The sequence below is a fragment of the Paralichthys olivaceus genome, chromosome 10 (genome assembly GCF_024713975.1).
Source record: "Paralichthys olivaceus isolate ysfri-2021 chromosome 10, ASM2471397v2, whole genome shotgun sequence".
Taxonomy (NCBI): Eukaryota; Metazoa; Chordata; class Actinopteri; order Pleuronectiformes; family Paralichthyidae; genus Paralichthys; species Paralichthys olivaceus.
The window spans coordinates 1,627,378-1,698,436 of record NC_091102.1 but is presented as its reverse complement, the minus strand read 5'-3'; the positions used below and the strand labels follow the sequence as shown (position 1 = coordinate 1,698,436).

The 71,059-nt window shown below is 43.0% G+C and overlaps 4 protein-coding genes across 8 annotated transcripts in view; all 4 read left to right on the top strand.

Annotated features, from left to right (window-relative positions):
• Positions 1-15,917: 15,917 nt before the first annotated feature.
• parp4 (poly (ADP-ribose) polymerase family, member 4) lies at positions 15,918-35,138 on the top strand. Of its 5 annotated transcripts, none has more exons than XM_069532610.1 (36): positions 15,918-16,083; positions 16,907-17,034; positions 17,145-17,346; positions 18,414-18,525; positions 19,020-19,098; positions 19,207-19,302; positions 19,798-19,941; positions 20,542-20,679; positions 20,800-20,967; positions 21,527-21,678; positions 22,015-22,146; positions 22,408-22,506; positions 22,648-22,831; positions 23,019-23,160; positions 23,666-23,808; positions 23,922-24,053; positions 24,243-24,329; positions 24,673-24,837; positions 25,139-25,185; positions 25,325-25,406; positions 25,748-25,885; positions 25,994-26,183; positions 26,338-26,408; positions 26,720-26,907; positions 27,022-27,121; positions 27,400-27,570; positions 27,695-27,775; positions 28,053-28,133; positions 28,236-28,331; positions 28,745-28,906; positions 30,486-30,566; positions 31,258-32,321; positions 33,188-33,254; positions 33,364-33,466; positions 33,588-33,720; positions 33,860-35,138. In XM_069532610.1, exons 2-36 carry the CDS (start codon positions 16,909-16,911, stop codon positions 34,065-34,067), a joined length of 5,364 nt encoding a protein of 1,787 aa, XP_069388711.1. In that variant the 5' UTR covers positions 15,918-16,083; positions 16,907-16,908; the 3' UTR covers positions 34,068-35,138. The 5 variants fall into 5 exon arrangements, with proteins under 5 accessions (XP_069388711.1, XP_069388714.1, XP_069388713.1 ...); XM_069532612.1 differs by having other exon boundaries at positions 15,920-16,083; positions 18,420-18,525; XM_069532611.1 differs by having other exon boundaries at positions 15,920-16,083; positions 19,801-19,941.
• Positions 35,139-41,802: 6,664 nt separating this feature from the next.
• Positions 41,803-46,059, top strand: vtcn1 (V-set domain containing T cell activation inhibitor 1). Its single transcript, XM_020105338.2, has 5 exons — positions 41,803-41,977; positions 42,389-42,453; positions 43,528-43,875; positions 44,164-44,412; positions 44,596-46,059. Exons 1-5 carry the CDS (start codon positions 41,946-41,948, stop codon positions 44,709-44,711), a joined length of 810 nt encoding a protein of 269 aa, XP_019960897.2. The 5' UTR covers positions 41,803-41,945; the 3' UTR covers positions 44,712-46,059.
• A 194-nt stretch (positions 46,060-46,253) lies between these two features.
• trim45 (tripartite motif containing 45) lies at positions 46,254-52,835 on the top strand. The gene is made up of 8 exons (XM_020105337.2): positions 46,254-46,987; positions 47,741-48,029; positions 48,111-48,256; positions 48,602-48,918; positions 50,849-50,978; positions 51,086-51,200; positions 51,634-51,760; positions 51,968-52,835. Exons 1-8 carry the CDS (start codon positions 46,554-46,556, stop codon positions 52,120-52,122), a joined length of 1,713 nt encoding a protein of 570 aa, XP_019960896.2. The 5' UTR covers positions 46,254-46,553; the 3' UTR covers positions 52,123-52,835.
• Positions 52,836-59,814: 6,979 nt separating this feature from the next.
• Positions 59,815-71,059, top strand: part of man1a2 (mannosidase, alpha, class 1A, member 2) — an 84,746-nt gene continuing 73,501 nt past the window's right edge. The window contains exons 1-2 of the mRNA XM_069533325.1: positions 59,815-60,152; positions 61,963-62,485. Coding sequence (XP_069389426.1) covers positions 62,172-62,485 — 314 coding nt within the window. The 5' untranslated portion in view covers positions 59,815-60,152; positions 61,963-62,171. The remainder of the gene's footprint in view (positions 60,153-61,962; positions 62,486-71,059) is intronic.

The following is a 71,059-nucleotide window of genomic DNA, read 5'->3' as shown; positions in this document are numbered from 1 at the left end:
ATGTTTACCTCTTAGTTTAGCTACTTTAGTTATAATAACGGCTCTAATCTGTCGTCTTATTTTAAAATATCGAGAAATATCTGATGCTTTAACAATATATAACAATCTTCATGTAGCAACAGCTTGTCCCATGTCCTCTCTGTGGCCATCTAGTGGTTGGATTCACCAGCGTATTGATGCTGACGATGTTTGGGTCTTTTGTTGTTTTGATTTTGTTTTATTTTTTGAAACGAGACGAATCCATCTGAGCGGGTTTATCCTGAGGAACAAACTCGCAGCTATCTAGGTCACCAACGGTGGGAAGTGAGCAAAGAACAAAAACAAAAGTTAAAGATTTAAAATGGTTTGATGTGAAAAATAAAATGCAGGGATCAGGCAGGAGGTTAACAAAGAGTAACGAGAATGACCTGAACTGCACACGTCAGACTCTGATTAAGCTTTTTACGTTGACTGTTTTTAAAGGAGCATCTGACTCAGAGTTCAAGCAGCTTGAAATGTTTTACAGTCTATCTTTCATTAGCCCAGAAGAACACTATCAAAGTCTCCTTCTCCGTCTTTGCTCTACCTTGCATTGCTGCTGCTGAAAAGAGGCTTTGGAGGTGAAATTCCCACCGGAAACCGCAGAGTTTAGTCATACTTTGTTCAATTTGCCTGAAACCTTTGTAAAAGAATTAAAAGGAATCAACTGGAGGAATTCCTCTGTAGAGAGATTTGTAGGTAATATTTTCCGGAAAGGCAGATCAAAGTTATAGGCATAATAGCGTCTGCACGCTGTGGGGATCCACTACTCCCAAATCAGTTTGTAACACTTTGATAACACTGGAAGAAGACACTGATTGTTTTTAGTCAGGGAACATAGCCTCGTGTATTTCACTTTGAAGAGACGGGAAACACAGAATTTGGCTTTTTAAATGTATCCTGCAGTTTGAAAATGGAAATATTAAATGTGCACGTCCGCTGACACATGAGATATTAGCAAGAAAATAAACACTGAGAGAATCAGAAGTATAATTCCTGATTATACAGATTATTAAACCGGCATGAACCAATGCATCTGTGTTATTAGTGCTAATTAGCAGATGTTAGAAATCAGGCATTAAACCATAGACTGTGGTTAAAGATGGACGACATGACGGCTCGATCCCAAAAAGTGAAGCCAATGCATTTAGATTACAAACACTGCCTCCTCCATGTTAGTAGATGGAACACAGAGCAACCCAAGTACTAATTACCAGAATCTGGCCTGAAGCCGTCAGGCTGCAATAAGCAGTTTCATATAGAAGCAGGAGTTTTATGTCTCTTGTGTTTGGATGTTGGAATCAGGTACAGGCTCCGTCAGTGACTCTTAACGAGGGAACTGAATTTCTACTTTTGGCTTCTTTACTTTCAAAACATTTGAAGATCGACACGGCTCTCCAGCATCTCTGCATCTCATCCTCCTGCGGAACATAACTCACAGTGGACTATTTCTAATTTGGATTTGTTAGATTCCCATTAGCCGGCCACATTGCTCACTAACATATAAACTGTTTTTCTTTTCACCTCAGCTGTCGTTGCTGTTTCCAAACAGTGGGTTTTAAATCGGTCAGGGATTTCTGGGCGGTTGGTCCAGTCTTGACCTTGGTTCTCTGATATTAACACCACATCAGCGCTGTCCATAAGGGCCTAATAGGACCCGAGTCTGATGATGAATAGCACCGAGTGTTCACCGGAATAACCTATATGAGCTGGGACACACTGGAGAGTCCAGGAAAGAGGAGGCTGACCTTTCATTTACTGTAGCTTTAGGGTGCTTTCACACTCAACCTAAATCCATCTGCTGATCGTCTCATCTCAAACAGGGATTTTTCAGAAAGTGAAAGGAAGTTAAAACAAAGGTTCACGTCCTTCTCTACGTCCTCATGTCTATATTTAGTCTCCTTCTCTTACCTGCTCCTTGTTACTCAGGCTGCAATCCTGATGATACGTTATTTCTTAATGAGTTTAACAAGGGAAGGAAGAATATTCTTAAAAAAACGTTCACAGTTTTCAAAATTGTCCATTTATCTTTCTGTCGGTCGATAAGACGTCAGGTTTTATTTCTATTTATCTCCGACTAGAATCGCACTGTGCAAACCTGAGCCGAGGTTCATCCGCTCATGAAACCAGATTTAAATTCACTAGATCTGGATTTTTATTAGGATCAGCACCAGATTACACTCATGGATACCAGTTCCAGAAACACGTCAGATTTTTATAAATCTAGAGTCATGCTCGTAGATCCCTGTCTCACAATGTAAGTGGAAGTAAAATAATATCCCTGGATCCAGCCCTTTATCTGGATCTGCACAAACATTGTATGGGTTCTTTCCTGACTCGTATCCTTTCACCTGGTGGTAAACCGTCATGTAGTTTTGCGTAATCCTGCACATACTTCCCCAGCAGGGGACTTTTATTATTCTCTAAGAAATGGACAAAATGTTGAAAAATCTCCAAAGAACAATCCTGGATCCATCCCTCGATCTCGATCCTGAAGTTTTGCCCTAATCTTGCAAACTATTAAACAAACACAAAAGAAAACATGGCCTCCTTCGGGAACGTAATAAATCTGAATAAAAACAAAACTGACTCAAACGAGAAGAAAAACCCAACAGTGTTATTCCCATGATTTAAGTAGTAATTTATTGTATTAGAGTTTTAGGATTGAAGTTTTTTGGCAGAGCTCCGCTGCAGAGAAACTCATATTCAGTTGGTATTATCCACTCGTCCGACTGCACTTTAAATTCATGATATCTGCAGGAGCCGTGCGGCTGAACTCAACCTGTCTGCTGAATTTTCTCTCAGTCAGAAAACATCTGATGAAAAAGGAAGGACGAAGCTGCGAGTGTCTGCAGACGCTCCGGTTTGAGAGAAAAAAAAAGAAATCAAAGGGCTCTAATGTGTTTTATGGAGAAATCCGGACTGAATCGATTGAGCTGAGCTTGAAACACTGGGTGGCTTTCACCAAACCACTGGGTTATTCTATAGGGTCTGTTTATGCAGCCCGATCTGAGAAACACAAAAACAACTTGGTGCAGAGAGCTGCTTTTATTTCAACCTGAGTTAAAAGGACAGATTCACAAAATATCTTGTAGCAATCAATGAGTATCGAGCAGTTCCCTGAAATGGAGGAAAAACAGGATACTGAGCCGAACGCAGCTGCTCTTCCTCCTGACGTCGCTGAATTCTCCGTGTTGTGTTAGTTATGAAGAACTGCGGTCGTGGATCGATGGCATTTTTAAACCCTTGGATTCGCATATCAAACACAATATCCTGCTGCAGGCTGCAGTTGAAGATCGGCTGCGACCGCCCCGTCCCAAATTCATCCTTTTCGATGCATCCCATGATTCACTGCGCTTCTGTGACAAACAGAGGAATTGGCAGCAGCAAGGGATGTGAAAATATTTGATTTTAACTGTGAGTATTCAACATTTAAAGGTCCAGTGTGTGAGATTTAGGTGAAAGGGATCTATTGGTGATGATCTCACTAGTGTGTTTCATCCAAATTGTACGAACTGTTGACTCCTTTGTGTTTAAATACTTTATATTTAAATACTTTATATTTACATCAGGAGCTGGTCCTCTCTACGGAGGCCGCCATGTTTTTTACAGTGGCCCAAACCGGACAAACTAAACATCTTTTGAGTTTTTGTGACGACTGAAGCTGCCACAGGTTCTCGTCATGTTTAAAAATGGAGGGTGAGGTGAGGCTGCGACATGCAACGTCACCACTAGATGTCGCCACATTCTACACACTGAACCTTTAACGGTACACATGTTAAAAAGCTTTTCACAGGGCAAACACAAGCTGCTTTCAGGCTTGCACTGAACTCTGGGTAATCTCCTGAAATTATTAGTCAGGGTTTAAAGGTGAGAACGTAAATGTCTGAAAAACTCACGCAGACACGGGGAGAACACGCAAACTCCAAACATGCTGACCACTGCACAAAGTTGTACTTTTACATTAAATGCAGGCCGGATCTAAACTGGACGTCACAGCCCCGTCTCCTGAAAGTGAAGTTTATATTCCACTAATTAGTTTTTGCAGGGAAACGTAATTGGTGCCATTCTTTTGTGACCCTGGCCGAGGTCAGAGAAAGACTGAGGCTCCTGTTGAATGTTAATTAAGTGAACACGTCTCACATCACCATGAATCTGTCTCAGTGTTTAACCAAAACCAGGATCTTTACCTCAAACTGGTGCCATCGAATATTATACTACAACAGGAATCAGTAATAACGCTCCAGGTCAGTCTAATGAATGTGTACTCTAATGAATGTGTACTCTAATGAATGGTGTGTACTCTAATGAATGTGTACTCTAATGAATGGTGTACTCTAATGGTGTGTACTCTAATGAATGGTGTACTCTAATGAATGGTGTACTCTAATGGTGTGTACTCTAATGAATGGTTTACTCTAATGAATGGTGTACTCTAACGAATAGTGTGTACTCTAATGAATAGTGTGTACTCTAATGAATGGTGTACTCTAATGAATAGTGTACTCTAATGAATGTGTACTCTAATGAATAGTGTGTACTCTAATGAATGTGTACTCTAATGAATAGTGTACTCTAATGAATGTGTACTCTAATGAATAGTGTGTACTCTAATGAATGTGTACTCTAATGAATAGTGTGTACTCTAATGAATGTGTACTCTAATGAATGGTGTACTCTAATGAATAGTGTGTACTCTAATGAATGGTGTACTCTAATGAATGGAGTACTCCAATGAATGTGTACTCTAATGAATAGTGTACTCTAATGAATGGTGTACTCTAATGAATAGTGTGTACTCTAATGAATAGTGTGCACTCTAATGAATGGTGTGTACTCTAATGAATACTGTACTCTAATGAATAGTGTGTACTCTAATGAATGGTGTGTACTCTAATGAATAGTGTACTCTAATGAATGGTGTACTCTAATGAATAGTGTGTACTCTAATGAATGGTGTGTACTCTAATGAATGGATCAATAGTGTGTACTCTAATGAATGGTGTGTACTCTAATGAATACTGTACTCTAATGAATAGTGTGTACTCTAATGAATGGTGTAATCAAGTTTTGATGCTATACTGTCACACAGGCTGAAAAATATTATATGTTAATGTTGATATTGTTATAAAAACATTATCAAGTGGTTGGTTTTCTTAAAAATTATCCAGTATTTGACATTTGACCCCAACAAGTTTTGTCCTTTGTAGCTAAAAACATTGCGTCTGAATTAAGCAGGAAGTCTCTATTCTTTCTTTTATTTCCCTCAAGCTTCTCTCCTTCCACTCACCTCCAGAGTGAATTCACACTAATCTCTCCATTCTCCTCACTCCGCATGCAGTCCGGCCGCCTCACACTCTGAGCGCTGGGTGAAGATGGCACGGGGAAGGTGTATCTTAGCACTGGTTCCTCCTCTGGACGTCAGGAGACGCGCATGAGGTCTGAGCCCGTCAGGTCCGAGCTCGTATGAGCTTCATGTAAAAAGCATGGGAGTTATCACATTAAAGCAGTGTTACATTAACACAAAGGCGTTTCAAATAGAGGCGGCAGCAATGTAAATCAATCTAACAGCTGAGATATTAGATCTGTAGCGTGACCAGAGGACGGTGCACAGTGAGCGCAGCATGAAATTAGATTTCAGGGAGGCAGCACCAGTGAAAGTGACTGGCTTCAGTCAGAGGATCTGCTGAGAAAAATGCAGGGACGACGTCTTTCTGACGCTTTTGCTTCACGGGCTGTTAGTCGTGAAAAGAGACCGAAATCCACAAAAGTGCCAAAGTCTAAAAGTCTTGCATTTAAAATTTAACTGCAGAGGGAGAGAGCATTTCCCCCAGTATACTTTACAAGTAAAAATACTCACAGTACTTCAGCTGACTGATGTTAGTATGTCCTCATTTTCAGATTCCAATGCAATATTCACACATTTTATGAGATGAACTAATATTTAATGTACAAAGTATAAAATGTAAAACTGTGATGACCATAAAAATATGAAATATCTGAAATGAAATTGTTAAATATCAAACAAAATGAAATATCTGAAATGTATAACTACGATATAAGACAAAAATAATAAATCTTGATGATACGCTTCAAAAAATATTATCAGTGTCCTGATAAAATATCTGATTTCTAATTTCCAAAAATCCCTTTGACATGATTTTAATATTTACATATGTTAAATATCAAAACATATAAATTAAATATCTCCTAAAAACGGACTCTGCCTCTACTTCCTGCTGCAGCCTCCTGGTGTCAGCTCCGCGAACACAACCCAAGATCGATGCAGCGGATTTAAACACGACATATTATCACATCGCTCAGAACTGAACATGAAGTCAAATCCCTGAAGTTTTTGTTCATTGGTTTTAATTTAACTTCAGAAATGTGTGAATACTGACTGTGACACTTGATGTAATCTCCGCCCTGTTAATCGATGGAGCCACAGATATTGACAGTCCGTGAACTAATAGGACGCCTCTTGCCAACAGTTATGAAGTGAATTGCTTTCACACCGACGGACTAAGCAAACAGTATCGAGTTTGTTTATTATATCAGGAGCCATTAATTTTCTGCCAGCTTTATATTGAATATGTTATCAGAGAGCTGGCAAGCGACTGCGAGCAAAGACAAAATAAGCCAATTTAATAGTGTTTGGCAGGACGAGTCAGATTTCACTCCTGTCTGCTCGCTGACTCTTTTTTGTCTGACTGTGAATCTCAAAAATAAATTGGTTCAACCTCATTCTCCGGAAGGTGTTTGCACGTGTACTCAAATTTTATCTCCCGTGCCTCCATTAGTGCTTCCTGGTGCAGAACTGCACCTTTGCGTCAGATAATTTTCTATTTTCTGACAAGGAAGCTCATGTTCTGGTAACATGTTCTGTTTCTGCTCGGTTTTAAACAACAGTCACGTGCACGCTCCTGGAGTTAAATGCCAACATTTCAAGAAATAGGTTAAGTGATGTGTAACATGCAGATTTCTGTGTTTTGTTTTGACTGCAGAGATTAGTCGTCACTTTAAGAGTCACAACATTTGCTTTGACATTCTTCTCTTGGATGAATGCTAACGACTCAGTTTCACCGTGGTATTTATTCCAGCCTCCTGCACATGTGAATGAGTTCTTAACAATTTGTTCAATTAGAAACACAGAGAGGCTGAATGGGGCTTAAATATAAATATGTCTTGAATTGTTAATCACATGCAAACCTGGAGACTGAATCAATTTAGAACCTCTTATAAATAAACGATGTATATTATATATAATCAGGTCAAGATCAGAAGACAACAAATCTTAATTGTTGCTGTAACATCAAGGTTTGTATTCTCTTTGCCTTTCTGTGCTTTTAAAAGAATAAATGATTGAAAACTTGGAAACTTGTGTAAAAAAAAAAAACATCAAATAAAGTGAAAAAACTGGTGCAGGAATGTTAATGGCTATTTATGCTCAAATGGCTAAAAGTTCAATTCAAGCAGAACAGGTGCAGCGTTAGTGTCCAGACCATCTCCAGAAAGCAGAGAAAAAGAGGAAATTAGTGTATTCATTGGAGCCAGAGCAGATAAACCCAGCGTCGACTGCAGAGTCATTTAACCTGCGAGTGAACGATGAGTGTGTCCAATTGTAGGTTTCTACCAGTGGAAAAGTGGTTTTATTGATTCATTACATTTCACCAACAGACTGTTCTCTGCCTTTGCAGGAGTGTATTTAGCTTTTTATTCAAATATATTACTGTTTGCATCAAAATGTAAATGTTTCAACATTTTCTCCATTGACTCTCTGTAAGAAGGTCACTGGTTCAATCCCTGGCCTCTTGAATCTCCGTTAAGCGTCCTTGGACTTATTGAAAATGCCGCATTTAGTAGTAATGTTTGAATGTGTGGTTGATAAGAAAAGTCAATATAAATACTTTCTATTTACCGCATGGGTTCGGTTTTTGTGCCGTGACCCTTTGAACCGTTTCCATTACATCGTCCTATTCTGAGACGTTGAGGTGCGAGAGATTCCTCCGGTGCAGAGGGTAAGACGGTCAGGCAGCGTATGGCGGCAGCGTGTGCGACTCAGAAGATCAGCACGGATCGTGAATTATGAGATGGAAAGTTACGTAGCTCTACTGTCAGTGAGGCTGTTTTCTTTAATAATTCCCAGTGATCAGCATGAAAGTTCTCTGAATGAGGTCGCGAGCTTCTGCAAAGTTCGGACTCTCGAAACATCCCATTAACAAACATGTGATGCAGTTTGCAGACGCGGCTTTGATGAATAAAGATCTGATCTAACACAAAATCCCTCACATACAAAGTTTGGCCCCTCTTTTCCCAGATTTTTTTTTTTTGCTGACACGCTTCAACCAAAGTTGAATGTGTGAGAATTACCGAGGATCGTTTTATCATCTATCATGACTGGAAACTGTCTGGTCCCCCCCACTCAGCTCTTGTGTTGGAAAATGGAAAATGGATGTCAGCATATCACTTGTTTCCAGCTGCCACGGCGACCCCTCACTTCAAAACATAAAAGGTTTCCCTTTTAGTTGAGCTGCCTCTTCTGTCGCTTTCGCTTTGGGAACAGAGCGGGCGCCAAAATATTAATACTGACTGTGAAGATCGTTGTAGTGTGCAAAGCAATCTTCTGCTGCAGAAATAAATAATAAACAGAGGCCGGGGATTCTGTCCGTCTACGTGTCTGCATGTGTGTACAGTGTAATAAATCTGTGAGGGGAAGAAAAATCCAACATGTATGTTTCGAGCACGGTAGCTAAAGGCTGAGCTGAAGAACTGAAACTTTAATCCTAATGACTTAAACAGAAACTTACCTGTTGCATCAGTCGTCCAGTAATCACAATAATCAAAACTCATTGTACTTTTGTTTTCTTACTCCAGCATTCTCCAGAGTCACCAGCAGGTGGCGGGGTTCACGGTGCGGCGCGCGGCAGGCGTACAAACACCGTGAGAGGCCGAGGTTCGATCCCTGAGGATGTTGTGCGGAAAGATTTAATATATTTTGTGAATTCTCAAATGCACAAAATGACGACATTCCCTTAAAAACAAAATCCAGTTGCAATTATTCTGAGCTGATCATAAGATTTTACCTTATTCCTGCAGAACAATGATATCCTGTGTGATATAGAGCTTGCTTTGTCAAATTAGCTTCGTATAAATGTGATTTCCTGCAGACAGAGTTGTAACAGGCTTATATGAGCCCTCGGTTTCAGTGGTTTCAGAAAGAATAGCTGGCTGTACAGGAAATAAAACGATTTTTAATCTGACTATGATTCTGACCAAAGTCAAATAAAGGATGATCTGACAAAGAATTTGCCGACGACTGTTGAGCAACGGAATTTGCTCTAAAAGCAAAGACATAACCCAGCTGTAAAGTGCCCCCCCACCCATCTCCACCCCCATTAAAGAGGTGTAAAGCTCCAACGAAATGGGCAGTTATCCAGATGCACACACACTCTTGTTGCTGCGTGTGTGTGTGTGTGTGTGTGTGTGTGAGGACTATTTTAAGCATAGATCTTACGGAATGAGGTCATTTTAAGGAAAAATACATTTGGGTTTAAGGGTTAAGACCTGGCTTCAGTTAGTCTGAGGTTTAGGTCAGAGTTAGGATACGGTTAGATGATTCTTTTTAAAACCAGATCTGGTTCGTTCAGAGGTGAAAATTTGACGGCGTGTTTCTTTTTCTTCGTTGCAGTTCTTATTATCGCTCTTCAACATCTATCAACTCCAACGTGATCTGCTGAGTAACACTCGCCTGAAGTCAACGGAGACGCCAGAGAATTTGTAGATAAGTTGACCACAAACCCGGAAGACACACAGCACCATCGTAGAAACTCGACCACCAGCGACTCACTAATACACAGCTACGCACAACTACGAATACTCGACCCCTACTCTCAACGCACAAGCACGAATGAGCCTTTGGTGAAGACAGTGAACGAGATTCTCATTAAAACCATTTTCCATTGGTTAAGATACCCCCCCCCCCGGTGGCTGTCATTTCTTGGATTATAGAGTTTGCATGGGAATTGAATTGTGATGGTCAAGGTTAGAGTGAGGGGGCTGGGTAATGCAAGACATAAATACAAGTGTGTGTGTGAGTGTGTGTCACATTAGAGCGTCTGCTCACCTGTCAGCCTCCCACATGTGTTTCCTCTAATCTGGATGTGGCTGTGGATTAATTGGGTTTGATTGACAGCACTATTCTCCTGTTAATCCGAATCACAACCGTATGGGCGGGATGACTTGTTGACCCCGTAGAGTTTTGTGACATCATATATTCCCACCGCAGTTCCGCCCATTTTCAACCTGACCACGTCTCAGCCAGAGCAATTAGAAAACACCGGCGTGGGCGTGCGGAGGCTTTAAGATTTGTGCAGCCACGCCGTCATCGAGCCCCCTGCAGGCCTCACCTCGACCTCGACCTCAGACGGCTGCTACAGTATCTCCGCTCTTCCCCCTCTGTTCTCTAACTCGAGCTAAACTGAGCCACGAGAGGAGCCGAGATAAGAGAAACGAGGGCGAGGAGGAGAAGCTGAGAGAGAGAGAGAGATAGGGAGAGAGGGAGGTGAGGGATGGAGGGAATCCGTGTCTGGCTGATGTGACATACTTTACAGTAATCAGAGTTAGAGGAGTAAATAACAACAGAGGAGAGAGAGAGAGTGAGAGAGCAGCCAAGTGGCAGCGAGCAGAGGATGGATATACAGATGAGGCAGAGGCGGGGGGGAGGGAGAAAGGACGGATGAGGGAGGAGGAGCTCTGGTGCGCCTTACTTTTTTTGCATGAGTGGTTTCAATCGGGGGGACAAATGCGTGATGCATGAGGTGATGACGAGTATTCAGGAAAATTATGACCGTGTGCTGCTCCCAAAAGAAGGAATGTGAGCTGGATGAAAACGCTCACCACCGCCTCGGCTGCGTCCGACCAGAGGAGCCAGAGCTCCTCCCGATGGCAGCCTCCGGCCCTGCAGCGCCCAGTGACGTGCAGGAACCAGTGTGTCACTTACAGTAATGTGAAATTCAGGCCAGCAGCAGCAGCAGATTGACGGGAAAACGTGTGTCACTGTGGGCCGGGTGCTCCTCGTACCAGTGAGAAGATAGAATCTTATCAGACACAGACGCTGCATCGCTGTGTTCTCCTGAAGTTACAGAACCGCTAATGAGGGAAACTCAGTCAATCAGGCAAATGATGAAACTGTGATAATAAGACATTTAACAAACTGTAAAAGAGTTTTGCACATATTCAAACATGCTATATTTATACCATAAACAGGACGGTGCAAGGTTGTTAATAAAGATGGACGACATTGACAGCTTCCTAACGCATCTCTATCACCACCTGGTGGCTGGCTGCAGTATAGGTCATAAACCCTGTGGGGGTTATCAGGTTGATTTAAACTGAGCGTAGGTGTGAAAATCAGCTGGGATACTTCTCTGTACGTCGGCTCTGAGATGAGATGGAGGCCTGACCTGGCTGCACCCCGCCTCAGCTCTATCTGCCCCCATGACCCTCACAAGATAAGGGGTACAGATAACGAAGGGATGGATGGACACATGAACGTCTTTGAGATGGGACAGTCGAGAAACGCAGCCTCCAACGGATGCGACCCAGCAAAGATTCAACAATTACATTCTGTCCATTACACTTCCCGACAACGATCTTTGATGCTGATGAAGCGCCTGATGCCGTTTACTTCAGAGCACCAATCAGGCTTCATTTGAATTTCCGTGAGAATCTCTGTGTGAAGCTGACTCACTCTCTCAGAAAGGCTACTCAGGGAAATAATGAATACTGGTTAGAGTATCAGGGCCGACCTGCAATCAGCCTTCACTGAAATACCACTCCAATTAAACAGTGTGACGGCGCTCTGCGCCTCAGATAAGGTGCCGTCTGCTGCTGCTGGAACCAGAAAAAAGCAGAGATGCCAGGAGAGATGTGAGACCTCTCTTAGGGGGCGCTGAGGCGTGATTGGATCTGTGGAGAAAAATACCCACACGTTGGAAAGAGGAAGATATGAATATGAAAATGTGTTTTCTTTTGGTTCGCTGACGAAACGGTGCAATAACGGCGAGAACACAATACAGTTAATTCCACAGCCGCTCTCTCTATCCTTCACTCTTTGTCTCGGGTTTTGCGGGTGACTCAGAATATTCTCGGTTGGATCGTTGATACTTTCATCTCCCTGCAGCTTTCCAGAAGCTTCGGAGGATTGTGGTACCTGATGATGCAAGCCCTGGCAGGCAGGAATGGAGGCTGTGAGAATCCCCACTGGAATGTGAGAGTGTGAGTGCGGCGTTCAGTGTTGACTTAATTCTGGTGTCGGGTTTCTTAGCAGTCGCAGGGAGACAGGACGGTCTTATTGTGATGAACTGGCCGCCTGCTCTTTTCTGTGTCCGTCGCTGTTTCCTCTCCAGCGTGATGAATGCCGTCCAATTCGTCATCCAGAAATGTTCTTGGACGCAGCTACTCCCACATCTCCAGCTCACACCATCAATGTTGACCAAGCTGGCGTCGTTACATTTCCCTGCCAAAGCATTTCCTGTGGCCCCACTGTGTTGGGATGTTGCATATCGGCACGCGCACAGAACGTCCACGCTGTTTATACTTTCTGCTTTCGCCGCTGCCATGTGCTTCACAGCTCAGAAACACAGATAAGATCAAGAGCTGGCAAACAACTGAGGGACACATTTTTTGGGGGTTTTGGATTTTTATCAGACTTGTTGAGTTCTCAAGTCTTTAACTGACTTCAGAGTAAATCTTGAATCTTGAGATGAAATCCAAATCAAGTGTCGACGAGATAATGAGGAGCTTCTTCAACTGTCCAGCTGCCTGTCTCTAGATTCAGAGACATATTCATATTTATAGTTTTAATTGGAGTTATTTCTTATTTATGTTTATATGCTCTAATGTTCAGATTATATACACGAAGACGTATGATGAGCACAGGAAATCCCTGCACTGCTTACTTCTTCACTATTCTCATGTTGCATTGATGTTGTATTTATTAGTGTTCGTGTCTCTTCATCAGATTTTAATATTAAATATTTACTTAAAATATTCATATTATTTATGACGCATTGTAAGGTGTACTTAGGTTTTTAAATGAGCTAATAATAATAATAATAATAATAATAATAATGATGATGAAAACACTGTCCTCAGACTGTCCGCCGCTGCAGCTCCTCTTTTCAGCCTCTGTCTGAAACACTTGGTTTTAGCTCTTGTTTCTTTAAGACAGAGGAAGTAAACTTTAAAAACATCAGGTGTCCTTCATCGTTCAATAAACTGCTTTAAACGAGGAGCACATTTAATAAGGGAACGACAGACCGCAAGAACCTGGAACAAGACTGTGCATCGAAGCTCTACAGACGCCACAGTCTGCGAGCGTGTTTGCTGCTGAAGGTTGTTTCTCGCCTGGTGGTGGAGGTGGTGGTCGCTTGCCAAGAACTTCAGCCATTGTTGCGTTTATTTGAAAAGAGGTTATAATCAATACGCCCTCTGAACAGAGCTGAGTCTTCGGGGCAGACTGCAGCTACACTGACTCATGCAGGAGAAGCACAGAATATAAAATGATAGAAATAGAAGCAAAACAAGAGTTGACAGCTCTCGACAAGTGAAAGGATGAAGTCTGGTGCTGAACTCGCATTGTTTCTGCCAGACTGGTGAGTAAACCGATGTTTACGCTGTGCAGAAAAACCAAAACCTCACACTTAGCTCCTCTGAGGTGCAGCCTGATGGAAAAGTTGTGCAGAAGTTCGACTAAATCTTAATTATTCAAGCAGATTCAGACACGCCACGTTGAGTTACTTTGAAAAAAATGCACCCGCAGAGAACAGCCCAAAACCAAATGTGTAATCCTTCCAGCACTTGGTTTGTTTCTCTGTCTCAAGCTCTGTGAGCACTGAAGAGTTTTTTAGGAGCCTTAAGATTATGGACTCATGCGTCACAAAGCTTTAACAACTGGCAAAGCCTGTGTGTTAAAAAGAAATTTTAAAAAAAACTAAAAAAATGTGTATTGTTTGTGAAAGAGCCACACAAACTGAAGAGGCCACTTCAGTGAAGAGTCGGAGCGACGATGACAAAGTGAAGCGTTTCCTCTGAGGACTCCTGCAGTGACGTCATCTCAGTGACTGTGATTAAGTAGTAGAGGACGTTTGAACTCCATAAATAAACTCTGTGGGACAGTTTGACTCAGTTTGTGTCACAGTAAAGTGACATTTTCATCGATTTCCATCGCAGATCTCGGTCTTGTGTTTTTTATGGTTGTTAATATCAGAGATAACGAAGCAGACAAACGGAACATTTCAACATTTTAGGAAGATATTTCTGTTGGAATGTGATGAAATTAAGTCTTATTTGTTCATTTCATTAGTTTCCATGAGTGTGATTCATGAACTGTCTCAGTGTCTTGTCTTCGTCAGAGGAGATTTTGCTGCGATATAAAAAGATTAAGATGTAGGTTTATATTTGAATTGAATGTTTCAGCTATAAACATGTTTACATTATATTATTTTTCCTCTGCGGGACAGATCTTCAAGGTCAAAGGCAAAGTTTGCTTAACTGTCGATTCTGCATCGTACAGGACATTCGAGACTCTCAAACCCGTGGTGTTAAAGTGAACATTGAATAATCAGTGATAATAAAACAGTAAACAGGAAATTGTGGAATCAGAATGTAGTGTAGTGTCAAACTGTAAACAGTTCATAGAAGTGTAGAACACCGTGAACTGAAACTATGGAAAGTGCATAGAAGTGAAATATGTACCAACGTTGTAACACACACACACACACACACACACACACACACACACACACAGGATTTACTGCAGCTGCTGGGCTGTGTCGTCACCACTAATTACCCTCAGTGTTTGATGGAGGCTGCACCCCCACTTCACTTTGGGTTTGTTTTGCAGTACAACAGTTCATCCAGAGGGGGGCAGCAGAGGAATGAGGCAGGACATTTGAACCAGGAAGACAACGCCCCCCCCCCCCCCCCCCCCACTGTCTCTGTCAAGCTACTGTCACTGACAGGAAGACAACAGGAAGCTTTTCAAGTACTTTCAATGTAAAAGCTTGGCAAGAAGGGTTCTCAGTGGGAACAAAATAAAAGGTTATTGAGCATAAGAACAATAATATTATATACTATTACTATTATACATATACTAGTAATAATGCAATCATGAATAATGAAATAAATAATAATAATAATAATAATAAAGCAATAATGTTATAATATAATCATTATAATCACAATGAAGACAAATAAAGATATATAAACTATCAGGATACTTCAAGTCAAATGCTTCATTTATAATAATGATAGTGATCATGATGATTATTATTATTTGTATTATCATTATTTATTAGAATTATCATCATAATCTTTACTTGTGCGTCACTCCACAGCAAATTATACAATAAAACTTTAATGAGTTAAATAAATAATAGAAATGTTGTATAAATATGAGCTATTGCACATTGCTCATAAATTATTATCTTTATAACATATACAGGTTAATCATTTCAAATTTACATATATATATATATTATATGGTTATGTTCATATCACATTATGTACTACACATGTGTATATACTTATATCAGTCTGTATATTTATATATGTGTATATGAATATGTCTCATATCTCTGTGTCGAACATATTCTGTATTTTATGTTTTCTACATATCTTATATATATATATATATATATATATATATATATATATATTTAAATATATATTCTATTATAATCTTGCTAATGAAGTGGTTCGACTTTATGTTGGAGAATTTATATTATTAGTATATATTCCATACTATATTCTAAAATCATCAAACAGGGAATTGAAGGAGTATTTTGAAATCAAGTTTTAGAGTGAGAAGCTTTTATTTTGAAATGAGACTGGAACTTACATTGTATGAACACACACACACTGACACACACACACACACACACACACACACTGACACACACACACACACACACACTGACAGATCTTTATTTTCTGTGTCATCTCGTCATCTGACAACAGCCTGAGGAGAATCGCAGGAGTCTGAGGAGCAGCTGCTCGTTCACAGTGAGAATCAACTTTTATTCAAACATGACGTGAGATGACGCCGCGTCACTTTCTCATGTTTCAGAGATTCTGACGCTTCTGTCTTTATTTAACGTCATCGTTGACGTCATCGCCTCAAAAAACACAACTAACTGTCGTTTAAAATGTTTTTGTGATATGACGTCACTGCTGTGGAAGGTTTTTGTGCAGTTGTACTTCCGCATCCCTTAGTGTGTGTGTGTGTGTGGGTGTGTCAGTGATTAATTGCAATATATAAATAATATATGCCTGGAACAACAGCTGATTCATGATCACTAGCTGAGGTTAGGTTCATGTTAAACTTATCTTGAGTTTAAGTTAAGGGTGGGGGTTGTTTTTAAGGAAGTAGTTTTTATGGTTACAGTAAATCTCCAGGAAATGAATGTTTATCTCAGTCCCGAGATAAAATGGATGTGAACCTGAAGTGTCCGACTTGTAAAAAAAGCAAATTAAATATCCCAGAACAAATGTGGGCGTCTGGGAAAGATTCAATCTGAACGTGAACCTCAAGTAAAATCTGCTGTTTTCACCAAGGTCCATGAATTATCCTCTGAGAAATCAAAGAAAATACAAAAACAAATTGCAACGTTGAAGAAGAGGAAAGAACCTGGATCCACGTCCTGATCCAGAAGAAATGACACGTACCAAGTTTCGTGAGAATCCGTCCGACTAACAGACAAACAATCCAGAAGAAAACATATCCTCCTTTAAAAAAAACCACCCAGCTCTCCTCACACAGAGCCGGTTGCAGGGAACAGATGCTGCTTCGCTGTACGTTTCTAATTTCATATGTTCCGTCCTCTAGACATGGCTGTGTTCGAGAACACGTCTGTGCTGTTGGACCTGAAGAATTTGTCCTACAAAGAGAAGAAGAAGCTGAAGTCGGCAGTGACGGAGAACGGAGGCAGCATTTCCTTTGTGGTCAATAAAAAGGTCGGTGGATGAGATCATATTATTGTTTTTCCAGTCGTAGATCCAGTTTATATCCACCTCCCTCTGGAAGCAAAGCATACTCACACAACGTCCTCCGTTTTTTCCCACAGTGCACTCTGATAGTGACCAGTGACGTGTCCAACCTGAGCTCCAACAGGCTGCGGAGCATCCACAAGCACCAGACGCCCGTGGTGGGGGTGGATTACATTTACACATGTCTGCACAGAGGAGGTCTTCTGCCTGTGGATGAATTCAAACTGGACACCTCACCTCCTCTTCCTCTCTCCTCACTGGGGCCCGCTCCACATCACGGTATAGTTTCTCTTTAGAAATGTCGGTTTATAAACCACAAACACAATATATACACTCGAAGCCATCGACTAACGATGGACGACAGGACAGCCTCACGAACACGAAGCCAAAAAACATCACGCACCGCCTGAATAAAGCCGTCCTCCTCCGTGTTAGCAGATAGGACATGGGCCAAACTTTAAAAAACACATTTATTAAAGATGGTTTCTGACATTTTTGGTCATTTTTTTATCAAACTGATGGGATTTATGAACTGTGTGAGGCGCTCTTGCGGACTTTTGTCCAGTCTGCATTTCTGCAGCCTTTACATAGGGGATTACCCATAATTCACTGTGTTGTGATGTGGGGAAACAAACCAAAAGACAACAACAATAAATATACAAGCACAAAAAGAACCAATCCCAATATTCACATTACAAGAAAATAGTAGCTCACGTGCTGAAATTGCAGGATGAAGTACTCTAAGCCCAATCAGTGGTGGAGGGAGTACTCCAACACTTTACTGAAGTAAAAGTACAAACAGATAGACAGAAATGTACTCAAGTAGAAGTAAAAATACCACATCAACTTTTCTACTTGAGCAAAAGTAAGTAGTTGCTTTTTAAGACACTGTGTGTGGCGTATTCCCTCCGCCGTGTCTGTTTATACAATCCTACGTAGAGGTGTGTGAAATCCTTCACTGTGTACATGCAGTACTGTAGTACTGTCTCAACCAGTTACACAAACCTGATTCCAGCACAGTGACTCATGAGCACGAGCACAGACGATGCCTTTGTTTGCACGTTGGACAGAAACAGGTCGTGAGTGTCTTTACTTATTAAATCTGGCTCAATACTTCCTGCTTGTGTTTCCTCACTGGTGCAGTGTAAACACTCAATCAGCAGGTTTCACGTCACGTCGGACAAAGGTTGTGTTTGCTTATCAGGTGTGTGCAGCGTTGTTGAGTGCTAATTCAAACCTGTTGTGTGAGGAGCCTGTCGTGTGTTCGCAGGTTTATGTGCAGCTCCCTGAGGTTGAACGAGCAATAACTGTGTTGTGTTTCATTCTGAACATCTTGTTGTCCAAAGTACCAGTGATCACAGCGGCTGTCGAGCGCCCCAGAGGTAAATCCAAGCCTTTCAGTCTGACTCCGAGCGCAGAGTCTCCAGAGAGGAGCGCAAACGTCCTGGACAAGTTCAGGTGTGAGAAACGATCACTAAAAACACTGTCACACAATAATTCATTTTACAGACTCCTGTTTTAGCTGTTTGATGTTTTTAAGTTTCCCTCCAGTGTTGATGTGCTGTGATGTTTATATTCATGTTATCTTATTATTTGATTCCTCTGATTTAAAGAGACACTGCACACTGAACATTTTTGAGAAGCCATTACTGTGTTTCAACACATTTCTTCCTACATTTATATTAATTTGGGTGGAATAACGCCACCTAGTGTTTCAAACCCATACCTGGACATTGCTGATACAGAATCAATCGTCTGAAAAAGTCTCTGCAGACGTCTGCTCCTTCAGCCGAATAATCAAAATACCGACAGACGAGAATGCAGCAAGAATTTTCAGACAAATATTGTTAATTGACCTAATTTAAACGTTTGAGTTTCACTCTCGTCTCGTTTTCTCAAGTTACACAGGAAATCACTGACCTCTGCTCTTTGGTGAATATTCACTTCCACAGAATTTACACTGAAACTGATTCTGATCTTCCATCGTATCCCAACGATTTCCAAGTGGCAAAATATTCAATCTTTGAAAAGGTAAAGCTGTTTATTTAAGATCCCCCCCCACTGCTGCTGTCATGTCGCCATCATTACTCATACTAACAAGATATATATATATATATAAATATATATGTTCTTCTCCAGATTAACAGCAACACTTGGTGTGTGCTGGAGCTGCAGAGTTTTAAAGGACGACAGTTCCGTGTGGTCCGCTGCTGGAGGAATGATGTAGAAGCGAAGGTACGAAGTCTCCTGTGTGTCACTTGTTCTGCATGTTAGGTCACAGATGTCCCTCGTAAGCAATTTAGCAACGTAATGAATGTGAGCTTAATATAGAAAACAGAGTCATTACAGTCACCTCTGCTCACATCTGTTCTATCACTGTCTGAGCTTCATCTTTTTATATCGATTTGTCCTCGTGAAGTGTTTATGTGATTTTTTTCTTTATGAAATTCTTTAAACTGAACGTATTATTTACGACCAGCGTGTTTTCAGGTTGTCCGTCTGTCCAATTTATGTGAACTCGGCGTCTCGGAGATGAAACAGCACTGGTTGACTGAGGAGTGCAGTATTTCTAGTTAGAGTCCTGTACCTACGAAAATTCAATTGTCCCCCAGAATGTCCTCTTCATCAGTTTAGAAATTCTTCAGAGACAGAAAGTTTTCAAGTTAGGGTCGTTTATTTTCAGAGGGACGAGAGTTTAAAAGTGTGCGACTCATGTTTTGTGTCTGACAGAAGGAGCTGGTGTTTCTGTCCACGTCTGAGGACGCTGTAGATGTGTACCAGGCGCTGAGAGAGACCTGGCAGGCCGCTGGTCTGCAGCCGAGACGCAGCATCCCTCCACTGTCCGGGGGCCTGGGTTCCTTCCCCCTGCAGCAGGTTCAGCACATTACAGTTCACACATTTACAGTCTGATCCAAAGCAAGAACAAGAAAGCGTTTATGAGAAGGCTCGCTGGTTTGATGGAGACGCTCACACACGCTTCACAACCAGCCGAGTACAGCAGCAGGAGACAAGACATCATGGAAGTGAAATCTGGAACCGGGGGGACAGATGTTGTTATGGTCAAACCTGATATTAACGTCCATCCAGATCTTATTTCCCTGCAAAACATCACGTAGGTCGTTTGTTTTCCCAAAGACTTGGCGTCGTTGTGCAGTGAGATTGGAGCAAATGAATTATCTATCGGTGTCTTTACTGATTAAAAGCGTCTCATTTCATATTGGCTGATAAAAACTCGTTTGGCTCAGCAGATGAAAATGAGCTCAGACTAACTTTCTCATTTACATTATTTCGTCTTGTTGATTAATGAGCATCAGAAAAAATAAATAAGTGAAAATGAAACTGCGGCAGGTCACACTTGTGATGGCATCACTCAGGACGGATGTTGATGACAGGGCTGAACGGGGTCTGTGACGTGCACTCGCTGATCGGGATGATCCCATCATTTGATTGACACGTGCCTTGTTTGACTGACAGCTGCTGCTGGAGGAGAAACTGAACACAGGGAGCATTTCGCAGGAGGTGGGCGTCTTCGTGGAGCTGCTGTGGACCGAAGCCCTCGGTCGACTCAGCCTCCTCCTTTTCCATCCAATCGACAAGATCAGCCTCAATGATGTAAGCTCTTCTCCGTGGATCGTTCTGTCAGATTCCAATCAGGTGTCGGACTCCTGAGGTCAGCCTGTTGTTTATAGAAAAGACTTGTGACCTTGTGTGTGTGTGTGTGTGTGTGTGTAGGTGAGCAGGGCGGAGGGCTTGTTGCTTCAGGCCCAGAAGAAGCTGAAGGAGGGAAACATTTCTGAGACGTCGCCTCTCTTGCAAGAGTTTTTGACTCTGCTGCCAAACAGGCTGCCGGCTTCACTGCTCAACGCCAAGGACATCTCTCAGAAACTGGACTTCTGTCAGGTAACAGAAGACAAACACACATGCACGACTCGTGGACATCCACAGAGACAGGGACCCAAACAGTCATTTATCTGCAAAGAAAGATGGACACGGCGTCCCCGCTTCCTCCTTTGCCGACATGAAGTGAACATATTCAGGATACAGGTGCTGCCAGCTTGCTCTTCATGGATTTTTAACAATCTGTGTATGACACATGTACTGTCAATTTTTGAATTTGGTCCATGTCCCATCCACCAACATGGAGGCGGTGGAGTTTATGATCTATACTGCAGCCGGCCACCAGGGGGGCCATCTTTAAAAATACAGCCTGCGATGCATATACACAGCAGTTTTGTCCAAAAGCAGGTTTTTAATCTTTGTGATCGTACACTAAAGACAGTATTTTGGGACAGTATTTTCCCACAATGCAATGCACAAAGGAACTCAAGAGTCAAAGAATGAAACTTCCTTGTTGAACGTGAAAAATAACCAAATAAACAAACGTCCATAAACTCAGCTCGCCTCCGTCTCTCGTGCATGTCCAGGCTGAAGTGAACTCAATCCTCTCTTGTCCGTCCAGTTAATTCGAGACGTCCTGAGCGTGAGTGAGATGTCTCTGAGAGGCCCCGCCCCCTCCAGTCTGGGGAAGTACCGCGCCCTGAGGTGCAGCGTTGAGACCGTTCCCCCCGGCAGCTCCGAGTTTCAGGCGGTGACATCTGTGCTGCGGGACAGGTAACGTACGATCGAGACACAACATGTCCACGTTCTGTCATTTTTTGAATCAGCGACAAAATGTTTACTTTTGTTTATTAATAAACTTTAAAAAACTACGATAGCAAGGAACTTTTCCAACATCCCAAAAGTTTTAATCACAAATACTTAATTTAATTAGTTGAACTGAAGTTTAATGTAATATGAAGAAAATGACGATAACAAACCTCCTAATAGAAAAAGATTCCGTTTTAGAGCTGAAGCACTTTTCACCATAAAGACCTCACGGTATCAGACATCTTTAGTTTTTTCTTTATCGGTCGTCTCACCGTCCGTGTGTCCACTCGTGCTTTTCAGCAAACTGCAGATTCTCCAGATTCTGCGAGTCGGCCGAGGGGTGGAGCTTGAGACATTTAAGAACGAGCTGGGGAACGTTAACATGCTTCTTCACTCATCGAGCCCCTGTAACTTTGTAGGAATCCTGTCTCGGTAAGATCTCTCTCTCTCACACACACACACACACACACACACACACACACAACTCTATCTAAACCTTTAAACAAAAACTTCTCGCGACAGATACAAAGATGTTGTCGTTTTAAAGTGACCTCTCTAATGTTTGATGAAGTTCTTTCAATCATAATGTGAATCAGTTAATATCGTGTCTAGTTAGTTCTGTGTGTTTATACTGCACGTGACTAATAGAACTTTTATTTTGTAGCTCAACATTTTCCCTTTTGTTTTTTCTAGTGGTCTGCTGTTGCCCCACACCGGAGTAGAGCATCATGGGATAGAGAGAACAGACGTCGGTAATCTGGGCAGTGGAATCTACTTCAGTGACGCCGTCAGGTCGGTGAAGAATCTGAAACCGACGTGGTTTATTGCAAATATGTGTAAATAAAGATCCCAAACGATGCGGATCGCCCCCTGGTGGCTGGCTGCAGTGTGGGTCAACTTGTGTCCTTCAGTGTTTTCCTTCTGCGTCCACAGCACCACTTTAAAATACTCCAGGCAAAGTGTGGCCGACGGCTCTCGGCTGCTGTTGGTGTGTGATGTGGCGCTGGGGCGTTGCAGGGACGTCCACAAGAGAGACGTCACACTGACCCAGGCCCCCGAGGGCCACCACAGTGTGCACGGAGTCCGCTGCACCCCTGAAACCCACTCTGAGTTTGAGGTGTGTGTGTGTGTGTGTTTCTGTGTGTGTGTGTGAGTGTGTGTGTGAAAGTAATTGATGTGCGTATTAGATTTTTAATTGTTTGGTGTGTGAACACAAAGTTGAGAATGTTTATGGAAGATGTCTCGTGTGAAAATAACAATACATATATATAAGTATGATATATCATAACACGACTGTGCTCCAGGATGACGAGTACGTGGTGTACAGTCCCGATCAAGTGAAACTGAAGTACGTGGTTCAGTTCAGCATCGAGGGAGAATTGCTGAAGGAGTTCAGTCCTGCCGTCGACACTTCTGCTGAGCCGCGTCCGCCTCCGTCTCTCCAAGGTGAGCCCCGAACACCTGGGAGGGATATCAGAGTACAGGCACGCACGTTGTCTTTTTATAGAACCGACGTATATTATCAAGGGTCAAAGTGTCTTTTTTATCCTCCAGGAGAAATGAGTTGTACATCCAGCAGTCGTCACGAGAGGTCGATCCACGTAAATAACAATAAGCTGATCGACAATAAAAATGAATTCATGAATAAGGATGAGATAAGGCAGCAGAGTTCATAAATCTAGTCCAGCATCTTTTTAGATTCCCACATCAGAACACAACAGTAGAATCGTGTGTCCGTTTTTAACCAGTTGCCCCAAAGATGGATTCATTAATAATAATAAAAATAACAACACCAATATAAAGAAGGTTATAAACTTAATAAATGGGTCAAAACTGAAAGATAATATGATAAGAAAATATTTAAACCAGACTTTTCTGTAAGAATATAATAATGTAAAAATAAAACTTTATTTATTTTGCACTTTGTGTGTGTGTGTGTGTGTGTGTGCAGTGCTGAGTTCAGAGGACGTCGGAGTTGAGGACATTAAAAACCCTCTGGACGATGTGAAGGCCGGACTGTTGGACAGCTCCGGTCAGCAGCTCCCTCTGCAGGCCGTCCACCTGAAGTGCAAACTGATGGACCTGCTCTCTCAGGTTTTTCTTTTTCCTCTGAATGATCCGATGATTTGATTCAACCTCCTCAGCTGCATCAGACTCGTGGATATGAACTTCCACTTCCTGCTGATCGCTCCTGTTTCCTCCTGTAGGTCATTATTTTCCAAAAATACACCAACACCAGCTCCGTGTCCATCGAGGCCAAGTACGTTTTCCCGTTGGACGATTCTGCAGCTGTGTGTGGATTTGAAGCGTTTATCAATGGGAAACACGTGGTGGGAAAGGTAACGTTGATTTACGGACCGGACTTGTAACTGCGATTCTTTATGTTGGTCCATTTTGAGCCGGATGTGGTGACGGGTGACTGTTCTGGTCGACTGCTCGGTGTTTGCAATATGAAGCAAACCTCACCCTCCGGTACAACACGAAGAATTATTATCAAAACGAATGAACATTGTTCTTGTGTCTCTCAGGTGAAGGAGAAGGAGACGGCTCGTAAGGAGTACAAAAAGGCTATTGAGAAGGGCCATGGGGCATATCTCATGGATCAGGACGCCCCCGTATGTCCACCCAACAGACTTGAAATAACTATGGACGACACGTCTTTACTTCCTCCAACTGTTCAAAAATGAAGCCAAAATATCCTGCATACAGGTCCCGCCATCTTGTTTTGCAGCTGTGGTATCTCTGTCCCACTGATACATGTGTTTGACCAATTAAATAACTAATTAAACCCAAACTTAATGGAAACATTCGGTCCATCTGCTAACATGGAGGAGACATGGTTTATGAGCTATACCGCAGCCAGCCACGAGGGGGCGATCCAGATGTGTTGGCTTCACTTTTGGGGATCTGTCTTGTCGTCCATCTTTATTGTCCGTCCCTGTTTTTCACTCTCTGCAGGACGTGTTCACCATCAGCGTCGGCAATCTGCCTCCCGGAGCCACCGTCCTCATCAAAGTCACCTTCGTGTCCGAGCTGATCGTCAGGGACGGGAGTATTCTCTTCTCTGTGCCCGGGAGTGTGGCTCCGTGGCAGGAGAGCGCAGCGCTCAACCAGACCACACAGGTAAGGAGAGCTTGGAGCTACTGAGAACTAGGACGTGGGTCAGATGTCTGGGTCAAAGGTCAAAGAGCTTTTACAAATGTAAAAACTACAAGTAGACTGAAACTCAACCGGTCGGTGGAGGAATGGAACCAACAGGGCAGTGATTCTACTTTTATAAAACTTCACATTTATGATGATCAAGAAGTGAAGACGATGATATTATCCACACATTGAATTCTGTTGAATTGTGTCCAGAGTTTAAAGGGAATCGAACGATACCGGAAACCTCTCTGTGTTTTCTGTGTTTTCCATCACTCGACAGGTCACTGTGGAGAAAGTGTGTGTGACTGATGATGCAGCAAATACAAGGTTTGTTTATTGAAGGTTTTACGGGATTTAATTGCAGTTATTCGTGAAGTAAAAATTCTGGACAGAAGTTTTGTCCCGTAGTTTCCTTCCCCCACGAATTTCTTTCATAATGTGCGTTTGTGCTGTTTGCTTGTCTCAGAGAGTTCAGCCTGGATGTGTCGGTGGAGATGCCCAACGAGATCAGCAGCCTGCAGTGCATCACTCACAAAGTCAAGGTCAAGGTAAAGTGAAGTTTCACAGTCTGTTCACTGGGTGTCAGTCACATCAAGAGTGTGGGTTACTACTAAAAGAAAATCTTGAGATATTGACTCTGTCGTACATCTTTTACAATTTACAAATACTATGATCTGCTCAGTAAAATAATAAATATCAGTAATAATAACGTAATTTAAGAAGAACAGCAATAAAAAAAAGGAGATGTGATAATAAAACATTTAAAAACTAAGGTACTTGATGCTGCACATTGAACTGTTAAAAGTTATAGTCAGAGGAAAGTAATATTTTTACAAACTGAGCTGTTTGCTCCTGTGATATTAAAACATGGCGCTGTGTGATCCCACAGAGAACCGACTGTAAGGCAGTAGTGAGCGTGCTGCCAGGACAGGTGATGGGTCTGGAGGGTTTCCAGCTGTCGGTCAGTCTGTCCGAGGTCCACCTGCCCAGGATGTGGGTGGAGAGACACCCGGACAAGGACAGTCAGGTCGGTCGTCCTGTCTGTCTGTCTGTCTGTCTGTCTGTCTGTCTGTCTGTCTGTCTGTCTGTCACTATTCTAACATCTAACCTCTATCCATGGCCGTCTCTCCTCCAGGCGTGCATGTTGGTTTTCTATCCAGACTTCGATGTCAGTTCCAGCTCAGAATCCGATGAAGTCGTCCTGTTGCTGGACACGTCTGAGTCCATGAAGGGGGAGTCTCTCCGCATGGCTCAGAGAATCGCCCTCCAGGTCCTCAAGGCCCTCGGCAGCAACGTCAGACTCAACGTCGTTTTATTTGGCACAGGTCCGTCTTCTGCATTATTATGTCTCAGCGTTAAAGAGGAAGGAAAAATAAAACCTGTCCAGTTTCTTATAGATCATAATCTCATATTTTTTAAGCTTTTAGCTAATGACAAATGAAGTCGGTTGTTATTTTCCTGACTAACTGTGATTTCCAGATCACACCGAAGCGTTTCTGACAGCGCGGCCGCTCACTGAGGCTCGACAGGCGGCAGAGGGCTTCATCAAGGTGAGCTGTGACTGGCAGATTACTCTGTTGTTAGTGGTTCAACATGGAAGCTGACAAGAAACATTTATTTTATGTCTTATATTAGATCTTAATTAGAGATGCTTTGATTTCCCCTCTGGTTGTTTTGTCATGCTGACTAAACTTAAACTGATTTTAAAATCCACGTTCCAGTGGAGACGCACGAACACACAGAAACTCACGTAATCCAAGGTGACTTCAGAAGAAACAAACGTGGAGGCGGACCGCCGACATCGTCAGCTTGTAAATGTTAAACAAACTCACAACATCTCTTCTCCACTTCCCGCTATCAGAACTTGTCTCCAGTGGGTGGCAGCACTGAGCTCTGGCGGCCCCTGAGGGCCCTCAGCCTGCTGCCTCCGTCACGTGGCATCAGGAACCTGCTGCTGCTGTCGGACGGCCACATCCAGAACGCAAACTTCACCCTGAAGCTGCTCAGAGACGACGTGCAGCACAGCCGCCTCTTCACCTGCGGCCTCAGGTCTGAGCGGGGTCATGGGGGGTGGGGGGGGGGGGGGGGGGGGGGGCGTGTCCTTATGTATGAGAGTGTGTGTGTGTTAGCTTGTGATTCTTATGTTCATCTCTGTCGTTTCAGTCCGACAGCCAATCGGCACATGCTGAGAGCTCTGGCCCAGGCCGGGGGCGGAGCCTACGAGTTCTTTGACACGAAGGTCAAACACAGCTGGTCAGAGAAGGTGTGATGACGCTGAACGCTGCTTTTCAGTCTGTAGTTAAATCTCGGGGGACACACGATGGTTTCTGACGACACAGTAGATCAGAAGTGTGTTTAGGTCCTGAACAGCTCGGTGTCTTAGAAACCAACTGCAACACACTTTTATAAAACGGATGGAGAGTAAAAGTAAAAGTCTGAGAGCTGGACTCATATGATCCACTTTCATTGTGTTGGTGATTAAATCATTACGTGGCAGCGTTAGTCTTGCAGGAAATGAAACGACCTCTGTTCTGGCGGCAGGTGTCACGTCAGGTGAAGCGCGTTGCGTCTCCTGGCTGCAGCTCAGTGTCTGTGAAGTGGCAGCAGTTCAACCCGACAGCGCCCGCTCCTGTGCAAGCGCCCAAACAGCTCCACGCTCTGTTCAACGACTGTCACACGCTGGTGTACGGCTTTGTGCCGCACTGCACTCAGGTACGTGACGCAGAAACAGAACAAGGCTGCAAACTGAACCGCGGCTTCTTACTTTGTCTGTAAAATGAAGAATACCTCGTGTCTTCTGCCGCTTCTTCATGTTTTTACATGTTACTTCATACAGGCCAGCCTCCACGGGAACCTGAGTGGTCAGGAGCTCAACACCATGGTGTCGACGAGTGAGCTGCAGAAGACGAGAGGCACGGTGAGTCCACACGTGCACTGTTCGTAAAGATGGGTGACGTGACACCTCCCTGAAGGTCGAGGCCGACGATAGCTCCGCAACATGGACCAAATTAAAAACATAAAGTTAAACAGATTCTCCTCTCAGGTGGTTTCTGTCGTTTCAGTTCAGTGTGTTTTTCCGGTTATTTGATGACAGTGTCGTTCTGATTGTGAGACAGTGAAACTAGTTCAGTGCACAGATGTAGTGTCGTCACCATGGAGATGACGACGGATGACTGTGACGTGTTTGTGTTCAGTTCCTTCACAAGCTCACAGCCAGAGCCCTCATCAGGGATTACGAAGATGGAAGCCTGGATACAGACGAGGCTGAACATGAGGTGTGTGTGTCTGTGTGTCTGTGTGTCTGTGTGTTTGTGTGTCTGTGTGTGTTTGTGTGTGTTGTCCAGTCTAAGCTTCACATGTTTGGTTTTTTTTTCCAGGGGAAGAAGGCGGAGTTGAAGTCCTTCGTCATCGAGTTGAGCAAAGAGTTCTCCATCCTGTCTCAGTTCACCAGCTTTGTGGCCATTGAGGAGAGGGTTTGTCCAACACATGTGTTTTAGTGTTCATCTCTAGTAGCTGTCCAGCACGACAACATGCAACCCACCGACCCAGAGTCCTGCACGGGTTCAGTTCTGCAAACCTGCAGCGTAAAACCATAAGGTGTCTCCAAGTCAAATCCGGATCACCCCCGACCCGTTAACGTGTGTGTGTGTGTGTGTGTGTGGGTCAAAGGTGGTTTCATAGATTTCATATAAGCTTTACTTTACAATTATTTTAATTTCTGATTTCCCCAGAAAAACCATTACATAAAATGACATTACATATCACGTTAGCCGACCCGGTGCAGGACTCTGCCTCGCTCACACTTGCTGGGTTTTAAGGTTTTGTCACATCATGTTTCCTTTTCATCACCATCGAACCAACCCCGACTCATCAACCCTGTGTTTAGGACCCGGAGGAACCGGAGGAGGGTTTTACAGACATCCCCGAGTTGATCGCAGAGGAGGATGTGGACTTCCTCCCCTACATCAGCTGGAATGAGGAGGATCTTTCTGAGCTTGACGTGAATCACATATTAAAGTGTCTTGAAAGCCATGACGGCATGCCTCAGGTAACCTCACACTGTGTGTAGAGTAATCAGAGGGGAAGAGCACATTTTTAGATTAGATTAGATTAGATTCAACTTTATTGTCATTGTACAGAGTACAGGTACTGAGAGAACGAAATGCAGTTTAGCATCTAACCAGAAGATAGATAGATAGAGTACTTTATTCATCCCCGGAGGGAAATTAAGGTGTCATAGCAGCTTGTGTATCGGAACACAACAAAACACAATGCAATAGAACAAAACAAAACAAAACAAAACATTTAGGTAAAAAGAACAGAAACAGAAACACAAGATGAATAGGCAGACAAGTAGTGCAGTGGCAATATGATGATAATAGTAATAATGATATGATGGTAATGTTATTGTTAGACAGTATATAAGAATATTAGTACAGTATATATTTATATATATATATATAGTATACAATATAACATAATATATATTTATATAGACAGTAATTATACCAATATAATAGCAGTATATAGTAATAATGGCAGCAATAGTATATATAATAATAATAATAATAGTAGTAGTAGTAGTGATAATAATAATATAATAATAGCATGTACACATGTATAAATATGTGTATATAGACTTGTAAATCCGAAGAATATACAGAGAATATGCAGAGTATGCAGAGTATGATATAATATGATATGATATATAATATATAGTAGGGTATAATTATAAGTACTTGACTATACAATATACTGGCAGTGTAAGAATACGTGGACTGGATGTGCAAAAGACAATATTATTGTATAAAAAGGAAGTGCAAAATAGCAATAAAAGTGCAGAGTATGTGCATATGTAAAGTGGAATAATTGAATAAGTAAGATATATACAGTAAGAGTTGGGTATGAAAAAAAGAAGTGTAATGCCGTGGAGATGGCATCCTCCGTGCTCCCATTCTTACGGTAGGCGAATTGGAAGGGGTCCAGTGTGGGTGGTAAGCAGCTTTTGAGGTGAGCCAGGACCATCCTCTCGAAGCACTTCATGATGGTGGGGGTCAGTGCAACAGGGCGGAAGTCATTGAGGCTCACTGCAGTGGAGTGTTTTGGCACCGGCACGATGGAGGTATTTTTAAAGCAGGCGGGGACAGTAGCTTGGGCCAGAGACAGGTTGAAAATGTCAGTAAAGACCTCAGCTAGCTGCCCAGCACAGGCCCTGAGCACGCGTCCGGGGATGCCATCAGGGCCAGCGGCCTTGCGTGCATTTATCCTGCTCAGTGCAGCACACACGTCGGTGGAGGAGAGTGTTAGGGGTTGGTGGACTGAAGTGACCGCAGCCTTGATGGCAGCCTCCTGGTTGTCCCTGTCGAAGCGTGCATAAAAGCTGTTTAGCTCGTCAGGAAAGGAGGCAGCACTGTTTTGGGGGGTGGTGCTAGTGGGTTTATAGTCTGTTATGGCCTGGATGCCTTGCCACATGCGTCGGGGGTCAGAGTTGTTCTTGAAGTGCTCCTCGATCCTAAGCTTGTGGCAGTGCTTGGCCTGCTTGATGCCCCTCTTCAGGTCAGCCCTGGATAAACTGTAGGCCTGATTTACTTATTATGATTTACTAATTGCACTTCTCTCTGTTATAGCGTTACTTTGAAGAAAAGGTATCTGCACAGATTCAGCGTCGAGGTGTATTGAGAGGCTCGATCTCTCCAGAGAGTTCATCGGTTTGTCCCTTCATGTTAAACCTCAGCTGCACGTTTGCTTTTCCTATTGCGTACAAATCAGAAGCACATCTTAGAAACTTAGTGATCTTAGTGATTTCTCCGGTTATCGTTCGTGTCCAGAGCGAAGCTAGAAAACTTCATCTGGTTTAGCTGCAACGAAGATTTTCACCCTTTCATGAAATGAAACAGATTTTTTCTTTATTATTCTTCGTGTGTGTGTGTGTGTGTCCTATAGAAGTTTTAATAATTTACTGAACTGGTGTTTAAAGTCGGCTTTTTCAGAGGTCTGTAAAGCAACTGACATAATCTTTAAAAAATAAAAGCTCTGAAATTTAAAAGCATTGCAGCAAAAAAATGAACAATGTGCTTTTACTTTGTTGACAAATTTAAAAAAAATAGTCATTATAGTTCTATGAATGTTGCTGTCATGATGTCATAAAAACATCTGAACCCTGTTTTGACCCAGTCGCTGACCAACACTGTAGTTTATCCGAGGACGTAGAAAAAGACATGTTCAACTGTCTATTCAGATTTGAGTCATATTGAATGTTTTTAAATTTTAAATAAACCATTACAGTCAACTTATAGTCCTGTGTGTGAAAGCAAAGGTTTCAAGTTTAGTGTTTTCATCTGATTGCAAAATCGAGGCTCTGACTTCATTTTGGTTTTCCTCATTTCTCCCCTTTTGCAGGATTACAGCAGCTCATCGGCTTCATCGGGCGATGCGAATGCGATGGATGACTATGACTTTTACGTTGAGCTAACTGAACCAGACTTCCTGGAGTCCAGAGAAAAGAAACCAGAAGTGGAATCTGTCCTGGAGTGTGGATCTTCTCTGTGGTCTTCTTTACTTGCCCACAGCTCAATTCAAACCCCTCCGATCCCTCCAGCTCCAGCTCCAGCTCCAGCTCCAGCTATAGATCTATCATCTCCTTGGCGCATGTCTTCAATTACCCGTCGCTCACTTCAAACCTCTCCGATCTCACGGCCTCCACCTCTATTTTCTCGTTTGGAGTTGTCTTCAATTACCCGTCGCTCACTTCAAATCTCTCCGAGCCCACCGCCTCCACCTCCAGCTACAGCTACAGCTCCACCTCCAGCTCCATCATCTCATTGGCAGACGTCTTTTTCTACCCAAAGCTCAATTCCAACCTCTCCGATCCCTCCTTCTCCGCCTCCAGCTGAATTCGTTCGTCCGCGGACTTCTTCATCTGCTCTAGGCTCAATTGAAGCCTCTCTGATCCCTCCACCTCCACGTCCATCTTCACCTCTTAGTTTGCAGTTGTCTTCACTTAACAGCTCAATTCAAGCCTCTCCCATGAAGATGGCTCGAAAATGTATGGGGAGGAGAAAGTCAGCGCGCTTTGCTAGATCTTCCCCTGATATCCCCGAACCCTCCGGCAGCGCACCTTTCGCATCTGCTGCATCTGGCGGGAGCAGCCCAGGGTTCAGAAGGTGGCATCTTGAGTCATCTCAAAAAACAGAAGCGCTTCTGACTAAGAAAGAATCTTCAGATCACATCGTAGCATTGCAGCAGGGTGAGCCAAGAGAGGAAAGCGGATTCATCCCGCGGAGTTTGCATACGAAGCTTCCCTTCCCCCAGGATCAACCTCAAAGTTTCCAATATGGCAGTGCTAAACGCTCAGTTCTCAGGTCAGGAGGGATCCAGAGGGAGCCTGCATCAACTGGATCATCTAGAAACAGGATGCACAGACAATGTTCAGCTCAATATATCAGTCCAACACTTCTCCCGGGGTGAGTCCTGAAACATTAATTTTTTTATAGATATGCTTCAATATAGAAAACGCTGTTGATTGCTCCTGTATGAAGTTGTTATCGCCACAAACGCCTCCAGATTTAATACGGACACGAACCTGGTTGAGAAAATGAAGAAGAATCCATGGAAAGATCTGAATATATGATTAATTACATTTTCTTTAGCATTTTGAAACCCTGGATTTAGCAGTTTATGTTCACATGATGGATCTGATGCGAATTTAATGGGACTTCAGTGGTGGACTCATATATTATATATAGAAATCTACAATTCAGTAGAATTATGTTGCAACATACAATTATCATTCCAGTTTCCCAAGAACACAATTTAATCCTGACTTAAATATAACATCGTACTGACTAGATCAAACTTAATGTCAGGTATCTAGAATTTAAGTGAATCTTGAACAGTCACGATTTGAATTGTAAGTTTCTGAAACTGGAATCGTCGTCTTAGTTAAGTTGCAGACGTCTGTAATACGTGTAAAGCTTGTACAAGACGAACTGCTGGAAAGGTTCAAATGCAGCTTTTCGTCTTTTTATTGGATTATTTGAAAAAATTAATTGACAGATTAATCAATTATCAAAATAATGGTTAGTTGCTGTCCTAACCGGGACACTTGGCCTGGACGTAGACGTCTTTAATTCCATCTGTAAGGCCTTTCCTGCTGTCACATGACATCTCTCACGACCACAGGTGTTCCTCATAATTCCTTCTGTGGGCGTTTATGGGAGAAAGAGAATGTCAGCGTGTGTGTGTGTGTGTGTCTCTACGTTTCTGGATGTTTTTAATGTCAGACGAGTCTCATCTTTCACTCTGTGTCCTGATGTGATGCTTGTTTCAGGGGAATGTGGGAAGAACCTGATGCGACGATGTCCAGATGGGAAAAGATTTTCCAGATGCAACATTCGGTAATATTTTTAAAGGTTTATCGGTTCTGCTCGGATGTGGCCGGAGCACAGTTGAAACCAAACTGTGGTGTGTTGTGTGTGTGTGTGTGTGTGTGTGTGTGTGTTGCAGGAGGGCTACTGGGAGTTGACCACAGAACTGTATCAATACATGAAAGTTAACATCGACCGCTTTGTCAACGTGTTCCTGAAAGACAAAGGCATCTGCTCTCTGGGTGAGAACAAACCTGATTTTAATCAGTTAGGGCTTTTAAGATTTAGTTTATTCCTTTTTAAGGAATTAATGTGTGCATGTGTGTGTGTGTGCGTGTGCATGTGTGTGTGTGTGTGTTGCAGGTGTGAGGGCCCACACAGACATCCTGAGGCTGGTGGCAACTCTTCTGGTTCTGCAGATGATGAGGGAGGAGAAACTGGAGGAAGGCAAACTGCTCCGCACCCTCTTCTGTCTGGATGACTCCACTCAGCCCAGGTCGGTGCACAACCACACACACACACACACACACACACACAACACACACACACACACACAACTCCAAGACAGTGAAACTTATTCAGCTCGAAGCCTCTTGTTGTAGCTCACGATTTAAATCTTGTTTTCTGGTCCGCAGGCCACAGCGCTGGGAGGAGGTGAAGAAGGCGGTGGAGTGGGTTTGCTGGGCCGACAAACAGTACCCATGCATCTACAGCCGGCTGGAGTTTGGTCGGAGCTGGGAGTCGTCCACCCGTCAGCTGCTGGGCTACGAAGGCCTGCCCCCCTTCTCGACACTCAGAGGTCAGATCCCCCCTCTACTGGTCCATGAAGAGAAGATGGCGTGAGAGAAAGTGAAACGCCTACGATTTATTTTTACATTCTGTGGACATGCACGTCATTTAACTAGAACATAGCGCATCCCTCCACCAGGGCCAAACTGTGTCCTCATGGAACCACATTTAAATCCACTGGATCACAAATCCACGGATGCAAACTGCCTCGTGCCAACAGCGCTGTTGGTGTTGGAAATGTTTTAATTCGACTTGTTTTGAACGCCACCGTCTCTCTGAGTGTCTGCCACGTGCCTCCATTTTCTGGACAATCGATCATCGTCTAATGGGGGACGTCCAGCGAAATAATTCTCCATGTCGGGAAGCAAAAGTCGCCTCAGACTGGATTCATGATCATTAACAATGAGTTCTGTGTGTTTCGCAGAGAGCCCCTCCAGTCACCAGACATCGGAGTTTTAATAGGCGGGAAATCGTAATGTCCGCGGAACACGAGTCTAGACACTCTTTATTTTCTCCAACTGAAACCTTGGACTCACGTGCATGTTTTCATCCAGTTACTGTTTTCTTTCAGATTGAATTGTTTTTTAAATCATGATTTTTGGGAGGTGGGGGTTTCTGGTGACAGTTGTTTTGAATCATATTCACTTTTCTTCAATTTCAACCTGTGATGATGGTTTAGTATCTTTCATGACGGAGTAGAGGAAGGTGCAGGACTGAGCGCAGTGTTAAACACAATGATCCATTCTGTCCTACAGAGGCTACTTGTATTAACTGAGTTATATCTGACCTTCGAGCTTCATTTATAATATAATTACAAAATGTGCATAATAACCTGAAGGCCTTTCCTGTGCTTTGGCTTTTGAAGACAGAAAATATAAACATCACAATCTTTCCTTTCTTTTTTCTCACCTTCGCTTCACTAACGACTTTACATTCCTTCACATCAGTATCCACACACACTGTGCGTTGCCATGAAAACAACTGTAAGTTTCTCATTTGCAGAAATAAATGATAATATGAACCAAAAAAAATCTTTTCAGCTCTGGAAACTGTTCGAATAACCATTAATGCAAAATGTAAAATGAGCTGTTCTGTCCTCAGCTAAATAAAGTCATGTAAACTCTGTTTTTACCGCGTTCAATTTATTGTTTTAATATGTAGATATCACGTTGACAATTCAGTTTGCACACAGCAGCAATCACAGCCTCTAAACCCACAGACAACTTTCAGTCCCACAAATCTTGAACCCCCAAAATAAGTTGTTCATCAGCCCAAACTTTACTCTGTCTTCTCACAATAAAGTACATTAGAGGAGGTCGCAGTGAAGAAACACATCAACAACAATAATAAGAATGTCTTTTTAGATAAAGATCAGAAAAAGTCGGCCTTCAGGCGACTTTACACGTAGCCGTTTTCATTGAAGGACACATTCCTTTATTGATGATCTCCTTGGCGCCAAAGGCCTGAGTCAGTCCACTTCCTGTTTTAACAAAAAAACACAAAGAGAAGTTAGAGCCTCTTCAATGTTGAGATGTGTTTCTGATGAACATATATAAATTCATATACTGTATCTACGAAAGGAGTCGTACCCTCCAGGAGGTTGTAGATGAGGCAGTAGTTGTTGGATGTGGAGGTTGTGGTATTTGAAGTGGACATGGCCTGAGGATGAAACAAATGTTAGATACACGTTCACACTTGTTGTGGTTCATTGTGCGTCATGTGTGTCATGTGGAACGTACAAACATTTTGCAGGAAGAGGGGGTGTCAGGGGAGACTGGGGGGGCGGAGGAGTTGAAGAAGAAGTTGATTGTGCTGGTGTCGGTGGTGACGGGGGACGTGTGCTTGACTCGAAGTTCTTTGGACGTGTACTTCAAGAGCTGAGTAACAGAAACACAGACGTGGTAACGACACAGATTTGGATCAATGACCAACATGTGGCAGGGTTTGTTTTATTTCCCAAAACAGATGAGGAACTTTTTCTATCGTTGTCATTTCAGCGGTTACGTAAAGACAGCAACTCAAATGTGTTGTTATTAGATTTTATTATAAAACATTAAAAAATAAAGTATTTCTTCTTGATATTATTAAATAATACTAATGTTAATTAAATGCATTTAATGAATCACACACAAAGTGCTTCACATGGTTGAAATGGGATTCAAAAGGAATTCAGAAGTGAGGTACATAAAATAAAAAAGGAAATAAAACATCACATCATCACATAAATCGTGTATGAGAATAAATAAAAGTGAAAAAGATCTTGTGACATCAAATCCTATTGTTTAATATTTATTTTCATATATATACATTTGAGTTTTTTGTTTCTTGCTCCTCACACACTTAATCTCTCGATCTTATGATATATAACTTTATCAAATCCAGATTTTCTTCAGTAAGGAAATTTATTCTGTTTATTAAATTTGACTCGTGCTCTCTGACTCTGCCTCTAATGCTTTATGTCTCATCATAGCAACATATGTAAACAACTTAAAGTCTTATCTAACTATCTGTTCATAAAATGAGATATTACGAAGTTGTGAAAATTCAAATACTCAGCTAGTTACAGTTTAAAACCTCCATTCATCAGAAGACGTTTGATGAAACTTACCTCGTACATGCACTTCTCTTGAGGACCACTGCACTGGTTTCTGCTCCAAATCTTCACCTGGCTGATCAGAGCACTGAGAGATATGGCACAAGGCATCTTGGTTTGCCTGTGAATAAAAGCAAGAAAGAAAAGTAAGAATAAAAATATATCACTAACAACTTGCCAAAAATTTAAATTCACATTTTAAATGAAATAAATCCAGGAACCATATCAGTTTGCAGGAGGTCTGGTCTGCAGCCGAGGTGAGGGCCAGCAGCAGCAGCGGCGGCAGCATCAAGGAGACGAAGGCAGCTCTGACGCTCATCGTGGAGTTTGGATTCTTGAGTGTTCGGTGCTTCACTGCGAAACCTTTTAAAGTAGGAATAAAGCAACGTCTGATTGTGGACACACCTCAGGAACAGAGGTGTTACAGATTGTTTTGTTTCCCTTTGTTGTTGGTTTAACTCCCCCAGATCACAATGTGAAAAAACCATGACGGGACATGGAACTCCCCTGATCAGTGATTGTGAAGTTGTGAAATTCAACATTTGTGAGAAGGATTTACTCAGCGTTACGGCTCCATGTGTTTCCAGAGCACCATGAATCACCATTTCTCTTGGAAACATGATGCATACGTCCAACAAGCCTGAGAAGTTCTATCTTAACTCCATTTTCCACATTATGTCCCTTATGCGAACATGCTCACTTAAAGGTCCAGTGTAAGTAAGATTCAGGTGAAAGGAACTATTGGCAGAAATTTAATGTAGAATAATCCTCATGATGTTTTCACTAGTTCGTTGGATCTAAATTGTATGAATTGTAGTTTTTTTTACCCCAGAAAAGGCCATTTGTATTTAAATACTTTATATTTACATGGAGGAGACCCTCTCTACGGAGGCCGCCATGTTTTTTACATTAGTCCAGACTGGACAAACTAAACACCTTTTGAGTTTTTGAGAATTAGAGGCTACCACTGGTTCTTTTTCATGTTTGGAAGGAGAGGGGGAGGTGAGGGGTGTTCAGCTGCAACATGACACTTCAACACTAGATATCACCAAATTCTACACACTGGACCTTTAAGGTGCAGACCTTCAAAAAGTTGGACATTCATGCACAAGTGCATCATCCAGCTGAACACCCCTCACCTCACCCTCTCCTTCAGAACATGAAAAAGAAACTGTGGTAGCTTCAGTCGTCATAAAAACTCAGGGTGTTTAGTCAGAATAAGACATAAGACAAAGGTCTTCTCTAATTATGTAAACTCATGACACCATGACCCAATTATAAACAGCAATAAAGGACATGGGACATGAGGTTTTTTTGTTCTCAGCCCGTTAATCTGTAACATGAAGCGTTTATGTCTCTTTCATCTTCTGTGATTGCATGGTCTTTAAATCACAATGTATTTTACAGTTTTAATGGATTTGAGCTCGTTGGTGCAGTGACGTACTTTATCCTTCCTGCGAATCATTCAGCTGCTGCACGTGTTCTCATTCGTTAAAAGTCTTTCTTTGAATTGAGTGTGAGGTTTCTGAGACACAGGTCAACATATTGTCCATTTTGTAGGAGGTACAACTTCTTACTAAAGATGCATCGGTGCGTACGGGGCAAACTGGTGACACATGACAGACCAGACGGCTGTGTAACACAATGCTGGGTGAGTGTTAACCGCTTATTGAGAAGGTTTCCTCTGCAAAGGTTCACAATCAGTCAAACACCATGTTCATAATTTCATGGTTCATAAGTGACGGGCACCAGAACACCAAACAATGATCGACTTTCTGGTCACATGCTCAGATCTGCAGTGGGATGGAATAGAGCCACACGAGACGCAACCCTGTGACTTCATCCTTCTTGGTTTTTTGTCTGAAACTGTATTGAAACACATTCTAGAAAGGAAACGAGGGCAGATGTTACTAAACGAACCAAAACCAATAGAATTAATAAGAAGTCACAGCCTTGACCAAATTCATTTTGAGCCTTGTTTGCCGACCTTGTGATAAACACGTGTGACGCTGCAGGATCAGACTCAGTCGTCCACACTCATCTGCAGAAAAAGAACCCGGCTTCATCATGACCACTGCGACGCTGCTGCTGGCTGCTGCTCTCATCGCAGCGGTCAGATCATTTTCAGCCCTTCCTGTTCCCTACCACGCCTTCTGCAACACGCTCTGGTAGGTGCAGCTCGTCAATCTGGGTTTCACTGAGGGTCTCATGTCTGCGTTGGAAAGCTGAATCACAGGAATAGTAAATGTTTTTAAACCACACTCTTATTCTAGGCTCTTTGCGTCACCTTGTGCTGACATTAAAACCAAACTGGTGCAACAGATTCAGGCCTTCAGCCCGCCGAGCGCCTGTGATGACTGTCACTACATGGTAAGATCCTAGAGTCTCTTTGGTGTTTGACTCCCTCGTGAAGGCTGACAAGTCGACAACTGTGAAGTCGACACCTTGACCTTGTTGTCTTGTTGCTCCAGCTTGTGTCGGCCTCCTCTCTAATGATCAAAGCCAACCACACCTCCGCAGACGGGCTTCAGGCCGAGAACATCACCTTCACCTTCAGTCCCACCATCCTGACCGGGGGCTGCCGCGTGTCGGTGAGTATTCACACACTTCTGCTCAGCGGCAAGCGGAGAAAACTCTGCAGAGACGCTGCAAACACCAGAGTCCAGAGTCTACGTAATATCAACATTTCATCTGTATATTGTCTACATTTGTATTTGTATATTCAAATGTATATTGTTTCTTAATTTAATTTAAAAAAGTAAGAGCATTTTGTACAGACCAACAAGAGCAAAGACTTTCTATTCTATTCTATTCTAGGATATTTCTATTACAACAGATTTCGTATTTCCAAGTATAAAATGGAGGAACCTTTAAGCTAATTCATCTTAAGTTTCTTTCTTTCTGTGGCTCTCAGCCTCAAGCGTATTACATACAGAAGATATGAATATTCAGGTCATCAATATAAAAGTTTAATTCAAGTGCTAAATAATCATCTAAAGCAAATGGGAGTTGAAGTTTTTCATCATGTATCAAACTGTCTTCAGCCACTGATTAACAGACTTTTACTTTATGTGTTAATTATTGAACATGTTTTGGAGTTTTCATAGTTTTCAGGTATGTACAACAATAGAATATTGACTCACTTACATAATGTCCTGTTGTTCTAATATTTGATGTAAGTGCAGCTTAGCAGCATATTTCAGAGCGCGCAGGCTTTCATGTGACGTGGGCTGACAATGCCGAGGCTCACACTTTCTTTTATTTATGCAAAATAAGATTCTGAAAATGTGTCACTGATTAAAATCAGTGGTGATTTCCGACAGAATAGTTTATTAATGAATGCACTTGTTGTTTCTTCCAGGCTAAGTCTGTTTCTCTCAGCTTCTCCAGCCTTCTCGACGGAGGCCTCAACTACTGCAACCTCCGCAACCTGCTGGCAGGTGAGTGCACCGGGAGCATTAAGTACAAAATACTATATTCAGTGAGTATTAGAAATACATAATTTCAATCCATCTGTGTTTGTGGCTGTTTTTGTAGCGAGCGGCCTGACGTCCGCCCCGGGTTTCATGCAGATGACCAATGAATGGGCGTGTCTGGGGTACGGACTCTCCATCTGTAAGGCCTGACGAGCTCAGACACTGAAAACACCTCTGGAGAAAATCTGCAGAACTTAATCCACATCTGTATTTCTCACCATGTCCAGTTCACTGTGGAATTCATTTTCTTTTCCCTCTAACATGTTTTATTTTCTGTCTCTATCAGTAAATATATATTTAGAGCTGGAGAGAAATACGTGAAAATTAATTGAGTGTAATTCATGTTTTAAATATTCTGTTTCCTTCATGTTATATAAACTGAAAGGAAAGAAGGTTTTTACTGTTAGTCAGTAGTGCCAGGGGATGTCCAGCAGGTGTCAGTGTTGCTGTGTGTGGGTTTCAGACTTCTTTAAAAATTATACAATAGTTTTTTGTGTGCAAATATAAATATATATTAAAAAAAGTTTGTTTACCATTGGTGTCATCATAAATCATAAAATATTTAAAGAAAGACATGAAAATGTGACCAATTAAGGAGTGAGGCAAGAAATCTCTTTTTCAAGATTGTCTGAATTTCCAAATATTCCCTTTAAGTCGTGTGCAGTTCAAGGAGGAAAGATTTACTACTTTACAGACGACATTGAACGATAGAGACAAAACCCATAAACACTGTATTAACGGCTGCACTGTAGGTTTGTCAACTTTAACTTCTTCAAACAGAAAAAAGATGTGGTTTCTGTGTACAAGTACTGAAACAAGGAGATAATGTTGGCATAGTGGTTTACTTTTGGTGCTGGTGCGACATCTAGTGGCAGTGAATATCAATATAAATCTATTCTGTGGCCACATTTTGACTTTTGATATTTTGTCCAGCGCCATCTTGGACGAATCTACGGAGCTCAACGCTCGGAAAATTAAGAAAACAAACGCAAATACAGAAACTTGCTGCAACTTGCGCCTGACACTCAAGATCACCAGTGGAGTCGCCCCCTGTTGGCCATTCAAGAGAATACAGGTGTCAGGTACTCCCACTTTGGCTTCACTCTCTGGACCCGGAGTCTACGTCCATTTTCATAAATCGTCTGTGTGCTGTTTATTTGACGAAAGCGTAATCTATGAATCAGCAGTAACGGTGAATGGCCAGCAGGTGTCAGTGTCACATGTAGCAGTTTCTCATGGTTTAATCAAACAGTAATAATCTATGTTTATAATCTCTACGTAAAAAAAATGCTGAGTAGCGATTGTTTGAACAGAAATATTCCTTTAACATGTTTCAGGTTCAGATCTACTTTGTATGGAAAAAAGAATAATGGTTTTTGAATTCATGCTTTGTGAACTATGAACCATGTTGCCATGGTGACCTTGAGTAACTTGTCGGAGTACTTTGTCTTTATATACATGTATGATGATCACCCGAACAAAATGCCCGCACTTTACCTGAACTTAATGAGTTTACAAATTAACATCAAAGTTACACTCTTCACGTTATATCATACAGTTCGTCATCCAGGGAATAAACATGCAGCTGAATACGAGAAGCTTTGTCAGGTAAATTAGCCTGCGCCCGTAATTTGATAAGAAAATGAGTTACTGTGACGATATGTCAACAGATATGAGGCCTACGCCTTAAAGGTAATATTTGCTCATGGTGTTGTGCTTCTAGTGCTGAGAGAGCGAGAGGCCGTACACCAGGAGCCGCAGACTGAGGACGTCGGATCTGTTCAGAGATGAGAGGATATTAAGCAGGAATGGATTGACTGGAACTTTAACTTCATCGTTTGTCGAGAGGTTCTGTCGGCAGCCATGAGCGTCCTGGGGAGGATCATCTTTTACAGGTGCGGTCAGGAGGTCAGGGGGGTGACTTCAGGGGTCTGAAGAGGTTCAATTTAGTCAAGTGCAAAACAGTTGTTTCAGGAATCATGGAGCTTCTTGTTACACGAGATGTAGCCGATCAACCAAAGGAGCGTTTCCTTTCTTAACTTCTAAGATAAGAATAATAGTGATAATGATAATACAGCTAATGAGAAATTCAATGTATGTGGCACTTTTAAAGCTTAAGCACCAAATATTTTCCAAGTAAAAAACCAAAATCAGAAACCTATGAAAGCCGCCTTGTAGGATGTTCAAGTCTTTGGTACATGAAAGTGTAAGATGAAGAAATGTTTCGCAGCACTCACAGCCGGAGATGTTGTCTTTCACTGAAACTCTCCCTCAGTCAGTTTCCTTTCTGTGTTCTCTTTGTGCAGCATGTTAGCCCTCATCGTCGCCTTCGCGGCCATCATCATCATCATCCTCTGCTTTGCCTTCTCAGGTAAGAACCATGTGTTTTCTGTTGTCGTGGGTGTTGCCCCGTCAGGCCTGAGGGGAAACCTCAGTGTGCTCAGCACTTAGCTGTTCTCTGTTTGTCTGCACTGAAGTACTGCTGGTTATAATGAAACCTGCCCAGAGTGTGTGTGTGTGTAGCTTCACGAGTCGTGTTCTCTGGATGTTTCAAAGTGGAGTTGAACTTCTTTGGTCTTTTTGTGAACGTAGATGTGACAGTTTTGACCTCATGAACTTTTTCAGGTAAAATTAAAGGGGGGAAGTTGGACGCAGAAGGTTATCTGAGGTCATGTTATGGTTTGATAATTAAGGTGAGAGGGTAAAAGGTTGGAGATGATTACACACGTTTAGACAATTCACATCTGTGTGAGAGGTTTTCTGACTTTTGTGTTGAGGATAAGATAAGACTTAATTAATCCTGAAGTCAATCCTTGTGTCAGCTTGCTTTTAGATTACAGTAACGGTATAATATCTATTATAACACATAAATAATAATAGAATACATTGAATGAAAACAATAAAGAATTAAGTATGTACCGTACACTAGATAAAAACATAAAGTGTATACTGAGTGATGCAAATCCACTGCGTTGTATTAAATATCAATAGAAATGAGATTAATGATAAAATGAACGATAACGTGTGAAACAGTTCATCCTCCTCCTGGTTTCAATAAAATGGGTTTAGATTTTCTCGTGTAAACTTGCCAACAAACAAAGAGTAATAACGTAATAATGTAAAAAGAGGATCATGTGTCACTTGATTAGCCAGAATCTGAATCTTCGTGTTATTTCTGACTGAAATAAACCAAAGAAAACATTTTTGCATTGAGGAAGTTGTCCCTCTCACATTGGAATGACTTTCAGAACATTAAGATTCTTCAATAAGCTCCATAGGAACAATTAACGGGACCAGAAACAGAACCTTCAGGTCATTTTTCTTAAATTTGCTTCAGGAACAAAAATCACTTTTCATTAAATGTGACTTAAATCTGTCAAGGCCTCAACTCTGTGTTTTTATTTTCTCTCACAAACCTGCACGTGTCCGTCTCCTCGTCCCACAGATTCCACGTCTGCCGTACTGAGCAGTAACGCGGCGCCCATCGCAAACCTGGGCCATGACCTGCTCCTCAGCTGCTACCTTCTCAAGCAGACTGTCACAAGCGTGTCGGTCACCTGGGAGAAGAAGGGCCTGAGCGGAGTGGTTTACAATTACAAGAACGGAGCTGCCAACCTGCAGGACCAGAGCTCACAGTTCAAGGGGAGAACTCAGCTGTTCCCTGAAGCTTTGGCTACAGGGAACGCTTCCCTGCTGATCAGGAAGGTGAGGAAAGGCGACGAGGGCGAGTACACGTGCAGCATCAGCTCCCCTGAGAAAGGAGGCACAGTCAACATTCATCTCAGGACAGCAGGTGCAACGACTCGTCTTTCCAGTCCCTTCGAATGTTTGCTTTGGAAATTAAAATACTGTTGACACTATTTAACATTTCTAGGTCATGTATAAACATTTAATAAGTGTGTTTCAACACCTTTAACGCATCATACGGATGTGCGTCCCCTCAGATGTAAAATAGCAAATATGGGCCTTTTTGGCAAATATGTGACGCTCTAGGCGATGTGGGATGTGGACATTATCTGGGCCACAACAGCTATGTGGGGATCAGACTATTACCTGAATGTGTATGGTTTTGTGATTTCAGCCTATACAGCCCCCACATTCACACTTTCCGACAGCGTGCTGACGGCTCAGGCCGGCAGGTGGTTCCCTAAACCTAACGTGACGTGGTTGAGCGTGGACGATGAAGTCCTGGAGGGAGTGACCAACTTCTCACAGAGCCCCAACAAGATATACAGCGTCACGAGCAAGGTGCCAGTTAACATGGACGACTCCTTCATCTGCAGGATTGAAAACGACCTGGTGATCTCTGTCTCTACAGCAACGGTGACAGGTGATACTTTATCTTTATGATATATTTTCACCCCTGTTAGTTTGCAGAACTCCACAAAAATTAAATCATACATCATACAACAATGCAACAGTTCAAATATATAAGGAGTTCTTTCATTAACGCATAAATTCCAAATCCAAACAAAACTGAGATAAAAGATGGTTCTCCTTTCATATTTTCCAGGTTCGAGTGTATCAGAGGACTCGTACTTCACCTTCAGTGCTGCTTCATCCCTGCTGGCGTCAGTTCCTCCGAGTATCACGACCACAGGCGTCCTCTGCATCTATTACCTGACATAAGTACGCACATGCAAACGTACAGGTGGTGACAAATTGAAGGAAAAGCAAAAGTCAGTGTTGGTTTTAAACCGGCTGTGGAGATGCTGGCTGCAGTTTTCTTTCTGTGTAAGTGACAGAACTTGAAGTAAAGAGCCGCTCACATGTTTTTTCAAAGTTCTGTGGCGCTCGGCTCACCATGCACAACGTCACTTACTTCGATGAGTCCCAGTCGCTGCTGCTGCAGAGCGCTGGTCGCCTGTTCATGCAAAGTTTATTAATATTGAACGTCTCACGAGTCGGAATCGCACCAAATTCAACACTGCACTTAGTTGGTCCCTTCACAACAAACATGACGAGTGTGAAGCTGATGAGATGAACGCTTGGTGAGATGTGTGAGTCACGTACAGACAGAGAGTAGATCGATTTTTATATCAAGGTGTGTTGTGGCGACACCTGGTGGCTCAACACCTCACTTACTTACTTACTTGCTTACTTCCTGTTGGGTTTTCCTTTAATTTGTCACGTGTCTGAACATAAATATTAAATATGCCCTCAAACATCCAGACCTGGGTGTATATCGGACACACTCTGTATATCTGTGTGTGCAGAAGAACCTGGAAACTCCAGGGTGAATGCTTAAAGCTGAAATCATTTGCAAAGCGAATTAAAATTTAATGAAAAGATTAATAAAAGATTAAAAATGATGAAAGATTTATTTGTGGAAGCTGAAAATCTCAAGGAAATTGGACTCAAGTAAAACGGCTGAAGCGGCTTTAAGTTTCTGATCAAACAGCTGATGCGCAGATTTAAAACTTGGGAGCTGGAAAGCTGGAAGACGACGTTGAAGAAAATGCAGAGACGGATGGAAAAAGACGGAATGTGGAAGCTGAGAGCTGGAGGATTTTACTGAGATGAGACTGAAAACGACTGAAATGTAGAACAAAAACTGGGACGGTGAAAAACTGAAGCAACGGTTAAAGTTAATACATTTAAATTTAAAAATAGAATCAGAACTCGGAGGCTGCGAGATGAAAGATGACGACAGCGGATGGAAAACAGAAGAAATGTAAAAGCTTAAAGTTTGAAGAAACTGATGAGGGAATAATGAAAACGTTCATGAAAGACTGACTTCATTATTAAATCATTTAGTATTATTATGATTATTATATTTGTTGTTCACCACCTTTTGCTTCCTGGTATCGCTGATTTTTCATTTTTGCAGACGGGGCACAATCAGGGATTTATGTGTTTGAAACACTGGAACACTGGAAATGTTAAATCTTGAAATATTGTAAAAGCAGCAGGAACTGTAAATGTGTTCAGAGGCTGGGATCACAACGTTTTCACCAATAAACACAGTTTATTCCTCTGATGTGTGTAAGACTCCATGTTCATCGAGTGTCTCTTTTCTTATGGAAGACGTGTTTGTCCTTCCTGCCGGTAGAGGGGGTCAGTCGGGGTCCCACGCTGCTGCACAGGGTCCTGCAGGGTCTTTGAACCGCCCCTGAGAGGTTTCCTATTGGTCTGGAGGAGGAGGAGGTGTCATGTGTCCCACGGGACCCTGAACGCAGCACAGCAAACTTCTGCTGGAGACACTTTGAAACTTTTCACCGAAACTTTGAGAAACTTTGAGAAACTTTGAGAAGTCTACACATCAAGCTGATGTGTGTAGAGGAGGGTTGTGTATCTTGTTGTGTGTCAGTCGTCTGTTGTGTGTCAGTCGTCTGTTGTGTGTCAGTAGTCTGTTGTGTGTCAGTAGTCTAGTCTGTTGTGTGTCTTGTTGTGTGTCAGTAGTCTAGTCTGTTGTGTGTCAGTAGTCTAGTCTGTTGAGTGTCAGTAGTCTAGTCAGTTGTGTGTCTCACCATGTCCGGGTGTAGACAGACAGAGAACCAGGATCATGGAGGACCCGGACAGTCGACGGGTCCTCGGGCAGTGTGCACCGTGTGTGATCGTCTGTACCGGGACCCGAAGCTGCTGCCGTGTCTCCACACCTTCTGCTCGGACTGTATCGGGCAGCTGGAGCCTTTCTCCCGGGCTCTCTCCTCTCTCAGCCCGGGGCAGGAGGAGGACCGAGCCGCCGTCACGGTGCTCTGCCCGGACTGTGACTCCGAGGTGGACCTGCCTCCCTCCGGACCCTCCGGCCTGAGCACCGACCACCTGGCGCTGGACGCCGTGTTCCTGGAGACTCTGGTGACGGACCGGCCGCTGAGCTGCGACCTGTGCGGGGAGGGAGGCTCCGAGAGCCGCTGTGAGGTCTGCTGCGTTAACCTGTGTGAGTTCTGCTGCCAGGCCCACAGGTACTGTCTGCTATACAATATAATATTCTATATTTATCTATTATATTATATTCTACTCTATTTTATTATGTTGTATTCTGTTCTAATGTCAGGCCCACAGGTACTGTCTGTTATACAATATAATATTCTATATTTATCTATTCTATTATATTCTATTATGTTCTAATGTCAGGCCCACAGGTACTGTCTGCTTTACAACATTATTTATCTATTCTATTATATTCTACTCTATTATATTATGTTTTATTCTGTTCTAATGTCAGACCCACAGGTACTGTCTGCTATACAATATAATATTCTATATTTATCTATTCTATTCTATTATATTTTATTATGTTTTAGTATCAGGCCCACAGGTACTGTCTGTTATACAATATAATATTCTATATTTATCTATTCTATTATATTCTATTATACTCTACTCTATTTTATTATGTTGTATTATGTTCTGCTGCCAGGCCCACAGGTACTGTCTATAAAACTTTATCCTATTCTACTCTATCATATTCTATTCTGCTCTACTATTAGAATAGATATAGTTCTATTCTATATTGAACTGTTCTACTCTATTCTGTTCTATATGAAACAGCACAAACAACATTTTGTTCAAATGAAGCATACATCATACATCACTGTTTATTTTTCACTGTATTTAATTTCACATTTCCTAAGATGTTGTTATCAAAGAAATTGAATTCAGGTTCGATATTTCCCAGTTTAACCATGAACTTTATTTTAATCTCTCACCTGCAGGCGTCAGAAGAGAACAGCGTCTCACTCCGTTCAGTGTCTGGAGGAGCTCAAGTCTCGCGGTCGTCTCTGCCGCCCCGTCCTCTGCCCCCTCCACCCCGGCCAGGAGCTGCGGCTCTTCTGTCAGCCCTGCGACCTGCCTGTCTGCCTGGACTGTGCCGCCACGCTGCATCGCGACCACCGCTGCTGCCCCACGCATGATGTCATTCATCGCCATGGAGACCGCATCCGAGAGCTGGTCGCCGGGCAACTGCGACCTCTCCTGGAGCGTCTGGACCAGTCACTGCAGAAGGTGAATTTTCCCACTGCGACCAAAGTTAGTCTTCAAAACATCCTCAAGAGGTTCCTATCATATTTTCTCCCTCTCCTACAGGTGGAGGTTTCCCAGGAGGCTTTGCAGGCACGGGTGGAGGCGACAGCCAATGAGGTGAGGGCGTTTGCACGAGGCTACGCCAGCGCTGTGGAAGCTCACTGCCTGTCTCTGCTGCATCGTCTGGAGGAGCTCCGAGTCCAACGCAGGTGACAACCAAACACGTGCAATCGAAAACTTTGTTCATCGAGCAAAAACATCAAGTTAACTTAAGATTAAACTCTCGACAAGGACAAGCCGAACGTTCACTGTGTGATTTTACTCAAAGTCCGACTCAAACTGTACGAGTAAAGAGTCTGAGATTGAAACCGAAGCTCAGGATTTATGTGCTGAATCAATTCAGAATCAAACGGGAGTCAGCAGATAGAGTCTGTGACGACTGAAGAGTGTGAGATGTGGTTGTTTTCTTGTTTCTGAGGTAAAAAAAAAGATTATAACAATTTGACACCACTGCCTCCTCTCGCTCTGAGTTTGTTTGTGTGTTTGTGCGACAGGAACCAGCTCCACCTGCAGAGAGCTCAGCTGAAGCAGACGCTGCTGGACGTCCGAGGCGGCGTAGAGTTTGCGGAGAGACTGCTGGGCTCCGGCTCTGACGCCGAGATCCTGAGCGCCAAGGGAGTGACCCTGAGGAGACTGATCAGTCTGGCGGAGAGCAGCTACGACCCGCACCCGGCAACCGTCGCCCCAGACGACGGCAGCAGCATCTGCTTCGTGCCCGGGGAGCCGGCGGGGGAGGTGGAGGGCTACCCGGTGGTCGGGGTCATCAGCGCCAAGACAGTGGACCTCAGCAAGTGCACCATTGAAGGGGAAGGTGTGTGTGTGTGTGTGTGTGTGTGTGTGTGTGTGTGTGTGTGTGTGTGTGTGTGTGTGTGTGTGTGTGTGTGTGTGTGTGTGTGTGTTTTAGAGTTGAGGGGGGAGGAGTTGGGGAGTGGATGACTGACTCTGGAGCAGATGTCGTTATCTTCCCGGGTGTTTTGGCTCAAAGACAGAAATTCTTTTGGGACTAAAGGAATGTTGAGGGGACTCAACAAGCCTGAGGGCCGAGCGGGGTGGGGGGGGGGGGGTGTTTACACACAACAAAACACACACAGACACAGACACACACACAGACACAGACACACACACAGACACAGACACACACACACACAGAGTAAATGAGAGAGAGGAAGTAGAATCCAGAAGTGACTTTGCAGGTGGCTACAGGACATTTTCACGCCACATGAATTATTTCTTTAAAAAAAGAAAAAAAAAAAACTTTACCTGGATTGAAGGTGAAATTCAAAAGTCAAACTGTTGCTCCAGCATTTGTTCTTGTAGAAGAGCTGTCAGTGAAGCCACCCAGGCCACACGCAGCTGATTCACACACAAAGACATTAACTACAGGAGGAAGATAATTCATTATAGCACTCAATTATAAAACTAGGACACACGTGTAGTTACCACAGTTTCACAGTTACTGCTTTATTTAGTTTTACATACAATAATAAATATCTTTGATTGGATTGAACAAACCATTTTTTTTAAATATTTTTTTTTAATCATTTTTGAGAATTGGACATTAAGACAAAAATAATTAGATAATTTGAAGGGGAGTCAAACAGAGCATTCATCCCTTCATTTCATTTCACTATTGACTTTTGAACTTGTGTTTCTCAAGTCTTGAATCCGCAGCGTCACTGCATCTGCTGAAGCATCTGTATCTCCCTTTAATTTGTTTGCTCCGTTCAAGCAAACTTTCTCACCAGCTGCGTCTGGCTTCATTTCCGGGGGGGTGGGGGGGCGGGTCAGGGTCAGATCTGTGCAGTATGTTGACGATCAGAGAGAAATCACAGAGGCTTACTGACGATTATCCCCTCGCTGCGCGCTGAGAGGGTTTGAAGTGGTGGATTTGGACGACGAGGCCGAGGCTCACAGGTGAACCGCGGTCCGGGACAGCTGGCTCTGTAATGGCGACAGCTGCTGGTGCTCGGGCTCAGGAAGCGCACAGACATGAATTCGCAGATAGTTCACACCCATTAGCAGCGGCGGTGGCGGTATGTCACAGTGTTTCTAATGGTAGCACGTTAGCGGTGGCATATGGTCACAACTGCCGTGTTTAAATCCTGTGTTCTAAATAAATGTTCAGAAAAGAAATCATCATCTAGAAAGTGATGAAACTAGAAATAATGAGGTCACTGTGACCTTTGACCATGATTCTCTCAAGGCGTTCTTAAGATAGAGATTTGTGAGATCACAGTGACCTTGACCTTTGACCCCCAACCACCAAATTGTAATCAGTTCATCTGTGAGTCTGAGTGAACGTTTGTACCGGATTTAAAGGATTTCTCTGAAAACGTTTTTGAGATATCGTGTTCACAACCATGGGGCCGACGACCACAACGCCTCCACCTGTCCTTAGGTGTTTTTCTGAAAAGTGAAAGATGAGCTGGTGTCTTTCCTCTCGTGTTTTCATGAGTCTGAAGTTATGTGTCATGGTAGAGTGTCTTACTGATGAAGACATGTTTTTGTAGTTTTGTGTAGAACGTGACAGCAGCCGTGTTTCATCACTCATCCTCGCCGCTGCTGTTCCTGGTGATAAATCTCTGCTGTCGTGTGTCGAGCCTTCACGGACGAGAGGAGGTTTTTATTTTTGGATTGAGACGTTCAGCAGTCACTCAGCTGTTCGGCCATGCGGTGCATTCTTTCACTCTCTTTCTCGTGGATCCGTGTGACCTCTCGCCTTTGACCCCTCGTGTTCGCAGGTCTGCAGCGAGGCGAGGAGGGCGAGCGGGGTCACTTCACGCTGGTGTGCCGAGACTCCGCCGGGGAGCAGGTGGCACGAGGCGGAGAGCACGTGCTGGTCAGCGTCGTCCACAAGGAGAAGAAAGACTGGTGAGCGCTTTGTCGTAACGTCCAGGTTCAACGGGAAAAACCTGAAGGATTGAAAATCACACGAAGGTGAAGAGTTTGTTTAGTAATAACTTGTTTGTTCGTTTCAGCTCCGTGGAGACGACAGTGGTCGACAACAGCGACGGATCGTACAGCGTTTCGTTCACACCTGAAGAGAAGGGAACTTACTCGGTGTGGGTTTGTGTCCGAGCTCAACACGTCAAGGTAAAAATATCAACTCAATACCTTGTCAAAATAAAACACGAGGGGATTAATCCGTGACCCTTTTGATTTTGATTTTCTTAAAACACTTTGCTTCTTAAAATGGTTTTAATCTGAAGCTCAGTACTGTTCATCATCCTGTCGACGTGACAGCTCTGAAAGGTCAAGTCCAAAAAAATCCATATCGCCCCCTGGTGGCTGGCTGCAGTATAGGTCATAAACCCGGCCTCCTCCATGTTAAGAGATGGGACGTGGACCAAACCACAAAGTCAAAGAACACGTTGAATAAAATGTTTTTTTTATTTTTAACTAGTTATTTTCTTGATGAACTGTTTCAAGTTATTTGATGCTATAGAAACAGGGTGATGATTGACAGCTGACAATCATGACTGCTGCTCATACGGCCGCTGACTGACTCCCTCCTCTCCTTGTGCAGGGTTCACCGTTTGTTCTGAACGTGCGGAGGAAGATTTGGCGACACAGCGGGACGTTCCACTGCTGCTGCTTCTGCTCCAGCGGAGGAGCCAAGGAGGCTCGATGTGGCTGCCCAGGAACCATGCCAGGTACACGGAGGACATCCTGCTCGGAGGGAGACTGACTGAGGCTTGATATTTTACAGTCGAACCTCAAATTTTATTTTAAGTAACTATAAATAAAGAGAAAACTCAAATACATAGAACTTGAACATAAATGCACATCTCCTGTAAACGCTGTCAAGCAGATGAAATCCCTCAGGCTCCAGTTTCTGATCTTCTGTCCTGATCTTGCAGGAGGATTCAAAGGCTGCGGACACGGTCATAAGGGACACCCCGGGAAGCCTCACTGGTCGTGCTGCGGCAGCACCGCCGAGCAGTCCGAGTGTTTGCCTCCGAGCGTGCTGGCTGCGGCTTCTCCCCGCGGCCACCTGCGAACCGTGGAGCTCTGAGGTGACGCGGAGGCGAGGCCTGTCGAGATGATGCAAGCTAACGGAGGGTGGCGGCAACGGAAAGGTCAGAGTGGCAGGGGGGGGGGGGGGGACGTGCGAGCGAGGTACCTGGTGTGAATCTTGAGTGGGTTTGAAAAGAAAGTGATGTTTCAAAGATACAGTGACTGAGGCAGAACGTCCAGGTCTGTGTCTTTGACCTCCGTCCTGATCTGGTGTCACAGACTAAAGTGAAGCGTTTGGATTGTTGACCCTTATTAATATGAACTATCTTATCTGGAGACACTGAGCTGGAAGAGTCGGTTTCCTCTCCAGCACTGACCATGAACACAAACCTCCCACAGCCACTTAATGCCTTCTCTGTATCGTTTGAATCTGTATCTGTAGTGTGAGTACAAATACAGTAGATATATTTATATATATATATAGTATATGTAGTTTTTCTTTCTCGTAGAAGATGAATAGTGAAGTAGATTTTTACCTTAAACATGAAGATGAACCTCTTTGGTTTGTGGTCCATGATCTTGGACGATAACAGGGAACGTCTCTAACACTGTGACTTTGTTGCTGCTGTTCACATTTTTTTAATATTTCCATTTCGCACTGACGGTAAATTCATTAATGTTTAAAACACTTGAGCCCTTTTCAGGTTTTGTCAGTTTATTCTCTGGATATTTGTACCTGTACAATGAAATAAACATTTTTCACTTTTGAAATTCTGCTTCGTCCCTTGACAGAACCAAACTAATACGGAAAAAACATAAAGGAGCGTATAAATCAAAATTAACAAAAGTGAGATGTTATAATTCTGCAGTATAATCGTGTTTAAGGCACCATGTTATTGAAGTCTGCCTCTCGTCAGAGGTGATGGAACTTCACGAAGTTTTTTTTTGGGAAACATTTTCTGCACATTTTCACACCTCAGTGACACCGACACAGTTCATTGAGCTTGAGATGCCCTCTCTGAACCAGCAGGTGGCGTGAGAGAGCTGTTTTTCTCTCTGCTCCTCCAGACGTAATGATTTGGTCCCTCAGCTTGTGACACAAAGTTCTTTGAGCTTGTCTTTTACAAATCATTCCTAATCAGCGTTCTCACAAGTCGTCTGCAGCGACGCTCCTGATAGTTTCTGTATCAACGATGGAAAAAAAAAAAAAAAAACGTCTTAAGCGCTTTGAGATTGACTCCGTGAAAGTTTGATGACCGATGACCTGTTCCCCTGGAAACCCATCACACATCTCATCAGCGGTGTCAGAGGTGTCACTCCTTCATCAAACACAGAAACAGCTCAGTCACTGCAAATTGGAAACGAGCGATTAACTGATTCAAGTGGAGGTCGAAGCCTGAAGGAGACGGTTTACAGCCGGAAACTGGAGGTCACCGGGACACACACACACACACACACACACACACACACACACACACACACACACGGACACACTTCTATTAGGTGACGGCAAAAGATGATGAAGTTTTTGAGACCCATACCTTTATTATTGATTTCTCACTTTCTTTACTTTCAATGGACTTGTTGCTCTTGTTTTCCCCCCCACACACACACACACACACACACACACACACACACACACACACACACACACACACACACACACACTGAGTTGAACAATGACAGTGCACTCCTGTGAACCCCAGAGAGACGAACTGACGCCAGATCTCATAAACCTCCTTCACCCGCCATTGAGCTCTGGAGTAATGTAGCTTGTAATTGAGAGATCATGATACAATATTGTCTCAGACACGACACTCGTCTTTTCTTGTCTTTAATCTTTTATCTTTGGTGCTTTTTATATTCCCGTGGTTTGCCAGGTTGACGGACACGTAGAAGTTAGATTTAACTGTGTGGGTTTTTTGGGGATGTGTTGTACTTTAGATACTCCCCATGTGGAATCACTACTAACTCTGTTGTTTACTTTATTTATTCAGTTTTCGTCTCCTGCAAATAAACAGCCTCCTTTTAAAGCAGAAGCTAAGACGGACCACATGGGACAGAGACAAGGGACACAAAAGAGACAGAGAAGATACAGAAAAACTAATATAGATTGAAGTGAGAACAATTTAAAAAGCCCCAAACTCTTGACCCTGAAACATCCACAAGTCCAGAGTCTCCTCCCTGAGGTCAGAGGTCACTGTCGCTCTTACATGCAGGAGGCTCAGAGTTTATTATTCCCTGTGTGTCCACAGCACAATTTTAAAATCAACTGTTGTCAGATGGGATTATGTTTGATTGTTGTCTTTATTTTTATTATCTGTTATTTTCATTTGCTGGAAAAAAGGTGAACTGAGCCTCGTTAGACATCACACTCATTTTAGGCCGAGGTCATTATTCACCGGTGTAATTACCCACTCGCTATAAAGCCGATAAAGACGAATTAGCTTTAAAACTGGGACCAACGCACACCAGGTATAAAAGAGTTAGAGACGTAAAGGTCTGATGACGGAGCTGCACGTCACCCACACACAGCATCATATCGCCTCAGTGTTGTGACAGCAGCCGACATCCTCGCTCTGAGAGACACTTAATCTCACGGTTGCAAGAGAGAGTCACCTGCTTCCATCATCGTCACGGGAACACACACACACACACACACACACACACACACACACACACACACACACACACACACACGCATTGAAGGTCACCTGAAATTCACTCGGGCTCCAGCGTTAGGAACACACACTGTCACAGTAACTCCCGTCTCAGGATCCCTGTGTTGAGTTGTGAATAATTCATCTTTATTTTTTAAAATTACTGTGGAGTCAATAATTCATGGAGTTATGTAAGAAAAGCAAATCCTTCTTTTGCTGTGTTATTTTACTTTCTCTCTCCTTCACAGGTTTTTATATGTTATCATGGAATATCTGCAAGAAGCAGCGAAACGCCTCCTTCAAAATAAAAGCATGCAACTGCAAGCTTGGGTGTCTGTCCCACAAATACGGCAAAAAAAGAAAAGTCTTTGTGTGGATCAGGTATTTCTCATGTTGGACCTACATCTGCACACTCACGTTATGGGTCTTGGGGACAAAAACCAAGATGTTAGGCCTCAGTTATGACAGTAATATACGTACTTGGCTCTAAATGGAGTTTAAACCAGCTTCTACTAGAAAATAGAAGAGTTGGCTAAAGCCAGTAAAGTCTGTTTGTTTGTTCGGAGCCAGACACGGAGAATTACGAGCCCCATTAAACTGGATGTCCAGGTTTTCACAAAAATTCCGACATTAAATTTAAAAACAGTGAGATGCACAGAGGTTATCTGGGGCCAGAATATGAGTTTTCTCAGAAAGACTTCTGCAGCCTGGCAGCTGGATATTGCCCTCTCTCTCCTCTGAGTCACCTCAGACTGTTTCTCTAACATTATAAAGATGATGAATTAATGAGCATCAATATGAAATATTGAAAGTCTGGTGGCGAGCAGAGCTGCAGCCTGTGTGGCAGCAGTGAAGGTCTCATTGTCCCTGGGTCAGAGCGATTCTAATTCATGTTACTCCAGCTGCTCCATGTATTGTCCTGAATACACATGTCCAATGCTTTTACTCCACACCAGCATTTTGTTTCCTGAACCTCTGGACGCCTGAGGTTCATTTTCTCTCCTCCAGAAAAGTGAATTTTCTCATCTCATCTGCGTTTCAGGGGTTTTATTCTAAAATGAGGCTTCGATCGACTGAAAAATAGCTGCTCTCGCTCGGTGATGACTGGTATTAAGGTTCAATTCCCTTCAGAGTGTTTCTGAAGTCACGGACTGTCTGGAGCTTTGCAGCAAATTACATTAACTACTTTATATTTCATGCTTTAAAAACAGGGTGAAATATCACGACTGAGCTGAGTCTCACATGCGATTGGTCGAGCTTGTGTATCTTGTACATTCCACAATCGCTCCTACGCAGACTCAATACAAAAAGTTTGATATACCTATAGTATATATATTAAATATACATCCAAACTAATATCGAGCTTGATTTAATTTCAATTAAGCCTAATTGCAGTAACACAGAAGGTTTTAGCATCAAGTGGACGACAGTTTGTGAGGTAGACATAATGCTCCACTCATGTGCATGGACAGAGTTAATCTACCCATCATGCCACACTCTCTGCAGGTTCATGATCACCTCTCGTCTCGCTGCATTGTACCATTAAGTGGAATGACACGAGAGTGTCACAGGGACACTTATTGCCACCAGAGCATGGGATTGACCCTTTAGAAACACACACACACCCATTTCCTTAATGGACACATGCATGTGCCTCTGTCCTCCAGAGCCAGAGGTTGCAGTCGACCTTGTCTCCCACTGACTGACGTGTCCCCTCAGGTGTTCTGCTGCGGCACGTCACGCACAGTGTTGAAACTGTCACGATTTACCACTTCATTCCGTCAAGGAAAGACCTGAAGGGCAGGAGGCAGCTGTTGCTTCTGTGTGGCAGCTGGAAGATGACGTCTCGTGTGATACCAAGGATCAAACATGTTGTGATTGGTTTTCTGCTTATTCTTTGCACTTTCCACAAGAGTACAGAACGAGAGTTCTGTCTTTGCAGCGTCTCTTTGGGTGAAGTATCCGTGATGAATTCTTTCCAGTCCAGCAATCCATCCCTCTGACAAAGATAATCACAAATGCATTGAGGCAAAGGACACCCCCCCTTCTCTCAGCACTGCACCTCCTCCTCCTCCTCGGCTGTGATCTGGAAGCTGTCGGCCTTTTTTTTGTCCCTGCTCAGCTCTTTTGGAGTTTTCTCGTGAGTCTCCTCGCACCCACACCGTCAAACCCAATCACCCTTCCTTGCTAAGGGTGACTCACTGTGACGCCCATCAGAAGGGAGGTCTTCGCAGTGATTAGGACACTGCAGGCCGCAGCACTGCCACTAATTCACTCACTGAGAGGTGTCCTGTAAATCCGACGCCTCACTGGTCCTGTTGTTGCTCTGGAGAGCCAGGCGGCCGATGGCAGCTCAAGGACCAGCTGATGGACTCATCTGGCTGCCCGGCTGTCTCCACACTCAGCAAAAATGTTGGGACTGTCTTCGTGGCTGGACTTTATACGTGGATGGATTATCTGTCAGAGAAAAGCTCACTGTGGTGTGGTGACAGTGTCACAGAGCCTGCTAAGCTGTTATTCACTGTGGAGCGGTCACAGTGAAAGACAAAAGGATGTACGACCCCACAAGTTATCGTCTCATTTGATGCAGAGAGAAGCATGCATGCTATGTGCAAGATGAATTCACATTTACATAGATGTTTCGTTGACTCACTTACACAACAAACACAAATGTGAGGTGACAGTGAATTTAGTTTGACGTCCTCAAAGCTTTAAATCCTTTATTTACACTAAAAGTCCAGAGCCACGCTAGCAGGGGCCCAGCAGTGCTATGAGCTGAATGCTAAATACAGCAATGATGATACTGAGTTCACCATCTGAAGTTTATCTATGTAACTAATGCCAGAGGTGATGCTGATGTCATGAACTTAGCAGGAATTTAGTCATAAACCAGAGTTTTGAACATTACAGATTTAATGTGACCTAATGGTTGTTCTGGGTGCAAAGCACCAGAGTATCAATAAAGTTTTTACGAATCATCCTCTGAACACCATGGATACCTGAGGGCACCCGGTGATCCACAGGTTCCTGGTTTGATGCCCGGCTCATAGTTCCCATAAGAAACCTCATTTAGATCAGCTCGTTCCCGATTTTTATTTTAATCCACATAAAATTGCACAGGCTCCTAAATATCAGTTCATGTTTGTTGTTGTTGTTGTTTTCATCAAGATCCGTGAATGATTCTCTATCGTATCTCACAATGTTAAAGGAAGATCTGCCTTATATTTTCATGGGTTCTCACTTGACCCAAGTTCCGTCCGTACACCAGGCTTTGAGGAAATCTGTTGAGTAGATCTTATGTAATCCTGCTGACAAACAAACAAATGGACAGTGGTGAAAAACAGAGCCTCTTTGAACCAGAGGAATCAACCTCATGCTGGCAAGAGAGGAAAAATCAGGGGATCACCAAAGTCGGGAGAATTCCTCCATGATTCCATCCACAGTTGTCGACTGGCCGACACTGCTGCTCTTCCTGGAGCTGCACCTCTCTCCTGGTTTTCAACCATATTTCAACAGCACCATCTCTTGGCTTACTTCTCTTCTGCACACTGACTTCCTGCAGGTCAGGGCCGACAGACCTTCTCATGCTGTCAGTCATCCACTTCAGGATAATGTGTACCTATGGTGACGGTGTGGGTTTTTATGTTTATGCTCTTACCTTGTGCAAAGAGACTGAACGACTGCATTTCCGTGGCTTCAGACTCCCTGTGTCGGTCACCTTTGTCTGTGGCGAGGCCTTTAGCACTTTCTCGTTGGGCCAGGTTTGTGGCCCTCGCCCAAGTCACACCACAGGAAAGTCAACTATGCAGCAGCAGGAGAAGTGTCATCGCTGAGGTTTAACAAATAACACCCTTCGCTTGCGGAGAAAGCCGAGCGAGCACTTGGCTGGGAGCGTGCTCTTGGCTGAGGCAAGGGGAAAACTGAGAGTGGAAGAAACGCTCCTGAAAGCAAAGTGACACCTGTCTCTTATTCAGCCGAGTCTCTCGGCTGAAAACGGACACAGAGAACTCGTTGTCATTGGTCATAAAAAGAAAAGGAGGAAAGAAAGTTGACATACACCAGGGTAATATGATAATATGATAAACTGGGTCCTTCCTGGAAACACAGCTCGTGTTAGATTTGTTAAGATTATTCAGTTTTGTGCTTCATGATGTATAGATCCATTCTGTGGTGAATAGAGCAGTGTGCTGCTGCATGTAGCTGCCAAAACACCATGATTGCATCAGCTGATTTTCTCACTTTCTTGTGCAGTCCCTCTGGTGTTTTGTCTGAATATTGTGCTTTTTTGTTTCAGGTTTACTTTTGTTCAGGGTTTTTAACATACGACCATCATAATGTCAATGTCAGTTTTATTTATAAAGCACGTTTAAAATAACTACTGAGCAAAGTGCTTCACAGGGTTACGGTTCAACAAGAAGACAGTAACACACAATGCATCAGAGTACAAGTCATTATAAATAAGAATAATTAAAATGAAAATACAATAAAGTAAAATATAAGATACAAGATATATAATAATCATAAGGTCAGCTGTCCAAAGGGAAACAGTTTTGACTGATCGTAATTAAAGCAGCAGAGGTGCAGGAATAAGGAATAACCACTGAATACACTTGAGCCTACATTTCCCACCATGCAACCTGAGAGCAGATATTCCTCCCTACCTGGTAAAAGCATAAATATTTTCTAACTCAACATCTCCAGCTCTACAAATCTCCTCCAGAGAAAACTACAGATTCAGTCGTACTGTATATAAAACAACTATAGCACATCAGCTGATTACTGTGTATCACAGTACTAAATGAATACGTCAGTATTAATTATATTATATATTATCACAATACTTTAATCATGGAAATCTGCGTATTTGGAAAACGAGTATTCCTAATTATATTATATATTATATTCATACATATATGATACATGCTATAAGAAAATAAATAAATTAACTACTAATAATAATAATAATACTGGAAGGATATGTTGACAAATTAAATAATTACTACAAAAAGTCAAAAATCCAATTATAAAAATAATAAATCATAATAATAAACGAATGGCTGAACCGAGCGGTTCCATTACGTCACTGAGTTAAGGGGTCGTTGGATCCATGTTATAAAATGATCTCACGCGGTCCTCGTCCCGGTGACAGTGTCAGACGGTCCCTAACCGAGCAGGCTGGGTAGTTGATGCTGGATCACCGAGCGGCAGCGGCTCCCTCAGTCCGTCGCTGCGGTCCCTCACAGCGGACACACGTCCACATCCTCCCCGGCGTCCTCGGCTGTTGCTGTGCGGCTCTGAGCTGGAGGCTGGACGGTTCGGCCGGAGCGGGCTACGGCGGTGCGGCCACCCGCGGACATGAGGACACCCGCCACGGCGGCTTCTTCCGAAAGGCGGACCTGGAACCTCGTCGATTTTCACCGAGCTAAAGGTGTTGATGCAGCGGCATGAAGCGGCGGCGGCGGCGGCGTCCACACAAGAGACCCCCGCCTCTTGTCACTTCACCACCACCAGCTAGCTAGCTAGCTAGCGTTAGCAGCCCAGCGCACTAGCTAGCGGGCTAACTACCACCGTAACGGGGCTGTAGGTTCCCCAGCGCAGGCTTCATCGCGGGGTAGCTCAAATGTCAGCGAGCCTTAACGCGTGTGTTGGAATATTTAAATATTTTTGTGAAACCGTGTTTCCTCCCGAGCGCCCCCCGGCTCTTCACTCACCGCCGCTCATATCGCTTTTTCTCCCCTGTTAGCCGTCGTTAGCCGGGTAAGTTAGCCGCTCGCTTCCTCCGCCAGCTAGCATCTTTGGGATCGGCTGAGGAGCTCACACAGACGGGCTCTGTCAGAGAACGAACTTGGTATTCAGCGAACAGACACCGAGGCGTCGTGGCTCCACGCGGAGCCGGCGGAAAACTACTGGATTAAAAACACCGAATCAACCGAGACACGTTTAAAACCAGTTATTGTTAGATTGTTGAGGAGCTGCTCGCTTTATGTCTCCATCCATCCTTCACATTAGCTCTAGGAGCAGCTGCACATTTGCTCCTTGCATTTGTACATAAGCAGCCACAGGGGTATAAAGAGCCCTCATCTTTTTTAAATAACAGCCACATGGGCAATTGGTGGAAGGAATCGAACACGGTACGTGCATGCACAGTGCTCATCTTGCATCCTCTGCCTCCTGCAGCTGGGGTTAGTAATGTATGCGGACGGACGGCAGGATGTTTTACATGTTGGCTGGAGTTAATCTGGACTTGGATCGTGTTATCTTGCCACAGGAATCAAACATAGAAAGCAGCTTGATTCTGCAGTGTTAGTGCTGCAAGAGATGCCAGCTGACAGGGAGCAGTTGTGTGATGATGGTCTCAGATGCTGCACAGCCCCGTGATACTTTAAGCCTCTGGAAAATATGTTTTGTCATCTTTCTCATGGCCAGAGGATTAAGTGTTTTGTGTGTGTTTGAGGGAGATTAATTCCCGGGGTATTTATTTATTTCTGGGAGGACATGTTGTTGGATTGTTTTTTCACTCCAGTATTTCAGCCCTCACTTGATAAGTGATGCACACGCCGCATGGATGTGAGGCTCGGTAGAAGCGTGCTCGGTGAGATGATGCTACTTGTGTTAAGGGGGCATGCTGCCAAGGTTGAGAGATAACAAAAGGAAAGAGTCTAAAGGGCACCGGCTCCTCTATCCTGACAGAATACTGTCTGTCTAAGTGGCTGTAGTTGGACTCCCTGGATGAAGCCTGGGGTTGTAAGCCTGCCTTCGGCCACGTGTCTCATCAAAACCCTTTTGCTCCAGTAGGAACAGCAACCTCTGACCTTACAACACACGCACAAAATCTGTTGACCAAGATTTGGATCTCACAGTTGATATATGATTTTCTATTTTTGTGGAATTTCCTACCCATGTGCAAAAGTTCCTCCAAAACAAGCCTCCCTCCCCCTGAGACACTTTTTTCCAAGGATGTCGTTACTACATCCTGGGCTTAGCCCCGCCAAAATAAATACAAACAGGCCAGAGCAGTTTTTTTCCTTTTACAGCAGAATGATAATAGGAGCATCTCACGAGTGACGACGCTGCACTGTGGCGATAGGTCTGGCTCTGTGAGGCTAGCATGGAGGTTGGGTGGATGAAATGAATCTAGAAAAAGATCAGATTCATAGTGAAAGGTTTAGCACAGTAGTAGTAACCAGTAAACCTTGTAATAACTTCTAACTCCTTTTCTGTAATCTCCATTTTCCCAGAATCGTCATGACCCTTTTCCTGCTGACCAATCACTCCTTATCTGAGGGACCTGGGCCCTTTCTGATTTCTGGACTTATCAACGCAGAGATGAGATAATAAAGTCAACCAGCTGGTGCATGCTGCTACAACAACTCTTGCAGCACTTGTAAACCCACCCCACCCTGCCTCCAACCCCTCCCTGAGCAAAATTAATTCCAACTGTGGAAACATGACAACACCGGCTCTCCTGCCGCTGTCGGGCCGCAGGATACCCACTCTGTCACCGGGTGCCTCCTCCTTCCCGCACCACAGAGCTACGCTGAGGCTCTCCGAGAAGTTCATCCTCCTCCTCATTCTCAGTGCCTTCATCACCTTATGTTTCGGGGCCTTCTTCTTCCTCCCGGACAATTCCAAGCACAAGCGCTTCGACCTGGGCTTGGAGGATGTGCTCATCCCTCACATTGACTCGCCCAAAGAGGGGAAACATGCGTCTGGACAGGTGGTCATACATGGACAGGGAGGACATGACGAGCACAGACATAGGTAAGTCCGTACCTACGTCGATATTTTCCTGTTGTTTGATGGTATTTCATGTTTTTCTTCTCCTAAAGGGCTGAAAAATGACTTATGTGAAACATTAAACAAGATTCCTTTAGAATGAGGTGTATTTTTCAGCCTCTCTGTCCAGTCACATCACATACGGAGTCCACAAAGGCTGGTGTAGTGCCTGTCATCCCCTCAGCTGTCTGCTGTGACACCCGGGGGTGGAGTAGTTTGTGTAGGGATGTTCTGAGCGTACACGTCGGCAAACACGTTCCTTCCCTTCCCTTCCCTCCTTCTCTTTTTCTCTTGCCCTTTGTGTCTTCACTGGGTGTAATAGTTTAAATCCATGCATAACAGAGGTTTCTTTATCACCTTAGCTCCTCTGCTGTTGTCTCGTCCCACAGGCAGACATGGTTGAACTTGATGAGCTAGAACACACTGGCTGTTTGCAAAGCTTTAGTAGCTGCTTAAACAGGCTTGCATATTACTGCTCGCTCTGAGCCAAGTACTGGTAAAAAATTTTGGCTGCCGCTTTTACATTTGACATTTGGTTTGTCCAGCCTCTGTGGCAGGTATCCAGCCACTATCGGCTCTTTTTGTTCCAAATATTATTCTGCACTGACCCCAGTTATTTTAAGGGACTTTCACCACATTGATGTTTAATTACGTACTGACTGCCAACAAATTAGTTATGGAATCAAGGTTATTTGTGTGAAAATGGTCAAATTATTCGACTGAAACTGTTGAACGTTATTATTTAGCAGTGAAATAATTGTGATTTGAATGTCAGGCACTGTGGGTTTTCAGAGCCTCTGGGCTTTTGAAGGATTCAAACTTCTAATCACATAATGTGATTAGAAGCAGCATTGGTTGAGTTGTGTTTTTTTTTTTTTCTTGACCAAACACTGATGTCTCAAATTAAAATGCACAAAATGCCAAACAGTAGGTGGAAAGGATAATTTTAGAGGCAGGGTCTCCTCCGTGCTGATGAAGAAGGTCATTGGTTTTTACAGAGTGCTGGGCAAGGTGTTAAAAGCAATTTCTCAAACACTCTCACAGTGGGTACCATTAAGTGTTGCCTCCTCATCCCCCATGGTGCTGTTTCATTTTTCCATCATGTAAGCTCTCTAGAGCTTGGGATGCCGCCTGCTTGGAAAAATGTAATTATTATTGTCCAGCAAAACGTGACTGGGAAACATTTTTCGACCCCTTTTTCTCCTCTTTTATTTTTCATCCAATCCCAGTCAGTCAGTGTCGATGCACATTTATATTGTCCGTGATTAATGCGTCTGTATTTGTTTGAATGATTTATCAGTAGGTTTTGGCCCACAGGAGAACCTCAGGGTACAGCAACAGAATCCAGACAGTGTTTGTTTCCTTGTAATGAACTGAATCATCTCTAACAGACGGAATCTGACTCATTTTATTGTCACTTTTCAGATCTGTGATCCTCTTTGTATATATTTAAAGGGAAATTGCAGCCAAAGCTCACATCCTTGGGAAGTATTATGGTTATTTTGAAATTCAGCATTCAGAATTAAAAAAGTATAGTGATCTATTTATTAGCGTTTTTAAGAGTGTAACGAGACACATTGATTGTAATGGACTAAAGGGGCTTAAGATCTCTTTAAATATGTTTCATGCTTATGTAAATCATCAAAAATGCTCCATGTGGGTTCCACCTCACGTAATCATTTATGTGACATTATGATTTTTACTTTTCTTTATCGACTCACAGCAGCTTATGGAAATATGTTCCTGTCTGGTATGGCTGCCTCAGCTGATCTTAAAATCATCATTGTGCACTCCAGAGGACGACGGTTCAAACAGCCTGTGGAAAATGAGGCGTGCTAGCATTTAAAGAGACCCTCAGGAGCATAAGGCAGAAGCGTAATAATAATAATTTCACCTTTACTTTATTTGGCCACAGAAACAGCTCTGTGCTCACGCTGTTAATAGTCTTATAAAAGCCTCGGAGAGAGCAAAGGTTACTATTCTGTTTGCCGTGGGGAAATCCAGTTGGAGATGTTGACTGTAATTCAAAAGGCCTAAAATATGGGTAAAGGTTTCGCAGTTTGTACTGAATTATATTCCCAGTTTGCAGCTGGCAGTGTTTTTGTTGTGCCACCAAATCGTTTTGGGGAACACTGAGGAAAAATTATGTCACCAGAATGTGATGACTCACTTAGATGGTAATACTACCAATCATTTCCTAATGTATTAAAAGATTATATTTGTAGACATACTACTATACTGATTCTAAAACGATTTCTGCTTAAGCTTGAATGGACATTAACTATTTTCCTGCTTTAATTACAAGAGCTGTGACTCCTGAACACAAATGTCTAGTTTTTGATGGACAGCACAACCTTTAAACAAAAGATTAGGGTCGGCTCAGAAGAACAAATATTTCTAATGTCATCCAGCCATGCAGATAGTTTCAGTTTCTTTTAGAAGGTTTTAAGATGTCCACTGCTGAGAGTGCCAATCCAACACAATGAAGGTTTATGTGCGTTGGGGAAAAAAAGTCCTGGATAATCCTCAGACCTTCGTGCCAGCCATCCTTATTGAAATCAATTTTCTACTCAAGTATTACTGCCAACTGAGAATTTCTGCTCTCAAGGCGGTCTGTTAGAGTGAGGAAAGTGATCTCTCCATGTAGAGATTATTACTCCGGACAAGTCTCATATCGTGTTGGGGTGACAACAGCCATCTTGGCAACAGTATTCTCCACATCTCAGAAATACGTCGAGGGATGAATGTACAAAAAGTTTGACCAGATTGTGATACGACAACACTGAAATCAGTCTCAGGGGTCGATCTTGACATTTGACCCTGAAAAACGTTATGTAATGCAGACTTTTTAGATTCGTCCATGTCCCATCTCCTCACATGGAGGAGGTGGGGTTTATGACCTGCATGGCAGCCAGCCACCAGCCGGCGATAAGGAGGAGATGATTTAGCTTCACGTTACTGGAGCAGTCATGTCGTCCATCTGTAAACTCTAAACAGTTCATGCTTTTAACTGGTTGCTTAATGGCCACTGGAGATTCGTGCGTTGGATTACGGCAAACTTCAGTGGTCTGCGTTTCTACTGTGTGTGTAGTAAATGTGTATAGAGAGACTCATACGTTGGCTTCATATAATCCTTTGACAGATGAATTGAGAGGAGAAACCTTTGGATTGCTGTTTGGGGTCCAACAAATCGCTCGGGTGTAATACTCTGTCAATCCCAACGCACTGAGGCCGTCACTGATCCCACTTTGGTCGTTTTGGTTTTGCTCAAATCACGGGAGCCGCCAGGAGCAGTGCACTTCATCTGAGAGGGGGGCAAGTGGATGTGTTAACCGAGGCAGCGACATTTCAGCTGCAGAATTGCTGTTGGGAGGATACGGCGACAATGTGGAGGCCGGGAAAAAATGTCTTATTATGTGGTCTGACGTGGACATCGTGCATGTTTTGTAGTAATGGGTGTGGACTGAATACTGCAGAGGTAGCAGAGCAAAGCCGAAATACGAAAAGCCTGCTGTGTGTAGTAGTATGATATCGTTGCGGACCCTCCAGGATGTGGCAGAATTTCTTTGGGGTTATTGTGAGTTGTGACCTGAAATATCTGATTTCACAGCAGCTTTTCTAAATAACTGTGATGCATGTTGCAACGCTTCGAGGCATTTCTTTTTCCTCAAAGCTTCCACATCATCAAACATCTGATTTATTTTATACTTTATATACTTAACCCTCACTTTGCTTACTTTGTTGTCATTTATTGGAATATCTTCAAATGCTTCATATTTCTCTGTTCAACCTAAAACATACATATCTGTGGTGTTCCCTTAATAAAGAACCCTGCATATCTAATCCACCGCACCTTGATTCTTCCGGCTCTGCCAGTAGATCTGCTCTAACAACCTCTGTCACGGTGGTTTTTTCTGGTATGTGGTTGCGTCTCAGCTGTTCTCAGGGTGTGTTTGAGGAATAAAAGTATTGGTCAGTTGACTTTTGTTGACCTTTGCGTGTGTGTGATTGCAGTTCACCATAAAAACTACAATCCCTTCCTTTCTTGCATATCATCACAGAATCGCATTGCATTGATTCGTTTATGTGACGTTGCATTTGCCCGGAGCTGAAATGATGGTGATAAGCACCAATAAACCACAGAGACATAAGCAGTTAACTGTTTCACTCATCTTTTCAAGCAAAAAGTTCAAACGTCAGACTCTTAATTGTGAGGACATTACTGAGTTTCTCTGTTTTTCAGTCATTTTGATCTGAAAATCTTTGTGTTTTGTTTCTGCTTGTTGACAAAGCTACTGGCAGATGTCGCCTTGTTCTGTGAGAAAGTCTGATAACGACATTTAATTGACTAAATGCTTGATTTGAAAAATGGGAATGGTTTCATTGTTAATGAAACTAAGCTGTAGTTGCAATCTACATTTGCCACATTAGAAAATAAATGTATAATAATATCAAATCTTGTTTCTGTGGTGTTAGAGGGATCTCGATTTAGAAATGATATTGGTCTGTGTTATTCTGTCCGTGTTTGAACGTTCATGCTGGCTCCTCGTCAGTATCCAGTAGCTTCGACAGTCTCGCCATCTGCCACCGAAACCAACCAGTGTTTGGCTGTTTGCTTGTGTTTTTTCAGTGAACGTCCAGTCATTAGTTAGAGCGGTGTTCTCCTGAGGAAGATGCATATCTCTGTTTTGTTAGGACAGTGCTTTATCCCACATCATTTCTGTCGCCATCAAGAGGGAAATATGCAGTTGGGTTGTAATTAAAATTTTCTCCGCTGTGCAACTTCATTTGCAGATCAGGGATTTGGCACAGCACTAATATGCCAGTGTCAGGCTTCTGCATCATCTTCACACTGATGGAAAAAAACTGCCCCTTGCAGTTAAGGGATTGCTCAAGGCAATATCCTGTTTCCTGAATGAGGATTTTGCCCCATGTTCCAGTAAACAACCTTCCTACCAGGGGCATCGGCACACGTATGAATTGCTTATTTACTCCAACCAGGAGGTTATGTTTCCACCCATGTCTGTCCATTTGTTTATCAGCAGGATTACAGAAAAATACTGAACGGATTTCCACGAAACTTGATGGACCAAGGGTCATGATGAATGAACCCACTATATTGGCAGTAGATCCTTTAGTTCTCACTTTCTTTAACATTACAACGTAGGAGGATTTTTGACATTTTCACCATGAATCTAGATGAAAATAATCTTTAGACGTGTGTGTGTGTGCAGTTTGGTGCAGACTATTCCCAACTCCTTCTCACCCGAACCTTTTAATTATCTGACACAAGGCCCTTTGTACAATCCAGGTCTAATATGTAATTTTGTTTGGTAAAGATCTCAGTAAGCGCTCCACAGATACTGAGTTAAATTGTGTTCGGTGTCATCGTTAACACCGAGTTTAGTACCTGTTGGGAGAATTACCACACTGAGGCATCGCTGCTCTGTAAATGCTCAGATTACATTTTTCTAAATGACGAATTAAACAAATGGTTTTGAGCTGAGTGACATTTGATATTAGACAAGATGGTTCATAGATCTTTTCAAAACAAAAGCTGGAGGCCCCTTGCCATTTAACATTTTTTGAATAAGACGAGCTTTTGTTGATGTCAACTAAAGCCATCCATTGCTGCTGGTGGAAACAGTACTGCTCATGAAATGTTAGATTTCCTGCTGTTTTAACCCAGCTTCTGTCTGAGCACACGTTGGTGATGAGTCATGTAATAAACCAAACGTTGGAGGAAAACTCACATGCACAACCTTTTCAAACAGCATCCTCTTTATAATGGAGTTTACTGCTGTGGCTGCAAGTAACCTGGTTGCACAACTTATTGCCTTGCCAGTTATTGTTAGAGTTGCAGGGCCATAGCTTTGCCTTTTGCGCTCTGATACGGTCATAAATCAGCATCACAGCCCCCCGGATCACATTTAAAGCCTGGGCCAACATCAAAGTGCACTTATTTATCATATTTAGTGTGATCTTAGATATAATTTCTGTCTTCACGCTTCATTTGCCTGTCAGCCTCAAAGTAAATCTGGGTTGGTGCGGGTGTTTGGTGGTCTGGTGTATGCAAGAACCTCACGGTTAATGAAGGTGGACGAGCTTGTACGTGCCGCTCTCCCCATGACACACTCACATAAACACACACACACTGTCAAGCTCGCTCGGCCAGGAAAGAATACTGAGGCGCTGCAGTTGGTGAATAGGGCACATGACACCATTCTGGTTTGTAGATTCAACAGGGATAAAGGAGTTTAATTTCAGCCTCTGTTGTTGAGAGTGAATGGACGAGTCACCGACGTTACAAAAGGCACACATCCATCAAAACTGTTTCGAATTTTTCATCTCAAGGCCCGCGAGGCTGAGTGTATCAAGCAGGACTTTGGGTTTATGTGAGCGTAAATGGTGCTTTTAAGGAATAACTGCACTTTAGCTGTTTCCCATCTCCACGAGTGCTGTTTTTTTTTTTTTTTTTTTAAACCCCAGACATATAATACAGGGGATACGGTGATCCGTCCGTCCATCCATCCTTCCATCCAAGAACTTCAAAACACTTTTTCATGAAACTTAACAGTTATGTTAATCAGGTAGTGAAGGGGGGCCTTTTGATATTTTGGGTTTCATGATTATTATTTTTTTTCCCTTTTCAGTTGTTTCAAACTGTGACTTTGCCAAATGGAGAGTAAGGTTTGCTTTTACTCCAGAAATGTTAGTTATTTGAATCAAGTGTAAGAAAATATACACAGTGTATATTTCCCACTGTGCTGCTAAATTGGAAAACATATTTTGCCATTTTGCTGCTGCACCAGCCAGCTCGACTTTTCAAAGAGCAGACACCCACAAAATGATGTCTGGTTGTTGCCCAAGTGGCTGGAACAGTTCTCTAAATTTCAAGCTTGAACAAGGACTTGGCATGAGGTCGTTTTTTTTTTTATTGTATTTTTGAAGAGTCATGTTCACTGCAGGAGTTTGGGACTATATGAGCCAGGGTGCTGATTTCCATAAACATTTTTTCATCCTTTTTTTTTATACATTAGTGATTATCACTGGTTTATAATCACGTATGTAGAAAGTATAGTACATGTTTAAAATTGACAGCATTATGTGCAATTACAAGGCTACTGATGAGTATACGTGGTGTAATGAAATGCAAAAATGGTTTCATTTAGTCTCACTTAGGTCTGGTTTGCAGCAAACCAACCAGAGAGCCATCTTACGTTCTGCTTGAAAACCAGATGTGCTTGCAACTTGGCTGATGTGATCATGCTTGCAGCCTCTTTGTGCCGGGTGAAGGATCAGGCAAAAAAGTAATACGAGAAAAACCCACGTTCACTGAGGTCTTCTTCTTGTTCCACCGGTCCTTATTACTGTGTCTATTAGAACTGGTTTCAGAACAGATATCACTACAAGCAGAATAAGATATCAAATCCATCTTTTAGATCAATGCTCATAGTAGTTTTGTGAATACTCTACCTAATTAATTTGTGTGTCAGGAGATTTCAACTGGTAGAGTTGGTATCAGAGTGAACAGTCTGCAGAATGAGGAGCGGACTTCCATCAGACTTAATCTCCTCATTAACACTGCTGCTTTTTTTCAAAATCAGATTTGCAGTGCGTGTCTGTCTGTGTCTGTCTTTGTGTGTGTGTGTCTCATTTCCTGTCTTGCTCTCTCTGGTTTTGTCTCCCGTCTAATTCATGTGATCATGATGATGTTGTCTCTGCAGAACGCAACTGCAGCCTCTCAGATTGGCTAAAGATGTGTTTGTGTTTAGTTCAAATAAAAGCCTGTATAATCATTTATTTCTTAATGATATTTTCACACTGTTTACCAGCCACTGCAAAAATGACGTAGCCGAAACCCGATGATCGAATGGCCATTAAATGTCAGTGATAGTAAAAATGATAGTTGCAGCTTCACGGATACTTGGATTTATATTTCGAACAACCACAATCCTAAACCCACAGATACTCCGCTTACGATTAAACTTGACATGTCCATTTGTTGGTTGGTTGTTTGGTTTGTTTGATTATAAACAGGACAACACACAATTTTACTATTAACCAAAATGACAAAACACTGGAGCAAGAGACCACACATGCAAAACATCACACGGGCCCGAGCTTTTAATGAACAAGACACTCAACCTTCTTCAGCGACACTGTGTTCGTGGAGGAAATTGAATATTTTTGCACCACCACGCTGCATAAATACAACAGCCCAGCAGAACCGGGAGAAAATACTTCACCATAAGCGTATGACTGAGAGAGCCTCAGTGCTGTAGCAGAGTCCATGAGCTCACCAGTCATTTTGGCAAGCGGCCAACCATCATTTGGAGGTCTAGTCGTGTTTGGAGAAAATATCGCTGTTGACTTTAATTAATGAAAGCACCGACAACACATTTTGATATTTATTATAACGGTGGACCCAAAAATTCAGCTTGTGTCAGTAGTAAATACTTTTCTGGGTATTTCATTTCAGGCTGCTGAAATATGGGGCTTTGACACTGCTGTGTTTATGCTGGGTTTTCACTTGAGGTAACAGCAGGGCATTAGCTT

What these genes read in the sequence shown, in the direction of transcription:
- vtcn1 (XM_020105338.2), top strand. Translation starts at nt 41,946, where the DNA reads ATGAGCGTCCTGGGGAGGATCATCTTTTACAG. An exon ending in CCTCTGCTTTGCCTTCTCAG is followed by an intron (nt 42,454 to 43,527) that starts GTAAGAACCATG and finishes CTCGTCCCACAG; the next exon opens with ATTCCACGTCTGCCGTACTG. An exon ending in CTCTACAGCAACGGTGACAG is followed by an intron (nt 44,413 to 44,595) that starts GTGATACTTTAT and finishes CATATTTTCCAG; the next exon opens with GTTCGAGTGTATCAGAGGAC.
- parp4 (XM_069532610.1), top strand. Translation starts at nt 16,909, where the DNA reads ATGGCTGTGTTCGAGAACACGTCTGTGCTGTTGGACCTGAAGAATTTG. An exon ending in TGATGGACCTGCTCTCTCAG is followed by an intron (nt 23,809 to 23,921) that starts GTTTTTCTTTTT and finishes TTCCTCCTGTAG; the next exon opens with GTCATTATTTTCCAAAAATA. An exon ending in CAGACGAGGCTGAACATGAG is followed by an intron (nt 28,134 to 28,235) that starts GTGTGTGTGTCT and finishes TTTTTTTTCCAG; the next exon opens with GGGAAGAAGGCGGAGTTGAA.
- trim45 (XM_020105337.2), top strand. Translation starts at nt 46,554, where the DNA reads ATGTCCGGGTGTAGACAGACAGAGAACCAGGATCATGGAGGACCCGGA. An exon ending in TTCTGCTGCCAGGCCCACAG is followed by an intron (nt 46,988 to 47,740) that starts GTACTGTCTGCT and finishes TCTCACCTGCAG; the next exon opens with GCGTCAGAAGAGAACAGCGT. An exon ending in GAGCTCCGAGTCCAACGCAG is followed by an intron (nt 48,257 to 48,601) that starts GTGACAACCAAA and finishes TTTGTGCGACAG; the next exon opens with GAACCAGCTCCACCTGCAGA.